Source organism: Eucalyptus grandis, chromosome 9, assembly GCF_016545825.1.
Source record: "Eucalyptus grandis isolate ANBG69807.140 chromosome 9, ASM1654582v1, whole genome shotgun sequence".
In the NCBI taxonomy this organism is placed as follows: domain Eukaryota; kingdom Viridiplantae; phylum Streptophyta; class Magnoliopsida; order Myrtales; family Myrtaceae; genus Eucalyptus; species Eucalyptus grandis.
Window position 1 is genome coordinate 43951608 of NC_052620.1, and position 72089 is coordinate 44023696.

General features: G+C 38.4%; 1 protein-coding gene across 1 annotated transcript; it reads right to left on the reverse strand.

The window, feature by feature from the left end:
* Window positions 1-19156: 19156 nt before the first annotated feature.
* LOC120288586 (gibberellin 2-beta-dioxygenase 7-like) lies at window positions 19157-56851 on the reverse strand. Its single transcript, XM_039302657.1, has 6 exons — window positions 56066-56851; window positions 55690-55921; window positions 54998-55458; window positions 19604-19719; window positions 19360-19483; window positions 19157-19267 (listed from the first exon to the last, which is right to left on the reverse strand). Exons 1-6 carry the CDS (start codon window positions 56849-56851, stop codon window positions 19157-19159), a joined length of 1830 nt encoding a protein of 609 aa, XP_039158591.1.
* Window positions 56852-72089: the final 15238 nt, after the last annotated feature.

Below are 72089 nucleotides of genomic sequence, written 5' to 3' on the forward strand. Positions count from 1 at the left end.
TTATTTGCTTCAGCAAATTTCTCGTTGCTTCAGTCGAGAGTGTATATTATATAATATATCATGGGCTCCTTTTGCTCCTCTGAGGCCTTCTCACGTCCGCCGAATTTGTGCATGCATGTGCATGCATTAATGAGGAACAGACAACGGACGTGCGAGAACTTCTTTCCTCTTTTTTTGACTTTCACTTTTGCGTGTTTAGACCAGCAAAGGGAGACCATCCTTTTGTGCATGTAATCGACCGTGAGCCCCGCTTCTTGTTGTCTTTTTAGTATCGATGAAAATGCGACTACATGAAATGCAATTTTACTATTTTTTTCTAGGGTTTAAATATTAATCCCTAAAATTTTTTATGCAATTAATTACTAAATGATTAATCAAAATTTAGGTGTCAACAACTATTACCCAAATAGAGTCGTGACCAGTTGATGTCCTTGGCAGTCCTTGCACAAAGTCCATCATGACATGCTCCCATTTCCATTCTGTTACGTCCAATGGTCTTAATAGTCCTGCGGGTTTGCGGTGTTCCGCTTTTACTTGCTGGCATGTTAAACATTGAGAAACATGTTTAGCTATATCCTTCTTCATGCCATTCCACCAAAATTGCTGGCGTAAATTTCTATACATTTTCGTACTCCCCGGATGAATACTATAATTACTTTTATGTGCGTCTGATAGGATCTCCCTTCTTACTTCCTCATTGTCAAGAACACAGAGCCGTCCTTGGCATCTTACTACTCCATCCTTAGAGACTTGAAACTCTGGTCTTTTCCCTAAAGACACAGCGTCTTGTATTTTCAAAATCTCCGGGTCAAATTTTTGTAAAATCTTAACCTTTTAAATAACTTCGGGCTCAATCCTCAATGCATTGAGCATACCAGTAAGGTGGTCTATTTCCAACTTAAAGTCTGAATCCACGATTGACTTTAACAGATTCCACTATGTTATTCTTAGACTAGCCATGTCCATAGCCGACTTTCAACTAAGGGCATTTGCCACCTTATTCGCCTTCCCTGGATGGTATCGTATCTCACAGTCATAATCTTTTAGTAATTCTATCCACCTTCTTTATCTCATGTTTAACTCTTTCTGCAAAAACAGATACGTCAAGCTCTTATGATCTGTATAGATTTCAAACATCTCTCCATACAGATAATGTCTCCATATTTTCAAAGCAAATACTATAGCTACCAATTCTAAATCATGGGTTGGGTAATTTAACTCATGAGGTTTCAACGACCTCGATGCATAGGCTATGACCTTGCCATGTTGCATCAAAACACATCCCAAACCTTTATGAGATGCATCACTATACACCGTGAATCCATCAGGTCCAGATGGTATAGTTAGGATTGGAGCTGTAGTCAACTTTCTTTTAAGTTCCTGAAAACTTCTTTCACATTCTCCACTCCATTCAAATCTTGCATTCTTTCGGGTCAATTTCGTTAAAGGGTTTGCCAGGTGTGAAAATCCTTCGATAAACCTCCTATAATAGCCAGCCAACCCTAAGAAACTCCATATCTCAGTCGGCGTTGTCGATCTCGGCCAATTCACTACCATCTCAACCTTTGCAGGGTCTATTGCAATTCCATTTCCCGACACCACATGCCTTAAAAATATTATCTGATTTAGCCAGAATTCACACTTACTGAATTTGGTGTATAACTCATGATCTCTTAATGTTTGCAATGTTATCCTTAGGTGTCGTTCATGCTCTTCAGGTCCTTTAGAATATATTAGGATATCATCAATGAAGACAATTACAAACCGATCCCGATAAGGCTTAAATATCCTATTCATTAAATCCAGGAATGCGGCTGGTGCATTCGTTAATCCAAAAGGCATAACTAGGAACTCATAATGTCCATAACAAGTCCTAAATGCAGTCTTAGGAATGTCTTCTTTCTTTATCCTTAACTGATGGTATCTTGATCTTAAGTCAATTTTAGAAAAGACTGAACTTCCTTGCAACTGATCAAATAAATCATCAATTCTAGGCAAGGGATACTTATTCTTTACAGTCACTTGGTTCAGCTGTCTATAGTCAATACATAAACGCATCGACCCGTCTTTCTTTTTCACAAATAGAACTAGTGCACCCCAAGGAGAAGCACTTGGCCTAATAAATCTTTTATCAAGCAACTCTTGTAGTTGCACCTTCAACTCCTTCAACTCGACTAAGGTCATTCTATACAGGGCTTTCGATATTGGTCCTATTCCAGGCATTAGTTCAATCTCAAACTCAATCTCTCGTTCCGGTGGTAATCCAGGCAACTCCTCAGGAAACACATCCTGAAATTCCCTGACTATTCGGATCTCACCGATTTCAGCCTCTTTCTTAGTAAGATCTCTTACTATTGCTAGGTATCCTTGATATCCTTCGTCAAGTAGTTCACGAGCTTCTACCATTGAGATAATGGCTATAGAGGGGTTTATCTGACCTCCAAAAGATTCAAAACTAAACTGATCAGGTAACATGAACTGCATCACTTTCCTATAGCAATCCACTTTAGCCCTATGCTTATGGAGCCAGTCCATTCCTATGATAACATCGAAATCATACATAGCCATCACAACTAGATCTATTTCCATATCTCGCTCTTCTATAGTTATCTTACATTTTGCACACATCATCATAGATAACACCATATTCTTTAAAGGCGTGGAAACACAAAGAGGCGTCTCAAGAGGTGCAGCTTCTATTTTATTCAATTGCCTATATCTTTCAGATATAAATGAATCCGTAGCACCCGTGTCAAACAATGCATTTGCCTTCTTGCCATTTATGAAAATCGTACCTGATATAACATTTTTGGAAGCTTCCGCTTCCTCTTGGGTGACTGCATACACCCTTCCTTGTGCTGGTGGCCTCCGAGGATTCCTTGATAGGTTTGGTCTAACAGCACTTTGATGTACCTGTCGCACCGAGCCAACACTCAGCTGCGACCTCTCTTGTGGACAGTCTCTCTTGAGGTGACCTATCTGTCCACAACCATAGCATTTCAGCCGTCCATTGCAAGGTCTTGGGCCATGTCGCCCATCACACCTTCGACAAACATCATGCTGATAGCGTGTTTTCCCTATATTCAGGCCATCTCTAGCTTTTCCAAAATTTCCAAAATTACTCTTTTTCTTAGAATCTTAGGTCTGACCTTGACCAGGATAAGGTCTCTTACCCCTTTTGATATCACTAAAGTCAACTGTCTCTTAGACTCTGATCGCTCTCTCACCAGTTCCTGCTCTACTAACTGTGCCCTTTCATAAATCTCATTATAATCTCTTATATTCAAAGGCACCAGTTGTTTCCTGATATCTGTCCTCAACCCTTTCAAAAATCTCTTAGCTTTTTCCTCACGATCCTCAATCAACCTGGGAGCATACCTAGACAATTCAGAAAATTTTGTCTCATACTGATCTACTGGCAGCTCCCTTTGTTCCAACTGAACAAACTCAGTGATCTTCTTATCCTTAACACAATCAGAGAAATGCTTTCTATTGAAAGCTCTAACAAACTCATCCCAGTTTATATCAGTACTTGGTGGGAAGATTGTATCTCTTGAAGCTCTCCACCAAAACTTTGCATTTCCCTCCAGCTGGTACTCTGCCAAAACTATCTTCTCAGCATCACTGCAGTCCAACAACTGGAAAATTCGCTCCATTCCATCAATCCATTGATCTGCCTCTTCAGGACTTCCTGTTCCACTAAACTTAGGTGGCTTCAGCTTCAGAAATTGTTCCACCAGTCCTTGAGGGCGGCATTCCACTCCGGGTTGTTGCTGCGCTTATCTTTCTATCAGATTTCCAATATTGGCCAATGCCTGCAGGATATCTTCCATTCGGGGTTCAGCCCTTGCAGCAAAGGCTTCAACCCTCGATGGATGAGCACTTCCAGCTCACACCATAACTTTCTTGCAGTTTCCAAGCATTTGCCTCAGGAATAATCTGTAACTCAATGTCTTCATTTAAAAGAAACTATAACTATATAAGTAACATAAACATGTTATTGGCACCTAAAAGCAACTCATAATAAACTACTAGGGATCTACGAGTGAATACCCATCACCCGTTATTCAAAGTTAACCAACTATTCCAGTTAATATCCTTTGGTGTGCATTGTCATCATATTCCTCAATTTCCAAATGAGGCTCCTTATCACTCCACCTATAACCATTGCTCTGATACTAAAAAAGGGACATGTGGCACCCCTCGACACGGCCCCCGATCTACTAGGGTCACCACAGCTTGCTCACCTATCACTTGTCCTAATGACATGCCACTCTGATACCATTTGAATTGTAGTGGGTCCATAAATCTTGGGGGTTCATACCATCTCAATCAGTCCCAGCGCAGTTCTAATTAACGGAAGCATACTCAACATCTCCCTAACCCATACACAAACTAAATAATACGATGCAATACACACCAACTACAACTTTTCATATATATATATATATATATATATATATATATATATACTTTAGGGCCGAATCACTTTTATTTACATAACTAAGATGGATTTTACAAGTCGGTACAACAAAAGGCCAAGACTTTAAGTAAGCTCGGCTAAACCCAAAAAGAACCTGACTATACATCAGACATGCACATCTATTCATTAGCTAGTGTCGGTCATCCAAAAAAGTGTTAACCTCCACCAGTCACACACTCCTATCACACCCATCCTGGTGCATCGGCCTGTGGCGGCGGCAACATTCCCATGATCCTCCCATCTCGACGAACATGGACAGACATGAACTCCTGGACTATGGGGCCATCAGGTAGGCCCACATCGTACATAACCAAAACACTGACGCGAATAAACACCAGACCATGAACACCAACGCAGGGGTGCTCCGAGCACTCGACCTCAACATCAGATGGTAATCCATAAAATGTACCACGTGTGACAGGTGCTAGAGGCATCTCTCAATCTGAAATGTTAGTCCCTAAAGGGGTGAGTACAACCACTCAGCAGTAAAGATCCACCAAACTACACAATGCAACAAGCAAGACAATCAAGATATCACGAGTAAAGCACATATCATCCATCCTATCAAGCATACACGACCATGCGGTCATGCATATATCGCCATGCAGTCATGCATATCTCACCATGCCATCGTGCATATACCACAATGCAGTCATGCTTGTATTTCCATGAGGTTCATCCCATGCCATATGCACATACATACGCATGATTCATATCATCCATACACCCATGTATACATCCCCATGAGATCCATTCAAGCCTTTATGATCGCATTCTCAATGTCAAATAGCATCAATTTACTTTCATCAACAGATCATGCATCATGCCATATGCACACACCCATGCGCATGATTCAATTTCCTGTTTTATCTTTCAAAAGGATCTCATCATTTTTCATTTAGGGACCAATGTTTGCATCCCTCATTTATCGCTCTCATCCAACCTGGCATCGCGAGGAACTTCCGGCACAAACCTCCGAGCATCCGGCACAAACCTCCAGGCATCTCGCATCCCAACTAGCATCACGAGGAATCCCCCCGGCACAAACCTCTAGGGCTTTCGGGATTACGTACCGACATACCACCAGGCACCCCCTGGAAGTACGTATTGTATACCACCGGGCATCTCGAAACTCCCGAGGACCCTCCGGCACAAACCTCCGGGCATCCCGACACTCCCAGGGCATTGTCGACTCACACCTCCGACGGTATCATTATTATCACAATTTATAATCACATATATGTTTCGTTTTCAACATGGCATTTGATGCAACAATATCAAAGGTGTAAACCAGTTTTTTGATGTCATGTAATATGCCAAATGTTACCATATATGCAGTGCACATAACACCCACGATATCACATTTCATAAAGCAGTTCATTGGTTTTTGAAAATAGAACCAATTTTCGGGTAAAACAGAATGCACCTCTTTAGTAAAAATTCTTGGAAAATTAGTAAAAAATCTCAATAAATTCTGAAAATTTAACATTATGTAAGCAAGATCCAGATGAAGATATTTAGTGACGAACACCATGTCAATAAAGTTTCACATCAATCACATATATCCATACATCACAGCAAAAGAAATTCCAACACCACTTTTGCACAGTTTCGGAAATAATTTCGATTAGACCCTTAAATGAACTCTGAAAATTATGAGATTTTAATATGTTATAGATGAGATCTAAAGGTAAACGTCCCATCAATAAATTGAAGTCTAATTCCGTCTGGATTAAAAGATATGACTATTACAACTCACCCTAACCCTCGGCTAAATCTCCAGATTTAATCTCTTTCAAAGAAAATCATTTCCCCGATAAATATTGGTCCGTTTATTCTCAAATTTCAGTATGTTACTCCTCAGGATGTTTCATACAACTATTATCAAGGACACAAGATCAAATTCGGATTGGATAATTTCATAAAATTCACAGAATCACAATAGACCAACATAACAGTTTCCAGACCTAGTTTATTCCAAGGAAAATTATTTTACCAACCAATGCTTTTCCGTTTCATCTCAATTTTTAGTATTTTAATCTTCAGGAAGTCCTCTACAACTTTCATCAAGAAGTCGAAGTGAGATTCCATCTAGAAAAGTTTATGCAGCTCACGAAATCACCAAAGGTCGGACTGTTTCTACATGCAATGACTCACTTGGAATACTACCACCATTCCTTCGAGTTTCCAGCATTCAACATCACAGCTCAAGCATTTCCAGCATTCAACATCACAACCACAGCAAGCAAAGGGTAGATCAATGGACTCTACTTGCCTCTAATCCAAAGAGAATCGCAACAAGTAGACGGCGGGGCAAGGCTGGCTCGATGGCGGGACTAGGCGGACGCACGGCAGCAACAGGTTTTCTTCTTATCTTCTTCTCTCGCAGCTCGCTCGATTTCCTTCTCACGCGACAACTCTCTCTCTGCCTGTCTCTCTCTCTCTCTCTCTCTCTCTCTCTCTCTCTCTCTCTCTCTCTCTCTCTCTCTCTCTCTCTCTCTCGTTATGAGTTATTCCTATTTCGACCTGGGCTCAATGTGCGAGGGGGAGATTATTGAAGTTGTTCCACATCGATTATAGAAGAGGCTGGTGGTCAGTTAGCCTCACCCTTTGAGCTAGTTTTTGGGGGTGAGAGAGACCTAAAACCACTTAACGCCTGGTTTTGGCAAAATAGTAGGAGCAAATATGGATGAAGGGAAGGTGAAGATCGATCGGTTCGATGACAAGGACTTTAGTTTCTAGAAAATTCAAATCGAAGATATGTAGTATTAGAAGAACTTGCATTAGTCTTTATTTGGAGAGAAACTAGATTCTATGAAACGAGAATAGTGGAAATTGTTAGATCGGCAAGCCTTGGGTTTGATTTGTCTCACATTGGCACGGAACGTTGCTTTTAACATTGCCAATGAGACGACAGTAGTAGATTTGATGGCAGTGTTGTCCAACATGTACAAGAAGCCTTATGCATCAAACAAGGTATATCTAATGTGTTGTCTTTTCAATTTGAAGATAAACAAGGGTACTTCTTAACATATCACATCAATGAATTCAACATGATCACGACTCAGTTGAGTTCGGTGGATATGAAATTCGATGATAAGGTAAAAATTTTAATTTTATTATCTTCTCTACTTGAAAGTTGGAGTGCAACTGTAACTACAATGAGCAATTCGTATGGAAAGAAAAACTTGAAGCTTCAAGCAACTCGAGATTCTTAGTGAGGATTGTTGGAGAAAACTCATTTGACGTTTTGAAGTTGACAAAACTTATCCAAAGTCTATTCTGAAGAATTCCAGACTTTTGTGTGAAAGTCTGCCCACTCTAGATTGAACGAAAGTGAAGGATGAAGACTTTTCCAGATAAGGGATTATCTTTTTTTCTTCAAGAGTTTGGTTCATATGGATTATATATAGACTTCTGGTTGAAGATATCACCTACAAGATTGAATATCTTTATTGGAATTAATTGTGATATATAAAATCTTTTTGGAGGCAAGTAATTTTGAAAAGAATCAACTTATGGAAACCAAGATCTTGATTGTATGGGTGAACGTGATTGACGAGTTTTCATCACAATCCTCAAATGACTCGAGATCTCCTTGATTGATTCTATCCAACGGGTTGATTGGAAGAATTCCTTTGGAAAGTGCCAATGGTCGAGAAGGCATGAAGGAGTATTTAAGGAGGACTCTCCAATTGTTCGACATAGTGTGTGAGAGAAATTCCAAAGTTTGAAGCTTCCCAGTTTCTTGTGATTCCATATACTATGCTCTAAATTGTACTCAAAATAGAGAGACTTATAGTGTGACTTCATGAGAGAGCAGTAGAGACTCTTCACTGTGAAGTCGAGATTGCAAGATTGTAAATTCTCTTTTGATTCATAGTGGAATCCAACCAGAAGGCTGTCAGCATGAGAGAGTGGATGTAGGCTTGATCTAAGCCGAACCACAATAAATTATGTGTTCATATTCTCTTCCCTGAACTTCTTTATTTTGTTCGTAGTTCTATTTAACTGCTAATGTCTGAACTCACTCAAAGTCTGTTGTTTTTCAGACTCAGTTTCAAAAGTAAAATATTTTCACTGTTCTTTACAAAAAAATTTGTTTTCACACCTATTCACCCCCTCTAGGTGTTTATACTAGCACTAACAATTGGTATCAAAGCATGTGTGCTTAATTTTTGAAGTATTTTACTTATAAGCTAAAGATCCTCTATGGTTAGTATTTTAGCTCTAGGTTTGGTTAAAGGTCAGAGTAACACTAGACCTGTGACATCCCAGATTTTCAACTCTGTTTTCTACTGAATAAATTGGGCATTTCATTGACGCGCGTATAAGGCTGTTCTCAGAGCTGATCACTCTTGAGATAACTAGACTATCTGGGCAAACCAATAAGGATTTTAAGGCAAATAGACTTGAGAATTCGACTATGAATCGGTTTCTCAATCGTGTCTATCTTTAGAGGTCATTACGGCACATATATAAATCAATTTGAGATCAAAGATAGGTCGGTTCGACAGAGATGTGTGGCCAATCGTGCGTGACACCACTAATTGGAATATTCTCGTCAACCGACACTAGACTGATTTTCTTATTGTTTTGATACCCTATGTCCGTATTTGAATTATCGAGATTTTCACGACAACCGAGAGTCACCAATGAGTAAAGTGGGTTCACAAAGTGGCTCGAAAAAAATCGACCACGGGTCATTTGCACTAAAAATGCCTAAAAATTACCCAGTAGCCTAAGTCACGCTAGAAACGCGCCAAGTGAAATTAACTGTGAATTCAAGCCTGATTTCAGAAATTGACTATTGTGTCACAATAAATTCAAGGAATGTCGACTCGCCTCAAAAATTTTCAGAGATTCCGAGATTTTTGCGGAAAATCGATTTGGACGTCGCGGAAGAATTAGCGGAAATTCAGATGGCCTAAGTCGATGAAAATTGGGACTTCTAAACTGAACCTTTGAGTGTCGGGGATTTATAAAAAATTGTTCGGGATTTTTCTTCATCGAAATTGGATCTCAATTTGGGAAATTGAGTGATGAAATTAAAGATCAAAATGTGAAATTCGGATTGGAAAAAGGGCAGCAATTTTGGGCTTCAAATTTGGTTGGTTTATAAAGATTATTACAAGAAAGTATTAGAGACCAACCAAGATAAGGATAAAGAGAAAGGAGGGGACAAGCAATTAAGGGAATGTCTTAGGTTTGTTGATTTTTAGGTCCCTCCCGTCGCTGTCTTCATCATCACCGCTTCTGTCTTCTTCTCAAAGTGTGGCTTCGAAGACTGCATTTCCACCGATCGACATCCTACTGCCAGCATCCACCTCCTCTGATCCCCTGGTCAACAACCAAGTCTCTTCCTCCTCTCTTGCTGACTGAAACCCCCACGCCTCTGCCGTCGAAACAAGCAGACGAAGCAGCTACCTTCGTCTGAAGCTGCCCCTCTTCTGCGCCATCTGTCCGCAACCTAACTTCACTCGTCAACCTTCAAGCCTCGCCGAAGCCCCCTTCGTTGACTGCATCTTGTCCACACACCCCTGCTCCACTTTCATCCATTCTCCATCAACGCCAGCGAAACAGCAGGGTCAAGCGAAGCTGCTGCTCCAACGCTGTTTCGTGTCTTCAACTGAAGCAAAGCCGGTTGCACGCCAGCGAAATCCCAGCAAGCAGAAGTGTCCGTGTCTCTCTCTCTCTACCATCGCCCCTACAACTCCATTATAACTTGTCTCTCCCACCGAAGGCGTCTGCAACTTCCACCTGCGCGCACTCGCCTCCACCAAAACAGCTTCGGTCTTGCTGCAGCAACTCCAGCGAATCCTCTCCATTTCTGCTTCGTGTTCCCTGCCGCGTGCCATCATCCGCTCTCCATTTGTTCCTTGGCTGCCAGTGCGTCCGGTCAACAACCAACCTTGAAGATCGAAGCTGGCGTGCGTCTCTCGCGGCTCAGACGAAGCTGCTTCTCTCCCTCTTCGTTCAGTTCAATCCAGCGAAGACCGAAGCAACCCACGCAATCTTCTCTTCGTGGATTGCAGCCCAACAGCAGCCTTTGCTGCTTCTCTCGGCTGGCCAGCCCATCAATTGAAGTCCATGAGCCCATTGATTTCTGCTCAGTCCAGTGTAGTCAGCCCACGCAAGTAAGCAACTCAATTGAAGCCCATTTCAACAGCATTTGGGCCCAGCTTTGGCAAATTAGTTAAGATCTCTCGGCCCATTTAAGTGCAGCTTGGTCCATGCAAGTCCAGCGGGCCTCCATCCAGCATCTTCGGCCCAAGCCCAGCTTTCTCTGTGGGCCTGCAAGGCTTGTAGGCCCGGCCCGAGTATCCGTTGACGCCGCTAAAAGTTTGGATTTCGGCCGCCGTCACGGTGTTTCGGTCTTCGCCTTGCGCAAGTGAGTTTTACTTACTAATGCTTTCTTAGTTTGCTAATGATGCCTAAGGGTTGATTAGATTTAATTAAGTGCAATTAAAAATTAGTGACTTAATGATGCATAGTAGGTGGTTAGACTTAGTCATTAGCAAGTAGAGAGCTTCTAATATTTATTGAATGCATCTCAGGGTTTTCCCGACCTGTTTCAGGTTCTAATTAGGCATCACGGGCCTAAATTAGATTTTTAATATTTATTTATTTAATATTCAAAATTAATTATTTAAATATTTATTTTTCCGGAAATTCAACCGGGATGGCCGATGACCGGAATTTCGTACTGATCATCGTGGTGTAGTCCATTTATTTATTTGAGCTTTAATTCGTGTCGAATTGATTTAATGGTGCATTTTTAAGTTATGTTCTTAAATAATGCAATTTTGGCTATATGATTGAGAATTGGTCGGGTATCGGTTGTCAGTATCGAAAGTGAGTTGGTAAATCACCTGGAGAATGCATGTGGCTTGGTGAATTGGAATGTCACCTGGGAAAGATACGTGGCTCGGTGATTGGATTTGTCATCTTAGTGAAAAGGTAGCCTTAAAGAATGCACGTGGCTCGGAGACTCGGTATGTCTTCCCGAGAATGCACGTGGCTCGGTGACAAAGTATGGCATCATAAAGAGGGTCTGGTGGGACCATAAAGCCATTGAATCTTGAAAGGGTCGGGTGAGACCATAAAGCCATTGAATTTTGGAAGGGTCGGGTGGGACTGTAAAGCCACTAAATCTAAGAAAGTTGCTTGGTGGGGCCATGATTACCACCTATAGATAAGTTGTGTCCTAAGGACCGTGATTTATAATTGGGAATTGAGTTGGAATAATTGAAATGATCGGAAGTGGTCTTGTTGGTATGTAATCGACTAGGTCGATTGATCATTGCTTTGATATGATGTTGTGAATTGATTGATTGAATGGAAATGATTGGTGAATGGTTCGATTGAGATGTAATTGACTATGTCGATTTGATCGATGCTTCAATCAGTGATGTGATTGCTTGGGTGCCTATTTGATATGTACTAATATGCAGGTGGAATCTGAGGCCAAAGTAAATCCTCTTACTCATGTTGTGCATAGGTAGCCCTAAGATGTATTAGTTTACTAATCAGGTCTTAGGGGGTAGAACTTGTTGAGACATTGTCTCATTAGTTATTAAATAACCATTTCAGGTCCCTAGATGCAGTAGACTTGGATTTTGAAGATCTCGAAAGTTCGGTGCGGTTTGCTGAAGGCTCCAGTTGGAGTGTGGAGGATGATGAAGAGGAGGACGGGACCCGTAGCTTGTAGAACCCCACTTCTACTTGTAGACCTTGTTTTTTAAACTGGCTTAATGTGAATTAAAACTTAATAGTTCACCTTGTATATAAGAGTGAAGGTTTTTAAGAGTTTGAAATTTAGTCCTACTGTTATATCCCAATGTTTTATTGTCTGGGGATTATTGTGTGCTTCCACATGCGCATTAAAATGAAAGGGTCGGCGATACGTCCTGGGATATTGCAAATTTTTAATCGACCAAGGTGAGGGATGGGCGCGTGCCTGAGGATCGGGGTGTGACAACACCTCCTTACTTCGATGGAAATGAGTACAATGTCTGGAAGAACAAGATGAATGCATTTCTCAGATCCAGAGATCCTCTAGAGTGGGATGTCATAGAAAAAGGGACCAACCCTAAAGCAACATTAGCTTCAGACCGAGGAAAAGAAGTCGTTGATGCTGACGAAGCAACATAAGCTAAATTTACCAAGAGACAAGCTCTTGACGTGAAAGCAATCTACTATTCATAATGTGTCTTATCTCCTACTGAATATAACCGAATTTCTTCTTGTGAAATAGCAAAAGAAGTTTGGGACAGATTACATGTTACCTACGAAGGAACTAACTGTGTGAAGGAAACCAAAACAAACATTTTGCTCGGACAGTATGAAGCCTTCAGAATGAAGCCTGGAGAATCTATTACTAATATGTTCAGTCGATTTACAGAGATTGTAATTGGCCTGGCTTATCAAGGTCAACCAATCTTAGGACCAATGAAAGTCAATAAGCTACTGCGTGGGCTTTCGAAAGACTGGAATCATGTGAAGACTTCAATTAGAGAAACCCAGAGGATCATGCCTCTATCAGTTAACGAACTGATAGGCACGCTTCAGTCGTATGAAGTGGAACAAATAAATGATGAAAAAGATCCTAAAGATAAGAAGTCAATTGCTTTAAAGTCTAACGTTGATTCTGATGATACAAATTTAAATGATGATATGGACGATGAAGAGCTAGCGCTCATGATCAAGAAATTCAAAAAGCTGAATAGAAAGGGAAGAAGATTCAACTAGAAGAAAAAAAGCACGCAAAATTTCTAGAAGAGACCAACTGAGGATAATGAAACTAGCAAAGATGTGATATGCTTCGAATACAAGAAAAATGGGCATATTAGACCTAATTGTCCTCTGTTGAAAAAGAAGAAAGGAAAAACTGAGAAGTACAAAAATGCACTCAAAGCTGAAACTTGGAGTAACACCGAGTGTGAGGAAAACGAAGAAGAATATGCCAACATATGTTTAATGGTTCATTCCGACTCAGACTCAGAATCAAAAACAGACTCTAATTCAGATTTAGACAAAGAAATCGAGGTTAGTAATTCAAAAATTCCTATCAAAGTCTCTAAATACATAGATGAACTTTGTCTCAATCTCAAATCCTCTCTTAAAGGATTTCTAAACTAAAAAGGGAGAATTCTAAGCTCAAGCAATAGGAAGTTTCTTGGAAAGAAAAATTTGAAAGTTTGAAAACAAGTTTTGATAATTTCAAAGAAAATTCTGATTCTCTTTCAAAAGAAAACACTTTTTTGAAAAGTGATATCTCAAATGTAACAAATATATTTTCAAAAGGATCCGAGAAAATGGATAAAAATCTTTCAATTCAAATACCCTACTTTAACAAATCTAGTTTGGGTATGACTTCAGAAACTGTTCCTTTAGTCGATTTTCCCAAAATAAAAGAAAGAATTAAACAAAGACCTGCAAAGGCATTTTACAAAAATCATTTTCAAATTTTTTTGTAAAACCCGTTGGCTGAAATTCACTCAGATGTTCAAAGTGTAACAGCTTAGAACATTTCGAGAAAGAATGTCCCAAGGTTTGGAGACCTGTTAAGAAGGACTGGGCTAAGACTGTTTTTTAATACTAACCCTCTTGGACCCAAGAAAATCTGGGTACCAAGGAAAGTTTGAATTTTTCTTATGATCACAGGTCACTATCAAAAGGAAAATCAAATGGCATTTGAATAATGGCTATTCGAGGCATATGACAGGAGACTCAAGCTGCTTTATAAAGCTTGTGAAACTGAATGGAGGAAAAGTATCTTTTGGAGGAAACAACAAAGGAAAGATTGTAGGATGTGGAACTGTGAAGATTGGAAGCCTAACTATCAACAATATTTCCTTGGTGGAAGAATTGAATTATAACTTGCTGAGCATAAGTCAGCTTTGCAATACTGGTTTCAAAATAAACTTCCAAGAAGGCATTTGTTCTAGAACGAGTCAAGACTTCTCTCAATTTTTCACTGGGAGAAGGCATGGCAACATTTATCATCTGGATGTAAACCCAGAAAGTTCTCAATGTCTTATTTCCATTCAAGATGAAGCAAGTCTCTGGCATCGAAAGCTTGGTCACGTTAACATAAAGCAAATTGCCAAGATTTCTTCTAAGAAGCTTGTTCGAGGACTTCCTAATCTGGCTTACTAAAAGAATGAGTTGTGCACCCCCTATGTTCTGGGAAAACAAGTCAGAAGTTCCTTTAAATCGGTGAATCAAGTCTCTACCAATCGAGCTTTGCAACTTCTTCATATGGACCTTTTTGGTCCAACCAGAACTCAAAGTATTGGTGGAAAGAATTATTGTCTAGTAATTGTAGATGATTACTCTCGCTTCACTTGGGTTTACTTTCTGGCAAATAAATCCGAAACATTCTCCTATTTCTCAAAATTTGCCAAGAAGGTTTAAAATGAAAAGGGGTATGCTATTTCAAGTATACGAACTGACCATGGAGGTGAGTTTGAGAATCAAGACTTTGCTAAGTTCTATAATGAATCTGATTTTCAGCATGTTTTCTCTTCTCCATACACTTTAGAATAAAATGGGGTTGTGGAAAGGAAAAACAAATCCTTAATAGAGAGCGAAATATCCTCTCAATTTTGGACAGAAGTAGTTTCAACTACTTGCTATATTATCAACAGAGTATTCTTGAGTCATATTCTAGAGAAAACTCCTTATGAAGTATATAAAGGAAAGAAGTCAAATGTTTCCTACTTTCATGTTTTATTTTGAAGAATGCAAAGATTGAGTTGGAAAGTTCGAAACAAAGTCAGATGAAGGAATCTTCCTTGGCTATTCGACTTCAAGCAAAGCTTATAGAGTCTCTAACAAGAAGACTCAATCCATAGAATAATCTATGAATGTCAAGTTTCAAGTTATGTGGAGAATCTACCAGACCAGACTCAACTTGAAGAGTCTGAACTTGTTTCAGACTTTACAAAGTCTATTTCCCCCGAAGAGGTTCAAACTTTTGAAGAACAACAACAAGCAAAACGAGAAGATTCAACAAATGAAGAGGATAAACCAACTTTCAAACCAAGCAACAACTGGAAGCACAAGTCAAGTCATCCCAAAGAACTCATCATTGGCAACATTGATGAAGGAGTTCGCACTAGATCCAAAGGAAGAGAAGAGTCTAGTGCTCTAGCACTTGTTTCTAAGATAGAACCAAAAGGTGTAGACGAAGCCTTGTCTGATGAAAGCTGGATAGAAGTTATGCAGGAAGAACTCAAACAATTTAGCATCAACATATGGGAGCTGATTCCAAAACCCAAAGGCAAATCCATTATTGGAATGAAATGGGTTTTCAGGAATAAGATGAATGAGAATGGTAAAATGGTCAGAAACAAAGCAAGACTCGTGGCAAAAGGATATACATAGGAAGAATGGATAGACTATGACGAGACCTATGCACCAGTAGCGAGGTTAGAAGCAATTAGATTATTACTTGCTTTTACTTGCTATAAAAATTTCAGGTTATTCCAGATGGATGTCAAAAGTGCATTCCTGAATGGGTTCATACAAGAAAAAGTCTATGTGGAACAACCACCAGGATTTGAAGATCCAAGAAAGCCGGACTCAGTATACATACTGAAAAAGGCCTTGTATAGACTGAAGCAAGCACCTCGAGCCTAGTATGAGAGGTTGAGTAAGTTTCTAACTCAAAATGGTTTTGAAAAGGGAAAGGTTGATACAACCTTGTTTATAAAGAAAGAAGGAAAAGACTTTCTACTGGTAAGAATTTATATATATGATATTATTTTTTGTTCTCCTAATGAAAGTCTTTGCAAGAAATTTTCAAGATCTATGTAGGACGAATTCAAAATGAGCATGATGAGTGAGTTAACCTTCTTTCTAGGATTGCAAGTTAGACAATCGAAGAAAGGTATATTCATTCACCAAGAGAAATATGCAAGAGATCTCATCAAGAAATTTGGGTTGAAAAATTGCAAGACAGAGATACCAATGTCAAGTTTTTCGACACTAGACAAGGATAAAGAAGGGAAAAAAATAGATCAAAAGCTATATAGAAGCATCATCGGTTCACTTCTTTACCTTACTGCTTCTAGACCTGATATTTTATTCAGTGTTTGTATCTGTGCAAGATTTCAGTCTGACCCAAGAGAATCTCATCTAGGTACTGTAAAACGCATCATTAAATATGTTGCAACTTGTCCAAGGGTAGGTCTGTGGTATCCAAAAGAATGAGACTTTACTCTTCTTGGATATTCAGACGTTGATTTAGCAGGTTGTAAAGTTGATAGAAAGAGCACATCTAGCACTTGTCAACTGTTGGGAAATATGTTGGTATCTTGGTTCTCAAGAAAACAAAGTACTGTGGCTCTCTCAACTGCAGAAACAGAGTATGTAGCTCTTGGAAGTTGTTGCTCTCAAATCATATGGATAAGCCAACAACTTAGAGATTTTGGGATTGAACAATCGTGTACCGAGATCAAATGTGACAACACTAGTGCTATTAATCTCACCAATAACCCAATTATTCATTCAAGGGCGAAGCATATAGAAATTCGACATCACTTTATAAGAGATCATGTCCAGAATGGGGAAATTATGATTCAATTCATTGATTCAAAGAATCAGCTAACAAACATCTTCTCGAAGCCTCTAGAGAAAAATCTATTTGACTCCATTCGCACCAAGCTGAATGTTATTTCTATTTTGGAGTAAAGTCTGAAGTTGATCAGACTTAGACTTTCCAGACGCTACTTTAGTAAGAGAATGTCTCAAATCCAGGTATTTTATTTTTGGAATGAAAATGTATGATTAACTAAATCATTATTTTTCTATTTTAAAAGTTATCTTTTTCGAATTTTGAATTTTTGGCAGTTTTTATTTTCAGTTTATTTCAAAAAAGCAGTTTTCTTTTTTCCTTGTGACGGTTCGATTACCTCTTTTAATTGTGACTTTTCAGTTTCTTTATATATCCTCTTGTATTTCTTTCGAGCACTTCCTTCCAAACCCTAAAATACAGACTCTCTACTCTCTTGTCTCTACTCTCAAGTTTGTTCCGCAAGTCTCCATCTTTTTCACTCAAACCTATTTGTGAAATCCTCCAAGCCTGCAAATATGTCTTACCAAAGGAAATCCTCTCGGATTGCTAATCAAGGCCCGAGAAGCATGCTGGAAAGGCAGACACATTTCGATCTTACTGAGGAAGACTCTTCGCGAAACTCTCCACAACATTCTCCACAGCACTTTACACGAATGAATGTTCTGTGCCAACCTCGGAGAGGAAGTCGTAGAAGACGCAGAACCTCTCAGAGCCTCAAGACCCCAGGTTCACTATAAGCTTTACACTCATTTGAAGCAGGGTGGTACTCCTATGACTTTTATTGATGAGTTTTTAAGAGAGAAATGTTAATGAGACTTTGTTCCTGAGAATGATGGAATAGTTAGGTATAGCGCCGAAAGGATCGACAGACAATGCCTTTCTTCATTTTCCTACAAACCCTAGGTTTGGTTCTAATCATCTTGAGAACAAGGATGATGATGAGAAATTTTATTCAAATTTTCAACCTAGAATGGGTGTTGCTGCTGATGTTCCTAGAGAGAGAACAAGATTGTTTGGATTTAAGGAACACAAAAAGGTTTACTCACGGTTGCTGACGAGAGGGGTGATGAACCCTCGTACTGTTGATTTTGACTTCCTGGACTCGATCAAGGTTAACTTGAGGGAGAAGTTAGCCTTTCTTCAACTTGAGAATTTTTGTTCTGAGACAATTATTGCTTATCCAGAGTTGATTGCATTTTTCTATTCGAATCTGTCTTTTCTTGACCAAAATCGAATCCAATTCACTATATGTGACAAAGCCTATGTGGTGGATGTTGACACATTGGCCGACATTATTGGGGTAGAAAGGAGTGTTTTTCAACCAATAAATGTCTCATTTGGTCAAGTAATGAGATTTCTTGTCAAGGACAGAGTGCTAGAAGGAGGCATCACTTATTTCAGACTGTCAACCTCAAACATTCTATTGCACAAAGTGGTCATTAACTGCATCAGATCGAAGGCTGCATCAAAAATGGATATTTCCAGGTTCGAAGCAAGGCTCATGTTTGCAATTTACAATGGGATGAGATTTTCACTCCCTCATACTATTCTGATGCACATGTATGGGACAGTTGTGAAGGACAAAGGACAATTGTCTTATTCTGCGCTGGTTACCAAGCTATTTAGACATTTTCAGATCGAGTTTCCCGCCTCACTTTGCTCTCGAACTGTTGCTCCTATGGTTATGGGACTGAAAATGATTTCGAAGATGAGGTTGAAAGATCTGAACAAAGTTATTGAGCGCTTGAAGAAGGAGTCCTCAAGCAAAACCAGGGAAGATTCTGTTGGAAGGAAGACGAAAGGCAAGGAAATTGTGAAAGAACCTGTGAAGAAGAGAAGATCTCTCATCCTGCAGGACGAAGAGGATGATGATGATCTCATAATTTCTGCCCTTGCCTTAAAAAATCTTTGAGGTTTTGTTGGTTCTAAGAAACCATTGGAAAGAGGAGAAAGAGACAGAGAAGAAACAAAGCCAAAAGAAGAAGAAGAACCAGAGAAGGAAGAAGCAGCAAGAGAAGAAGAAGCAAGAGATGAAGAAGGAAAAGGTCATGAGGATGAATCTTATGAGGCAACAATTGCTATATCTTTATCTAAAGATTCAAAAGCAACTCGGAGTGGTCCAATATGAGTACGTACAGAGAAAGTACATCACTCTCGTCCTGCAAACGAGAAGACTTAAGAAGAGGAAATTCTTTCTCCACCTATAAGCACATAAACAGGGGTAGTTGTTGAGCAAACAGGGACTTCTTCTCCTCTTTTTGCGAGTGATGGTATCAGTAGATCTCCTACACACCCAGAAGATGTCTATGCTTCTCAATTTCCTGAAGCTGAAATTGCTGAATCTAGTCCAAGTCTTGGAACTAGAGAAGTTGATGTTTCCTCCTCTCTTAGTTCTCCTTGAATTCAATTCGCTGAAGCTAGTGCATAGACAGAACCAAAGGTGACTATCTAAGGATGATGGAGCTTCTTTTGGAAGTTAAGACTTAGCAATATGCTATGGAGATTGAGATACAAAAACTGCATACTGCGTTGCGAACCTCTTCTGACTTTCACACTGAGAAGGTACAGTCCTTAGATACTCAGGTACAGACTTTGAATCAGCAAGTATCTCAGACTGTGGCCAAGCATGATCAGACTCTTCAAATTCTCCAGACTGTACAGACACAAGTTGAGAATGTTCATCTCCAGTGCCAGAAGGTTGAAGAGGCAGTGCAGTCCATAGGGCATTTCTAGCTCGTTCGAATTCCAAGACAACCTTGATTCCATCTATCTCTTCTCTATTTTGCTATTGACAAAATGGGGGAGAATTTGCATATTTGAACTTGATTTGAACTTTTTTTGAACTTTTAACTTTTTACAAATTTTGTAGATTTGATTTAAGTTTGTTTTGAACACTTATTCTGCAGCAATCCTTGTAGTAGCGATGATTATGGATGCAGATGTTTAAATCTTGATGTGTGTCTATTTCTTTCAAGATTAACATGTTTTTTGTGATTGCAGAGTTGATGTTATCTAGATCCTTAACTAACTGTGTTTATAAGATATCATGTACTGCTAAGAGTTGTTTTGCAGGTTATAAATCTTTAAATTTGCAGAGAAGTTTTGTCACCATCAAAAATGGGGAGATTGTTGGAGAAAACTCCTTTGATGTTTTGAAGTTGACAAAACTTATCCAAAGTCTATTCTGAAGAATTCCAGACTTTTGTGTCAAAGTCTAAAGACTCCCAGATTTTGTGTCAAAGTCTGAAGACTCTCAGACTTTGTGTCAAAGTCTAGTCTGAAGACTCCTAGACTTTGTGTCAAAGTCTGCCCACTCCAAACTAGACGAAAGTGAAGGATGAAGACTTTTCCAGATAAGGGATTATCTTTCTTTCTTCAAGAGTTTGGTTCGTATGGATTATATATGGACTTCTGGTTGGAGATATCACCTACAAGATTGAATATCTTTATTGGAATCAATTGTGATATATCAAATCTTTTTGGAAGGCAAGTGATTTTGGAAATAATCTACTTATGGAAACCAAGATCCTGATTGTATGGGCGAACAGGATTGACGGGCTTTCATCACAATCCTCAAACAACTTGAGATCTCCTTGATTGATTCTATCCAACGGGTTGATTTGAAGAATTCCTTTGGAAAGTGCCAACGGTCGAGAAGGCATGAAGGAATATTTAAGGAGGACTCTCTAGTTGTTCGACATAATGCGTGAAAGAGAAATTTCAAAGTCTGAAACTTCCCAGTTTCTTGTTATTCCATATACTATGCTCTAAATTGTACTCAAAAGAGAAAAAATTATAGTGTGACTTCATGAGAGAGCAGTAGAGACTCTTCATTGTGAAGTCGAGATTGCAAGATTGTAAATTCTCTTTTGATTCATAGTGGAATCCAGCCAAAAGGCTATTAGCGTGAAAGAGTGCATGTAGGCTTGATCTAAGCCGAACCACTATAAATTCTATGTTCATATTCTCTTCCTTGAACTTCTTTATTTTGTTCGTAGTTCTATTTAACTGCTAAAGTCTAAACTCGCTCAAAGTCTGTTGTTCTTCAGACTCAGTTTCAAAAGTAAAATATTTTCATTGTTCTTTCCAAAAAAAATTGTTTTCATACCTATTCACCCCCTCTAGGTGTTCATACTAGTACTAACAAGGATATCCATAAAAGAGAATTGGGTGAATTTTCGGGTGCTGCCTTAAATACCAAAGGCAGAGGGTGAAAGGATCAACGAAGTACCACAGTAAATTAAAGTCTAAAGGGAGAAGTAAATCAAGACCTCGTTATGAAACAATTTATTGGAATTGCGAAAAGAATGGCCATTGGAAACAAGATTGTAGAGCTCAAAGAGGAAAATTCAGTATTGAGATTGAAATCAAGAGGAAGAGAAATCTTTGAATGCAACTCTTGAAGGGAAGCATGATAATGTTGCCTTAATTTTTAGTATTGACAGTCCAATTGAGTCTTGGATTCTTGACTCACGTGTGTTGTTTCACTCTACTTCATGCAAAGAACTAACACACTTTTATTTCTAGAAAAATTGGAAAGGTTTATCTTCCCGATGATGAACCTTTGGATATTATGGGAAATGAAAAAACTAACACACTGCTGTGATTTCATGCAAAGAACTAACACACTTTTCATAACATATGATTATGATTATTTTGATTATCAATTCTAGGATGAACAAAATAAAAAAATAATAATAAGAAGAACTGTTGATATTAGATTCAATGAAAACATGATGTATAACGACAAATTTGTGGTAGAATCTAGTGTGAAGAAACAAACAATGGAGAATATAGAGATTGAATTAAAGGAGGTTTCTAAAAGTGTGCTAGTTGATATTTCGAAAACTATTGTTGTAAACTTTGATAAAAAAACTAGAACAAGAATCACGTACCCCTTAATCCACTTTGAGAAGATATAGTATAATATCTAAACTTATACAGAGATATTCTCCATCATTATTTGCTTTTGACTAATGCTAGCAAACAAAAAGAATTTTCGGAAGTAGTGTTGGTTAAAGATTTTGTTAAGTGGGAGTTAGCAATGCAGGATGAGTTGGATTCACTCGAGAAGAAAAGAATTCGGGTGTTAACTTAGTTACAAGATGGGAAGAAGGTATTGCAAAATAAGTTCGTGACCAAGTCAAAGAAGAACCTGATAGTAGCAAGAGGTACAAAGTAAGGTTACAAGTAAAAGGTTTTTAGCAAAAGAAAAGAAATGACTACATAGAGATTTTCTCTCTAGCTGTGAAATTGACTACTGTCAAAGCTAATATTGAATGTTGTTGCTATTGAAAATTTACATTTGCATCAATTAGATGGTAAAACTTTCCCTCCATGGTAACTTGGAGGAGGATATCTACATGGTATAATAGAAGGTTTTTAAGTTCCTAGAAAAGAAAATTATGTCTACAAACTGAAGAAATGTCTATATAACTTTAAACAAGCTGCTAGACAGTGGTACAAGAAATTTGACACCTCTATGTGTGGTAACAGGCTCACTAGAAATGAAATGGATATTGCTGTTACTTCAAGAAATTTATTACCGCTATATTATTTTGTCATTGTATATGGATGATATGCTTATTGTAGGATCCAACATGAGGGAGATTGACATATTGGAGAAGTTATCAGAAGATTTTGAGATGAAGGACTTAAGCATAGCGAATCAGATTCTTAGGATAAGGATCACGCGGGATAAATCCAAAGGAATTTTAAAGCTTTCTCAAGAAAAGTACATCAAAAAAATGTTGGACAGAGTCGGAGTTCAAAATGCAAACCCCAAATAATTTCTTTAGAAAGTTACTTTAAGTTCTCAAAGAAACAATCACCAAAGATGTATGAAGAGTGGGAATATATGGCTAAGGTGTTTATGCATTAACTATTGGGAGTTTAACGTACACAATGGTATGTAATAGACCAAAGATAACTCATGTAATGGGAATTGTGAGCAAATACGTGGCAAATTCAAGAATAAAGCATTGGAAAGCTATAAAGTGGCTATTAAGATACCTAAAAGACACTTCAGGTATGTCATTATATTTTATGAAAAAAGGTGTAACTTTATAAAGCTTTGTTGATTGAGACCTTGCTGGTGACATGGATAATAAGAAGAGCACGTTGGGTTATATTTTTACCTTAGGTGGCACTGTAATTAGTTAGATGTCCAACTTTAGACATGTATGTCTCAACCATTAAGGTAGAGTATGTTGTCACATCTGAAGTTGATATGGAGATGATTTGGTCAAAATTCTTCTTTTAAGGAGATAGGCAAAGAGTGGGATAACAGTGTTCTTTTTAATGCTGGTCAGAATGCTATCTTCCTTACAAAGAATCTTGAATTTCATTCAAGGAAAAATATATTGAGTTAAAGTATCATCAAATTCGTTAGTTGATAGATGATGGGACATTGTCATTGAAGAAGATTTTTGGTGTAGAAAATCTAGCATATATGTTAATAAAGGTTGTCACCATTGAGAAACCGGGGCTATGCATTGCCTCAGTTGGCCTCCATGGTATGTGATGAGGGGGGTTGCCGCACTAGGACTAATTGGGTTACAAAAATAAAGATTATGAAAGATTTATTGCTGTTTTTCTGAAGATCAACTTCTAAGTGTTAGGGAAATCTCTTACAATGTTTTGAAGATGACAAAATAAATCAAAGGCTATCAACGTGTTTAATGGTTGAGTAACAGACTACGTAGATGATAGAACGTGTAGATAATATTATCAAGGTTTATACTCATGAGAACCACAAGATAGACTCAATGCTAAAACTGAACTTATTTAGACTGTGCGCATACCTTAAGGCTAAATATATTCAGAAGCAGAGTCTAAGGATGGATATGTTCATACTTATGTCCAAATTGAAAAGTCTCTTCAAACAGATGACACTTAGACTTTATAGACAAAACAAGACATAATTTGAATAATTGGATAAAAGCTCAAGGTTTTTGATTCATTGGCCAAAATAAATATTTGCTGAGGATATGTTCAATCGTTTTACATAAATTGTAAATGGTTTAGCTTATCAAGGACAACCAACTTTTGCCCCAATGAAGGTCAATAAACTTCTGCGAGGTCTCTCAAAAGATTGGAATCATGTAAAGACTTCAATCCGAGAGACCCGGAGAATCATGCCATTATCCATTAGTGAACTTATTGGCACTCTTCAATCTTACGAAGTGAAACAAATCAACGATGAAGATCCCGAAGGTAAGAAGTTCATCGCTTTATAATCTAATGCTAATTTTGATGATACAGATTTAGAAGATGACATGGATGATGAAGAGTTGGCACACTTGATAAAGAAAGTTCATCGCTTTCAAATATCTCAACAAAATTTTCAAAGGGTTCAAAAATATTAGAGTATATCATTTCCATACAAATACCTTACTATAGCAAGTCAAGACTTAGTTTCAATAAGGAAAACGATTCTCTAATAAACTTTCCTAAAGTCAATGAGAGACTTAGATGAAGACCTCCTAGACTTGTGTACAAGAAGCATTTTCAAAGGATCTTTTCAAAAAATATTGGTCGAAATGCCCTCAAGTGTTCAAATTGTGGAGATTCAGAACACTTTGAGAAAGAATGTCCTAAAGTCTAGAGACTTGTTAAGAAAGATTGGATAAAAATAGCATACTCTACTAACTCTCATGACCCAAGAAAATTTAGGTACCAAAGAAAAGATGAGTTGTTTTTGCAGGAAATGAAGGAAAAGAAGAAAGAGAATTGGGCAAGAAAGTTATATTTTTAAAATTTTCAATTTGGGTTGGGCACATAATTTAGAAATTCTCATTATACTTGGTATTCGATATATCATCTTTGTGCCTCAATTGATTTAGACTTTATAATGACCGCATTCTATGATTTGTTACAATGAAGGAATAATCATGTGATATATTTTTGGCAATTCGTAAGATGGAATTTATTTGAATAAATATGATTGATTGACATCTTGCTTTCAATTTAGAAATAATTTGATTGATTGGATAAATTCTCGAGGTTTTTATTCTCGTTGATTTTATCATGGTTTACCTAAGTGAGAATTTCTTGTGCATAATATTCTTATGAACTGGGATTTTATCTAATACACGTGACTGATTTGATATCTTTCTTAGAGGTAATTCAGATTATTTTGTCTAATTTTATGCTCTCCAATTTTATCATATTTTGCAAAGTGGAAATTTGTTTTATGAGATATTAATTCATTATGCAAGATATTCTCCCTTAAATACTTTGTTATGATGAGTTTAGTAAGAATGTTAGATTATTTATGAAGATTGCATATTTTGCTCTAATGAAAATGAAGGATTCAAATTCATGGATACCGAAAAGAAAATGAGTTCGTTGCATGAAATTCTATAGGGAAGAATGTTTGTGAATCTACGCAAATTTTGGTATTATCAGAAAAGTATCTCATGCAAAGATTGGTAATGATCATTTTTAATCAATGGTATATTTCAAACATATATCTTGAGTAAGAGAATAATTTTTTTTTCATCCCGCCTAGCAAATTTCTACTCAATTTTATGAAGATTTCAGATGATTGCCTATGAATTATATATGATTTATATTGCAAATATCTCTTGTCATAAACATAAGGCATTGCATTTTCTTTTATTACTTGATTTGGCGTGTGATAGAAACATCTACTTTCTTTTTGTGAAATGCATCAATAATATATTTTTGAAATTTATACTCAAGGAAATCCTTTTAATCGTGAAAAATATTATTGCATATTCATGGATACTCTTGTTATATTTTTAGAAGATATCTTATATCTAGCAACTTTGATTCTCAAATTGGAGGAAGGTATTACATGATATTTTTGCAAGGATTATTATCTGTTATACAAGAATTTGCATATGGCAAAAGAATCGTTCATATAGATTTTAGAAAGCTCAATTCAAAAATTGTAGATATTTTGTACTATTTTTTGGAGGCCAAAAATTCTCTTCCTTGCGCAAAGTTCTTGCAAATTATTAAGCAAGTCCCTAATGTGTCGTATGAAAGGTTGAGTAGCTCTGAATTTAAATATTTGATAATCTTATATATGTTATTAAATTTATTTATTTGAAGAGAGGGCATTATTTATTACGTGGATATTATTACAACTTATTTGTGCAAAAATTTCGTTAAGTTTATACAGGTGGAATTCGAGACAAGCTTGATTGAAGAAAACAAATTTCTGCCTCGAATTTCAAAAAGCAAACGATCGTTGCGGATGTTGTTGCTACTAGGGAGAGAATCATGATTACCTCAAAAAGGCAATAAATTGAAGGGGGGGCATTAATCAATTATGGAAATTTTTTTTTTTGAATTGATCATGATCTTGATTATTATGGAAGGAAGGAAAATGTAAATGTGTTAGAACTTGTTAAGTTCTACAAAACCTGGTTAGTGCATCTTTTATTACCTTTTATCATTAATAAATCTCTTATTTACATTATCATTTTATTATGACAAAAAGAGTAAGTGAATTTTATAATGCATCCGTGCATTTTTATTAGATATTTGCTATATTACCTATCTTTGATGTTTGACTTATTTTGTAGAAGCTGACATTCTGGAAATTGTGTTTTATGCAAAATATATTTGTTATTGCTTTATATTCTCTATGTAATACCATTTCCATTGTTATCACTTTTTAATTATGACAAAAAGGGGGAGAAAATATAAATATGCATATGTGTTGATATTACTTATTGAGCTGCAATTATCTTTTTATATATAATTATGCTCAATCTATTTGTTATCTTCTGCTATATTTTTATTCGAATTTCATTCTTTGAATATCTCATATTTAAAGACTATTTATGTGCTTAAGACTGCATTGATTTGTTATTATCTTTAAAAGCATATCTACACATATGTATATTCAGATATTGTTTTGTCATCATCAAAAAGGCGGAGATTGTTAGGGAAATCCCTTATGATGTTTTAAAGATGACAAAATAAATCAAGGGCTATTGACGTGTTTAATGGTTGAGTAACAGACTATGCAAATGATAAAACGTGTAGATAATATTATCAAGGTTTATACTTAGGAGAATTAGAAGATAGACTCTATGCTGAAGCTGAACTTATTCAAACTGTGTCCAAACCTTAAGGATATATATGTTCAGACTTACGTCCAGATTGAAAAATCTCTTCAGATGGAACGCACTCAGACTTTACAAACAGAACAAGACATAAGTCCAGAACATAACAAGGTTTAGAACGAGACACAAGTCCAGAACGTGACAAGGTTCAGAATGAGACACATGACCAAAATGTGATAAGTTTAGAGCAAGACAACTTGATAGAACGTAACACAAGCCCTAAACATATAACGGCTAGTGATCTAGTTTGGATTTTGCATCAAGATGGATTTGATTGATTCAATCTAATTAATTGACAATTGAATCTTAAAGACAAAAACTTTTTAAATGGATAAGCTTTACTTATAGAAACCAAGATTCTGTTTGTATGGGCAATCAGAATCAACTTGGGATTCTACTTCTGTCATTCAACGGCTACTAAATCTTCTTAATACAGATTTGTTCAATGGGTAGATTGGAAGACGATCCTCTAGATACTATCCAATGGCTAGTTTGGAAGTGGAGGAGTATTTAAGGAGACCAAGGATCGAGGAGCAAGTATGAGACGGATCGCAAAATCTAGTATTCTAAAGTCTGAGCGAACTTTGATCATACACTTATCTTTCGTGAACTTAAACGTTTGTGATCATGAAAGAAATACTAAAAGAGTGACTTAGTGAAATAGTGTGATTTACCACTGAGTGTTTGCACTCAAAGTTATAATCTATTGTTGATCATATAGTGGAATCCAGCTAGTAGACTGTTAGTGTGGGAGAATGGACGTAGGCTTGATTTAAGTCGAACCACTAAAAATTTCGTGTGCAACCTTCTCTTCCCTTAACTCTCCTTATTTAAGTTTGTTGTACACTTACATGTTATTTCAGAAGTATATTCCATCGCATAATAGATTCTGAACATCTACTAGAAAGTTGGTGGCTCGTTTATTAGACTGATTCTTATTCAGACTTTGTTCGCAATTTATTTTATTCTGTATTTATTTGTCAAGACTTCTTTTAAACACCTGTTCACCCCCTCTAGGTGTTCATACTAGCATTATCACTAAGTGGGAGACTAATGGAGTTGTGGAGTTTGATAGAAAAATAATAAATGTTCAAGCATAGTAACAGTTTGTTGTGGGTAGGCACTTCTTAGTAGGTCACCCATCGTGTCATGTTGAAACAGATAATAGGATTTTTACTATTGCTAATGATATACATATAATTTCGATCATAATTATGTATGCTCTAGACTCGTTAATGATATAGGGATAGCATCTTTTATAGCCGTAACACTTAAGCTTGTAAACCTAGAGCTTGTAACATCAATATCGATAGTGAAGAGATTGTCTAGGGTGATACCATGATTTTTCCCTTCCTAATTTTGGGAAGAGTTTTCCAAGTAAAAATTCTCGCTTGTTTTTCTTCTCTATTTTTCTCTTCAAAGATTCACATTCCTAAAAACTTGTATTAGAGCTCAGATTGCCAACAAGTCTGAACCCAATAATCAGATGAAAGAGTTATGGGTTGTTCCTACTTTGACAAAGGAGGAGATTGTTGAGACTATTCAACATCGGTTGTGAAAGAAGCTAGTGGTAATTTAGCCTCACCCTTTGAACTAGCTTTTGAGGGAGAGAGGCTCAAGACCACTTAACACTCCTCGTCCATCCACCAGAGCACGTGGGTCTTCAAGCAGCTTCACAGAAGTAGCAATTGTGACAAATGCCGAAGGTCGCTTTCCATTAGGTTCTTCCTGATCGTCCATGGGCCCTTGTAGAGCACCAACTCCATGGAGATGCCAGCATGGTATTTCTCTTCTTCCTCATGCCCCCGGTAGGGCTACTCATTCTTGTTAGGGATGACACTACATGCCAATCTCTTCCTCTCTACATAAATAACGCCGGCAACGTTAGAGGTCGATGACTCGAGTTTTCCGCTTATTGCTCCGAAGCGGGGAGGGATCAATATCCTGACACAGGTTGCCGTTGTTCACGATTGTGCAAGAGAAGCTTTCTTGAATATCATATCGCCTGGATCGTAATCTCTCTCCGGGTTCACAACGGCCACTCTAAGTCTTAGGTTTTAATTTCTCAAAACTTGCTATCTTCAGAAAAAAAATTGGTTGCACACACAGCCAAACTATATAAAGAATAACGGGGATGTCAATGAATTTGGTGTTAGATGTGCCCGTTATAATTTATGATTTTTTCTGGGAATTATACACAAATTTAAAAACAAATGTATGGTTTTTCCACGTTATGAAATGATCTGCAAACTGACTAATCTAAGATGTAGAAGTGATCTCTTCAAATTTATTAATTTGTTATTGTTAAGAGTAGACATGGAATATGTGTCAAAACAGCCGAAGGATTTATTCAGTAAGAACAAATATTTTATTAAAGGTTAATATCAAGAAGAACCCCAAACTTTTACACTTGTGATAAAATTACTAAAAATTAATTGTTTGATGATAAAACCCAAATTGGTACATTTATGACAAATTTACTCTATATTTATTTCTGTTGAATTTTACTATCAAATTTCTGAGATTTATGATACATGGCAATTGATCGGTGCATTAGTTTAGGATTTTACCTACCATTTATCACAGATACACCAATTTTCCTTTTTTGTGGTATTAATTCAATTTAACATAAACTAATGAAGGATAAATTTGTCATCTAGAGTATTATTCCCAAAAACAAACGGTGATTATTGTAAACGAGAGATTCTCCACCATCAATATATGAAAAGGAAAGTTACGAATTTTGCTAAGATTCTACAATGGCCAACAAACCCCAAATGTTATCAAAGAGGAGAACTTTGAAAAATATGAGAACCGACCTTAACCAACTTGATTCCTGATTTCCAAAAAAAAAAAAAAAAAGACAAAAAGAAGAAGGAGGACGAGGACGAGGAGGTAGGCCAGTTCTCATATTTATTTTGGAATTGATTGTTTCTGTTCCAACTTGATTTTGGGGTTGATCGATTCGGTTCCCATTCCAAAAATCAAAAAGTGGTTCCTACGAGTAGGTTCTAAATTCCAGATTAATAACCTACTCACCTTAAAACCTATCACTCCTATTAGAAAATTAAGAAAAATCATCCAAAAAGTACTAAATCTGTTGTACAACAACTAATTTAGTCTTAAACCTTTTAATTGTGTCAATTTATTCCTAAAAATTTTGACGATTTACTAATTTAGCACTTCCAATCAGTTTTGGCTGGATACCATTGATGTGGATGTTGAATTCCTACGTGACATGATCAACATTAACGTGGACAATTTTTATTTAACTTTTTTAAAATTTTTATGAATTTGTTTTATTGTGGTTTCTTTCTTTTCTTTCTTTTTCTTTTCATTGGCAGAGACTCAACAACCCTCACTTGCCCATGGGGAGAGTCGTGATGTCACCGTTATGGTCAACGAGAGTGTTGGGACTCTCTCCTAGGTCTAGCGGGGGTCACTGGTGTGACATCCCAGTCCGTCACTTCCTAGATCTAGGACCTTTGTTACTTGGGTTATCATGTAAGCATAAGTCTTTTATATAGGTTAGCATTTATAACATAAATGGATACACACAAGTGAAAGCTTCAGAGCAATTCTTTGATTTTATTCTTGTAACGACCCGAGCCCACTGTGTAATATTGTCCGCTTTGGATACTGAGTTCTCACGGCTTTAAAACGCGTTGTCTGGGGTAGAGGCGTGAACCCGGCCACCCTCATCCCAGCCCAATATTGTTCACTTTGGAGGCCCGGCCATCGCCGTCCTCTCTCACGGGTTTGTTTTCAGCGCAGCGGAAGCGTACATGAAACATGTTACACAGATTAGAGAACCCAAGCCTTATAAACTAGCCCAGGACTCCCTCCTAAGCGATGTGGGACAAGAGAATGACCCCTTCCCTACGCATGTCCAGGGATCGAGGCGCAGACACACCGCCATCCCTCCTCCCCGTGCACCACCGCTTGGGCTGTCACACTCTCCACCCCTTAGGAGCACAGCGTCCTCGCTGTGGTCCCACACGCGGTCGGGAGTCGAATTTGCATCGAGTCGCTAGGCAGTCTGCTCGAGTCACTTCCAGGTGACTAGCCTTCTAATTTAAAGAGGCATCCCTAACACAAAGCAAGGGCATCCCCACTCCCCGAGGGCATCATCAGATCGCTACCGGTGGACATCTGTTATTTAGGCTTCATTCCACATATTGCCACACTAGAATCTTGTTTTATGGCACCACACACCACAGCCAACACCCACATACTCTTCCACACAGTATTTCCACGAGCCAATTGCACAATTTTGACACATCACACACAGCCAAATGCACCCATGCATCCATAAAAATACCGTGCATGCCCAATCCACACAAATTCACACAAGCGTGACTTACTACTCACGTGTAACTCGCACCGCAGCATGCCGAGTCATTCTCAATCATGAGACATACATTTCCCAACAAGAAAGTCGCATACATATTAATAAGAATACCAGCATACATATTAATAAAAACACCAAATACCACCCACCGGGAAAAATCAAGCTCACTCGTGCAGTTTTGGAAGTAAATCTAGAAACTTCAATAAACGAATTGAAAAAAATTTCAAACTTTAATATGTTGTAATCAAGACCCAAACTGTTAATTTATGACTTGAGTTTGAGATTCGTTGGACTCGTTGAAGATTTACAAAATAGGAAGTAATAGGATAAAAGGAAAAAAAAAAAAAAAAAGAGAACAACAGAAGCCTGCATAAGCACTGAAGGAAGTGATCTTCGTGGGGCCCACTTTTGGGCACACATGAAAAACAAAAGCTTCGAAGGAAGCAACGTCCAAGACGTCACTGGAGAAAGGAATCAATTGGTGTGGGGCCCAGAGTCAAACTTTGACTCTGGGCACATTTATATAAGAAAGAATACAAGTTTCCTCCCTTGGCGTGTGCGTGTATCGATCCCCTACGTAAGAAGGAGCCGCTGAATCCTACGTAGAAAACCCTACGAAGTCTCACACGTATAAAAACAGAAGTATTTTACGCAGGGTTTCTCTTCTTTTCGATGTGTTGCTGCTGCACCCGTACGAGAGAAAAGGAGGAGCCGCATGTCTTTAAGCTGAAGCGTGATCAAGAAAAGGAGTTCTTTTTCAGCATTTGTTTTGAGCTTGTGTGATAATTTTATGCCGTGAGTTTATCTCCAAGTGAATTGTTTATTTATAAACACTTTGGGTTTGGGGTTAAATTGGGGTTTGGGAAACACCGAGAGAGTGTTTGAGTGACTTGAGTGTGTAATCTCCTTATATCACTTGATCTGTAGTGAAATTCACTGCTGCTCTCCCCGTGGACGTAGGTCTTTACGACTGAACCACGTAAATCTGGTATCCGATTTATTTTCTTTTCTGTCTATATTTTTGTTCGATCGCTTGCCCTATCGCAATAAGTGGTATCAAAGCCAGGCTTGGCTAAGTTGAAGCGAATCGATGGCGACAGAAGAAGTAAAAGTGAGAATCGACAGATTTGATGGGAAGGATTTTAGTTTCTGGAAGATGCAGATTGAAGATTATCTTTACCAGATGAATTTGCACTTACCTTTATCTGGGGAGAAACCAGAGACGATGAAGCAAGCTGATTGAGATTTGCTGGATAGACGAGCTATGGGTGTTATTCAGCTAACGTTGGCTCGTAACGTCGCGTTTAACATCCTGAAGGAGAAGACCACTGCTGATTTGATGCAAGCCCTGTCAGATATGTACGAGAAGCCCTCTGCGATCAACAATGTCTGTTTGATGCGACGTCTGTTTAATTTTAAGATGAGCGAAGGTGCGTCAGTTGCAGATCATATTAATGAATTTAATGTGATTGTTAGTCAATTGAGTTCAGTTGAGATTGACTTTGAAGATGAGGTACGTGCTTTGATTCTATTATCCTCATTGCTTGATAGTTGGAATACTACTGTTACTGTTGTTAGTAATTCCTCTGGATCAACAAGTTTTACGTTTGATGGGGTTCGAGATTTGATTCTGAGCGAGGATATTCATAGAAGAGAATCTGACGAATCTGTATCTACTGCTTTAGTAGGTGAAAATAGAGGAAGATCTATAACACATGTGGGTAATAGTAGTACTAATATAAACAGGTGTAGTCAGTCTAGGACTGGTAATGTTGTCTGTTGGAGCTGTGGCAAGAGGGGGCATCTTAGAAAGGATTGCCTTAAGTTGAAGAATGAGAAGGGTAAGGGAATTATAGTTGATTCTGCAAATAATGTTGCAGCTGTAGCAGATAATGCCGATTATGTCTTGTCTGTCACTAATGATTCATTACTTGATGGATGGGTTATGGATTCTGGTTGTTCTTTTCATGTCACACCAAATAGAAACCGGTTTATCACTTATCAGTGCACGAGTAGTGGTAAAGTCCAGTTATGGAACAATGTTGAGTGCGATGTTGTGGGTGTTGGTGATGTTAAAATCAGAATGCATGATGGTATCATGAGAACATTGACTGGAGTGAGGCATGTTCCAGAATTGAAAAAGAATTTAATTTCCTTGAGTGCCCTAATTCAGCTGGTTGCAGGTATTCTTCAAAAGGTAGAGTTCTGAAGGTTGTTCGAGGTGCCTTTGTGATAATGAAAGGAATGAAGCACGGAGGCCTGTATAAACTTCAAGGTGAGACAATGATAGATTTCGCGCCAGAGACGTCGGATGCCTCTGTCCGAGAGTCTTTTGACTGCTCGAGGAAGACCTGGGTGTTTATGCCAATGCACAAGTTTAATGCCGGTGTTAGGATCACGCAGTCAAGAGCTTTGATCGAGAGGGAGACTGGTAAGTCGATCAAGCATGTGCGGACTGACAATAGCATGGAGTTCTGCTCGGAGCTGACAAATAAGTTCTGCATGAAAGAGAGCATAGTGAAACACTGCACTAGTGCCAATAAATCACAACAATTTGCAGAATTGACGAGCAGAACATTACTAGAGATGGCCCGAAAAATTATCTCTAGTGCTGGTATGGCTAGGAGATTCCCGGTTGATGTGCTAAGTACGGTAAGCTACCTGGTGAATAGATCCCCATCAACTGCTATTGAATAGCAGACTCCTGAAGAAATGTGGTCAAGTAACCTTGCTGATTATTCTATTCTTAAAATGTTTGGTTGCCCATGTTATTTTCGAGTAAGTGATGGTAAGCTCAATTGGAGGGCAATGTGCATATTCCATGGCTATGCACAAGGTGAGCAAGGCGATCGGTTGTGGTGCCCAGATATAAATTCACCTGTTGACAGTAGAGAAGTTACCCTTGACAAGTCTTCAATACTTCAGGCTAGGAGTGTTTGTGGCAGTGTTAATACGGATCTGGACGGTGTTCAACTTGAGGTGGAGTTGCGACCAGAAACTCTTGAGGTAGCGAGTACGAGCACTATCAAAATAATCGACACAGATGGTGTCCATAGCGAGGTGGAGCCTATAGAGCCAATGGTTGTCAGAATCGCTGAAATTAACAAAGTACGTATTCGATCTCCTGATAGATATGTATGCAATAATGGTTTTGCTTTATCTTCGGTTGACCAGGTTGCGTCAGAAAAACCTTACGGAGCAGTTAAAAGTGCATGTGAAGTTGGTATTCTGATGAGGTCCTCGGTTATGGCGAAGTTCAAGCGAGGCTTGGACTTGGATAATAGCTGTGGCGGTTGAGCTCATCGGGGGCTATGGGAAAGTAGCAGCAAAATTTGAATTTTTGTGAAGCAATTGCAACTTGACTCAAACGTCAAGCCAAGGTGGAGATTGTTAATTTATGACTCAAGTTTGAGATTCGTTGGACTCGTTGAAGATTTACAAAATAGGAAGTAATAGGATAAAAGAAAAAAAAAAAAAAGGAGAACAACATAAGCTTGCATAAGCACCAAAGGAAGTGATCTTCATGAGGCCCACTTTTGGGCACACATGAAAAACAAAAGCTTCGAATGAAGCAACGTCCAAGACGTCACTGGAGAAAGGAATCAATTGGCGTGGGGCCCAGAGTCAAACTTTGACTCTGGGCACATTTATATAAGAAAGAATACAAGTTTCCTCCCTTGGCGTGTGCGTGTATCGATCCCCTACGTAAGTAGGAGCCGCCGAATCCTACGTAGAAAACCCTACGAAGTCTTACACGTATAAAAACATAAGTGTTTTACGCAGGGTTTCTCTTCTTTTCGGTGTGTTGCTGCTGCACCTGTACGAGAGAAAAGGAGGAGCCGCCTGTCTTCAAGCTGAAGCGCGATCAAGAAAAGGAGTTCTTTTTCGGCGTTTGTTTTGAGCTTGTGTGATGATTTTATGCCGTGAGTTTATCTTCAAGTGAGTTGTTTATTTATAAACACTTTGGGTTTGGGGTTAAATTGGGGTTTGGGAAACACCGAGAGAGTGTTTGAGTAACTTGAGTGTGTAATCTCCTTATATCGCTTGATCTATAGTGAAATTCACTTCTGCTCTCCCCGTGGACGTAGGTCTTTACGACTGAACCATGTAAATCCGGTGTCCGATTTATTTTCTTTTCTGTCTATATTTTTGTTCGATCGCTTGCCCTACCGTAACACAAACCAACATTTTTTATGAGAAAACTGAGTCTAGTTCCTTATATTTTAAGAGCATTAACTCGCACAAAGTAAGTCACAAAAATTGTTCCAACGGCCAGAATGCACGTCCAAAAGACCAGATCACTTCGACATCTGAACTCCATCATTTACACTAAAATTAACATATGTTTACTTTAAGATGTGCTGAACGATTTTCATGAATAAAAGATTTTGAAAATCAAACCATAAAAATTTATAAAAATTTGATAAGCCTCAAAGGTCACCGTTTTTAGCTTCGGATAGAATACCATCACGAAAAAAACGAGGTCTATAAGTTGACTATCCTTGTCTAGAAAATTCTAACTAAAATATATGTTGTAGATTAAGATGTTTGGACGATTTTTCATGAAGAAAGTTTCTGCAAATTCGCACTACACTTCAAGTCACGAAAACGACAAGCTTTAAAGGTTTGGCAGACACAGAATCTGGAAAATGGTTCTCATCTCACATTTTTCTCGCCTCATACAAGTCTATCACCCAAAAACGTTCAAGAAAACTCACATGCACTTCTCACCAGTCACCACAGCTTATATGCATGTCAAGTTCTTGCTCAAAAATATCTCCTACGGTTGAGAAATGCCACTAACTCAAACCATATGCACCATGACATGATTTAAAACCTAGCTTCTCCCTTACATGATTTCAGTGATGGGAGAACAGTAACAATTCGAACAATATCGAATCAACACAACGGAATAAAACAATCTCTCCTCTTGTGTAAACCTAATAAGAATCGATATAGTAGAGTAAAATAAATATCAAGCACGCGAATACAAGACGATTTTTTTACATGAAAAACCTCCTCGATGTGAGGAGATCCACGGGACCGGAGTACACCCGAAATTATTCACTATCAACAAAATTGGGTGAACAATGTTCTTCTCTAGTCAATACTAGAGGGACATAGCAGCAAAGACCTCAAGAACATAATTTTTGGCAATACACATGAATTTCACAAGAGATCAAGGATAAATCTGACCAAAAACGCAGGTTTTGATCAATCCACGAAAAACCTGATGTATGGAGCTTCAAACGAAAATCAAACCGTCCAGATTCGAGAAAATTGCGCGACGAACATGCTGACAAAATTTCAGCTCAATCAGACCATGGGCAACCTCCGGTGCTAGCTTGATGTAAATCAGATATTGCCCCAACCCCTAGATTTTCTGCTTTCTCTTTTTCTTTTTTTTTTACTATTTCCTTTTGCGGCGACCACTTTATAAAGATAATAAGAAACCCTATTTCTGACTTACCATATGAGCTCAAGTCCTTTTTAGGCTTGCAACTCATTGGGCTTCCTCCACATAGGAGTGAACCCAGCTAACAAATCTCCCTCTCACGACAATGCGGAGGGATTCACCATCCCTGCTATCAATTGGCAATGTTCAAGCTGCTCTCTTAGTAAAGTCTTTGTCATCATATCAGAGCCATTATGATCCGTATGAATTTTCTCAAGTTCCAATAACTTTTCATATAGAATATCCCTTATTTAATGATATCTAACATCAATATGTTTTGATCTAGAATGAAAAGATGAATTCTTACCAAGATGAATTGCGCTTTGATTATCACAAAATATCACATACCTCTTTTGCTTGAACCCAAGTTCTTCTAAGAACTTCTTCATCCATAGCATCTTTTTACTATCGTCAGTTGCTACAATAAATTCAGCTTCGATTGTAGAAAGTGCAACACACTTCTGCAATCTTGACTTCCATGACACAAATTTATGAGTATCAATATCTCCTGCCAAGTCGGAATCTATGTATCCAACTAACTCAAGTTTCCCAGTCTCGAAACTGAGTTTCAAATTTGAAGTTCCCTGAAGATACCTCATAATCCACTTCACTGCATTCCAGTGCTCTGTGCCTGGATTTGACAAATAGCGATTATCAACGCCAACTACGTGCGCCAAGTTTGGGCGTGTACATACCATCGCATACATTAAGCTTCCTACAGCTAAGACATATGGAATGTTTTCCATATCTTTCTTCTCTTTATCAATCGTAGGACTTTGCTTCATATTTAACTTAAAGTAAGCAGCAAAAGGAGTACTAATCACTTTAGCCTTGTCCATGTAAAATTTCTAAAGTATCTTCTCAATATATTTCTCTTGCGAAAAAAACAACTTCTTAGCATCTCTCGCCGGGTAATTCTAATGCCAAGAATCTGCCGCGAGCCCAAGTCTTTCATGGCAAAAGACTTGCTCAAATGTTTCTTTAATAACTCAATTCTTGAAGCATTCCTGCCAACAATCAGCATATCATCAATATAAAGCAAGAGAATAATAAAGTCATCATCAGAAAATTTTTGGACAAACACACAATTATCCGAGGAAGTCTTCTTATAGCCTTGTTCTGTTATAACTGACGTAAACTTTTTGTACCACTGCCTCAGTGCTTGTTTTAGGCCATAAAGACTTTTCTTCAATTTGCACACATAATCCTCTTTCCCTTTCACTTTAAATCCCTCAGGTTGTTCCATGTATATCTCTTCCTCCAAGTCACCATGTAGGAATGCTGTTTTAACATCCATTTGCTCAATTTCCAAGTCTAGGGTAGCTGCCAAGCCTAGTACCACACGGATAAAAGACATTTTCACTATCGGAGAAAATATATCATCAAAATCAATACCCTTTCTCTGACCGAATCCTTTAACAATCAATCTAGCTTTGTACCGTGGTTGTGAAGTATGTTCATCTAGCTTCAACCTATATACCCACTTGTTCTTCAAAGCTCTTTTACCTTTAGGTAACTTTACCAACTCAAAAGTATGATTATCATAAAGTGACTGCATCTCATCTCGCATAGCATCAAACCAATTGCTTTTGTACTCATCTTCTATTGCTTCTACATAGCACTCTGGTTCACTTGCATCAGTCAATAATACATACTCATCTTCATAATACCTGGTGGAAGGTCATCGGTCTCTAACAGATCTCCGAACTGGAACATCCAGTGGAACATCTAATTGAGCCTCTAGTTCAGGAATAGTATTATCTATTTCAACATGTTCAGGAACATGTGCGTTATTTGGAACATTGACTTCCTGCTGCTCTTCATTAACCTATGTAGGAATACTTGTAAGAGAAACTGGATCCAAATCAACCAAATTATCACTAACCTGTGGTGCTGAAATCATCTCTGCTTTCTCAATATCCTCTATTGTTTGATCTTCCATAAACACAACGTCTCTGCTTCTTACAATTTTCTTTTCAACCGAATCATAAAATTTGTAGCCAAGCATATCCTGTCCATAACCAATAAATATGCACTGTCGTGTTTTCACATCAAGTTTAGACCTCTCATCTTTTGGAATATGCACAAATGCTTTGCACCCAAAGACATGCAAATAATCATAAGAAATATCTTTGTCTGTCTAAACTCTATTAGGAACATCAAACTCTAAAGGAACACATGGAGTAAGATTTAATACGTGCACAACTGTACTTAAAGCCTCACCCCAAAAGGATCTAGGTAGCTTTGACTGTGAAAGTAAGCATCTTACCCTATCAACCAATGTTCTGTTCATTCTCTCAACTAAGCCATTTAACTGAGGCGTCTTGGGAGGTGTCTTTTGATGTCGAATACCTCGTTGTCTGCAATATTCATCAAAAGGTCCAATATACTCTCCCCCTTATCAGTTTTGATGCATTTCAATTTCTTTCCAGTCTATCTCTCAACTGAAGCCTGAAATTGCTTAAAAGCATCTAATACTTGATATTTAGTTTTCAAAGTATGAATCCAAATTTTTCTTGAAAAATCATCTATGAAGGTCACAAAATAAAGAGAGCCACCAAGTGATTTTGTTTTCATAGGACCGCAAATATTAGAATGCACTAAATCCAGTATACTTGACTTTCTTGAAGGAGAGGAGCTTTTAAATGCAACTCTATTCTGTTTTTCTGCTAAACAGTGAGCACACTTCTTTAGCGCCGAACTTTTCAATCCTGAAAGGAACTTCTTCTTGGCCAATATTGACAAACCCTTCCCACTGATGTGACTGAGCCTCTTATGCCATAACTCAGCTACATCTTCGCTGTCTACTGCATTAATTTTGTCTGTCGACAACTTTGCCTGCATAATGTACAACGAAGAATATTTTTCACCTCTAGCCACAACAAGAGAACCTTTGGTGAGCTTCCATTGACCATTACTGAAGGTGCTACAATACCCCTCATCATCCAACTTGCCTGTAGAAATCAAATTCAAGCGAATATCAGGTATATGTTTAATATTATTCAATACTAACCTTATGTCATTGCTGGTTTCTAGGCACACATCATCGATGCCTACAACTTGAGCTAGCCCATTGTTTCCCATCTTCATAGATCTGAAGTCACCTGACCTGTATGATGTAAAGAAATCTCTATGAGACGTAGCATGAACGAATGCACCACTATCAATTACCCAATTGGTCTCATAAGATACAAAATCCACCATATCACCATCAAATATAATGAGAAAGTCTTCTTTAAGTGCAGCAACATGATTATCATCACTATCATTATCACTTTTCTTCTCTTTACCTTTCTCCTTTTGTTTCTCCCTTTTTAACTGGCGACAAAACCTCTAAATATATCCTTTCTGATGACAATAATGGCACTCAACATTAGCAAATTTATTATACTTACCTCTACTTTTATCTCGACTTTTATCTCTATTTCTCGAACCTCGAGACTCACTTCTTCCCCTTTTCTCAACAACCAAGGCATCAAAATGTGAAGAGGACAATCCTTATGTCTTCCTTCTCATCTCTTCATTCAAAATACTACTCTTGGCCAAATCCATAGTAATCGTACCATCTGGGGTAGAATTAGACAAAGATGTTCGGAACATCTCCCAGGAGTCCGGTAAAGTACCAAGCAACCATAGTGCTTGTATCTCATCATCAAACTTGATTCCTATCACAGCCAACTGATTTATAATTCCTTGAAAAGAATTTAAATGATCAATCAAACGAGTACCATCTTGATATCTCAGAGCCATCATTTGTTCTATCAAAAATAACTTATTATTCCAAATCTTTCGAGCATATAACTATTCGAGCTTATCCCATAAACTGCGTGCATGTGTTTCCTCAATAATATGATTCAAAACATTATCATCCACCCACTGCCTAATATAACCACACACTTGACGATGAAATATAGACCATTCAGCATCAGTTTTATTCTCTGGTTTCTCCTCGGCAAATACGGACAAATAAAAATCTTTCACATATAAAATGTCTTCCATCTTCCCTTTCTAAATATGATCATTCGAACCATTCAGTGTAACCATTCTACTCGTATTCGTTTCCATTATTTAACACAAGGCAGAAAAATCAAACAATAACCAGATGCTCGATACCACTCGATGGGAGAACAAGAATAATTCGAACAATATCGAATCAACGCAGCGGAATAAAATAATATCCCCTCTGTGTAAACCTAATAGGAATCGATATAGTAGAGTAAAATAAATACCAAGCACGCGAATACAAGACGATTTTTTTACGTGGAAAACCTCCTCGATGTGAGGAGATCAAAAATCACGGGACCGGAGTCCACTCGAAATTCTTCACTATCAACAAAATTGGGTGAACAATGTTCTTCTCTAACAAATAGTAGAGGTACATAGTAGCCAAGACCTCAAGAACATAATTCTTGGCAATACACATGAATTTCACAAGAGATCAAGGATAAATCTGACCAAAAATGCAGGTTTTGATCAATCCACGAAAAACTTTCAGCTCAATCGGACCACGAATCGATCTCCGATACCAGCTTGATGTAAATCAGATATTGCCACAACCCCCAGATTTTCTGCTTTCTCTTTTTCTCTTTTTTTACTATTTCCTTTTGCGGCTACCACTTTATAAAGATAGTGAGAAATCCTATTTCTCCATATGACTTACCATATGGGCTCAAGCCCTTTTTGGGCTTACAACTCATTGGGCTTCCTCCACATAGGAGTGAACCCAGTTAATAGATTTCAGTGCCTAAAAACTTGTTCTTCGTGGTGGCTTGGAGGCTAAAAGTGTAAGAGGCAAAATGTGCAATCCCAAGATCTCCATAATCAGAATAAGAGCACAGATGATTGAGTAGAAAGATTAATACACCTGTTTTGGAATCCATCGTTCTTGATGCGGAAGCGGAAAAGCGATGATTCATGCACAAGTCCTTCTCCTCTATTGCCCTCTATATCATTGGCTCAATGAGACAACCCCTCACCCTTTAGCGCTAGATTAATGCTCCTTATGTGAGGATACTTATGAAAAATTAGGGTTATAGGAGAAACTTGAGCACTATTTATAGAGTTTCCAACCAGACTCTCTTATTACGGGTCAAGCTCAACTCGGCCCACACTAGCCAGCCCAATATTAGACTAATTAAGAAACCTTCTATCTCACTTTAAACCAACCCTGTAAAATGGTAAATTACAATATCAATTAATGTGGTCCACATTAGGAAAACTTTTACATTCTCCCACTTGGACTATATTAATTAAAATTATACTGTATGTACACACCTTGGTCTAGAGATAATTTTTAATAGTCAATCACATCCCATAAAACCTCAAATACCAAATCATGGCAGTAACTGCATGTATACACACAGAGCCTTTCATAGTCACGAGTGCTTTCTACTTTATTGATATAGATTCAATATGGTAGTGTGGCAAATGGATAATATTTCTCATAGAGAAATCTCATTTGTCAGTCACCATTCTCTTACCTTAAATGTCACAAAAAAAAAACACTTGTGCCACTAGAGAATGTCTTTATAGTTCCAATGAACCCACATATGCATTGTCTTTATGGTTAACATTTCCTTATGTATAACAAGACATATGCACAAGGCTAATAACCAAATGCCCCTAGCCTTCACTCAAGGTTTATACAATACCTTGAAACTTTTATCAATATGTATTCAACATAATGACAACACATTCAAAAATATTTTATTGAATGCAAAAATTGATACATATCAAACCGTTACTAAGTATAATGAACACAGAAGTAAACTTTATTAAAGTAAAGCCAAAATAGCTCCCACTAAACAACAGCATCTCATGATACTCTTAAGCTCATATCATTGACATGTCATTCAAGAGCAGGAGAGCAAAGTCCTTTAGTTATTGGATTTACAACCATATCATCTATGGAAATATGTTATATTATAACGTCACCTTTTTGCACCGTTTCTTTATAGTAAAAAATTTAACCGATATATATTTAGATCCCTTGAGACCTCTGTTGTTAATAAATAATTCTATAAATCTATTGTCTCAATACAACTATATGGGTTTATCTATAAAGTCAAAAACAGTCAACTCCTTAATGAGGTTCCGGAGCCTAATAGCCCAAGTAACAGCTTAAAAGAATGTTACAAACTCTACTTACACAGTAGAATATGACATAGAACTTTATTTACTGTACTTCCTAATAACATAAATATACATTCTGTTATTGATCTCTTGTCATCATAACAGCTAGCAAAATTTACATCTAAATACCCTATTAACTGCAAGAATTGAACATCTTTATAAATCAACATATAATCTCTTGTCCTATTCAAGTACCTTAAAACCTTCTTGGCAGCAACCCAATGATCGTGTCCTGAATTTGACTGATGTCTGCCTAGAAGTGCCGTTGCAAAGGTGATATTTAGTCTAGTACAAATTCGAGCATACATTATACTTTGAAGTGCACTAACGCAAGGTACACCCTTTAACTAGATTTTCTCAATATCTAAATAAAGACAATGTAATAGATTCGATCCATCACCCTTAATAACAGGAGCAATTCCTAGCTTGCAGTGATGTATATTAAATATTTCCAACAAATGTCCTTTGAAATAAATCCAATACATATGGCAAGAACAATCCTTATGGACCTCAGTGCAAAGAACAAAAGATGCCTCAAGGTCACTAGTTGTAAGCAAAATATTATGTACATAGAGTATGAAATGACAATACTATGAAACTTTAATAATATTGTCTGGAAATTTAGTTAAGACCATGAATAAGATTTTTCAATCTATACACAAGTTTACTTAAAACATCTGCTGCAAAATCCTCCGGTTGTACAATATAGATTTTGTTATTAATGTGTCCATTGAAAAGACTGTATCTATTTAGCGTTATTGCATATCAAAAAGAGCTATTAATAACATGTTCACTCTGAAAAAATCTAAAAATATATATATTTCTTCACTATCCACTCTTCTTTTAGAGTGAAAACTTTAGCTACGAATTTAGCTTTAAACTTTACAATCTTTCTTTGAAATCATTTTAGTTTTGTACATCTATTTGCAATCAATGAGCTTGTGATCTTTAGGCAAATCAGTAAATTTCCAAACACTACAATATTTCATAGATTGCATAGCGTCTTTTATGGCATCTAATCACATATTCGATTGAGGATAAGAAAAAAATATTTATATAAGTGGCTAAATCAACCATACAATAGATATTGCAGTCATGCTCTCACAGATAGACTATATAGTTTAATGGTATAACTAATCGTCTTTCCCTAGCAAAACTCCTAAATAAAGCTACAACCACTTCATTCTACACTTGAGAAGTTTGAGAAATTTCATCATAAAGTATATCAAGAATAGTATCTTGAACCTCAACAAGTTTAGTCTATGATATAGGAGATTCCACAATTGTCTGTATAGGCAAAGGCGAAGACACAGTAACCCTCATCATACTATTTTCCTTAATAGTTTGAGAGCAGCTATCCTCTACAACTACGTCGAACTCTAGAAACTTTACTACATGTGATTCCATAATTATTGTACCTTCATTAGGGTCATAAAATCGATATCCCTTTGAACAATCTAGGTAAGATACAAAATAATTCCGAGTAGATCTAAATTGCAACGCACTTAATATTGGATTATACAATCTCACTTTTGCATGACACCTCTAAATTTTAATATGATTCAAGTTAAATTTACGTTCAGTCCATAACTCAAAAGAAGTTTAGGAAACAACTTTAGTAAGAAACATGTTTTTGTATGTGAAAATGTTGCTTTCAAAATATCAGCTTACAAAATACCAAATAAATTAGTCTTACTATCTATACTCATTCACCATGTTCATTATGGTGCAATTATACCTTTCAGCCAAATCATTTTGTCAAGATTTTCAGGCATAGTAAATTAAATTACCACCCCAGAATTTACCAAGTATTTGACAAATGACCCTTTAAGCCATTTAGCATTGTCATACTTGCCAAAATATTCACCGCCACTGTTAGGCCTGACAACCTTTAAGACTAATTCTAACTGTTTTATTATTTACCTCGGTCATTTTACTTCCACAATAATCTATCGAAGTCTTTAAATAACCATTAAGAGTAGATAAAATATCAACATTATCACATTTTCTACTCTTTCTTTATATATGTGTGAGATTATTCCTTAGACTGAAAACTTTTGGAAACAACCTTTTCAACCGTATACGAGACATATATATCATTATGTTAAAAAGTCCTTGCAAATGTGTCCTGATTTTGGTATTAGACAAGACATAATTTCAAGCCACTAAACGCACTATCTCCCTTCAACCCTTTGAGAGAAATACGACAAATAGAAAGAAAATCCATGGACCGACCCCATCATCTCTACCCCATAGGAACTACGAGAAAACCCCCAATGACGCCTTCGGCATCCAGGGGTCGCAACCGACCATAGAATCCTGTTCAATAAGTGGAACGAATTAGCTGTCCGCTCTTAGGTTGAGCAGTAAGGGTCGAAGTATTGTTAAAATTTTTCTATTGTGAAAACAAAAAAGTTTGTGACGCTGAAATGGTAATGGTCACCGATAAATAAGGTAACTTCCATCATCTTTTAGGAGTGTAGTCAGTTGGTAAACCACTTTTCAAATGTTCATAAATGAAATGCTTCATAAATAACAAGCAAATCCGATTACTCTTTTACCAAATAGAAAATCCTATTTCTACTACTTAAAATTTGAACCAATAAAAACCTCAATAATAGTGAAGTTATTAATTACAGATAAGGTGACTAAAATAACAAGTAATGTATATAATTAGCATCATGTGAGTAATGTGTAACTTGAAGACACACAAGTACACATTCAGAGAGTTACATGCAAAATCATATAATCACCTTTGGGCAGAATACATGATATGCAGATGTACACTCCCCACATGATAGTGGTTATAAGAATATATTCTAACTTTCATGAATTTATCACCTTTAGGCATATGAACCACTAGGATCAATCACTCCTGTACCACACCATCATGTATCCCTCCATGAACTAATACAAAATCACCTCTTTTGAAAGTATGACTACGCATTAGACTAGGAGACATCCCAATCATTATACGAGACCGATATTCCTCAAACCCAATCAAGTGTGCCACTTTGGCAGTCACTACTCAATTGAATATTTGAAACTCTCTCATACCAAGGATATAAGCTTTACTTCTCGGATATACCATATACATGTGATTTTAACTTTAGTGTATATATCACTAAAATCATATATCATGCTAATTACATTGATTTATTCATCTAGGAAAATCAATCATACATATATATAAAGGACCTAAAAGATAGACTTTAATGAAATCACCGATCACAGCAACACAAGAAACTTCTCATAATATAGAAGAAAGCGTCTCTTGTGCACCCAAATTACAAATTACCAAAACAACATAAAGAAGAATGCCAATCTAAAGGATCTCTCACAAATTAACATCAATTGCAATACAGGGTACCCCAGATTGACAAGCCCGATAGATGATTTATTAGCCAATTTTAAGTAATAAATTATCATAGCATCAACCAGTAGCCTATTAATCGAATCAAACCACAGAACCAAATATCTAAACTACAATAGTAGCTACTATTACTCTACATAAATGTTGTCATACTTCTTAACCATCAACAAAAATGTTCAACTTGATAAACATTAACAAGTGACCAGATGAGTTTAGGTACAATATCTAATAATTTAACTGACATGCATTACCCACATTAAGCAGATATGTTAAGTAGTACAATCAGTTTGGTCATGAGTTCTTAAGACGTCCATCATTCAAAGGTTACCAAAAAGAAACAAAAATACATCAAGATCCGTGTAAAGGGGTATGCTTGAATAACAAAAGTTTCATAACCTTTTACTATTTCCCACCACCTCATTATCCCATAATGGTTGTATTTCATTAAGCCCGCTTCAGTTCACAATAAAGTTTAACTTTTATTAATGAATCACACTTTTATAATATTTATGTGATAACATACCTATAAACCAACACTAGTATTTCCAAAATCACAAAAAAATACAAAAAAAAAATACAAAAAAAAATACAAAAATACATATATTTAGGGTTCCGTATATATTTTCATATCTATAAACTCATCAAACATGTAAAATAAATACACCACAACATAGAGGATGATCATACGAACCTGTAGCCGCCAATCACACGCCAAACCGATGCTCCACGCGCTCGCACGCGCCGCCTAAGTGCGCAGCGCGTGGAGCTCACGCGCCAACGTTCTGACCCCTTAAAATCGGTCCAATCGGTAGTGGTTCGACTAGTTCCCGACTCGACCGTCTAGTCCAACCGTCTGGTCAGACCGGTTGACCGGTCCGGTCAACAATTGACTGGGTCGGGTCAAGTCAACGGGTCGATTTAGGTCGACCGCGTATCAGGTCGGGTTGGACTCTGTTCACTGACCTCATCGTGACGTCAGCCCCACGCGTGGGAGTGCATGAGGGCGTGTGACCACGCGTGGGGAGTGTGTTCAATGCCCAGGCGGTGCATGGCCGCACGTGGGGGCACGTGGGGCCTCCCCCGATGACGCGTCGCCCACAGATTTGCTCGTCTCGATGAGCTCAATCCGAATTTGTAATTTAATTTGATTTTAATTGAACAAAAAATCACCAAAATCACCAAAATAGGGCAAAAATTCTATGCATTTGAGTTCTAGGTTATGGTTGCTCTGACCATATGTAAGAGACAAAACGTGCAATCCCAAGATCTCCATAACTAGAATAAGAGTACAGATGATTGAGTAGAAAAATTAACGCACCTGTTTTGGAATCCATCGTTCTTGATGCAGAAGCAAAAAAGCGATGATTCACGCACAAATCCTTCTCCTCTATTGCCCTCTGTATTACTAGCTTAATGAGACGGCCCCCTCACCCTTTAGCGCTAGGTTAATGCTCCTTATGTAAGGATACTTGTGAGAAATTAGGGTTAGAAGATAGACTTGAGCACTATTTATAGAGTTTCCAACCAGGCCCTCTCATTACGAGCCACACTCAACTCGGCCCACACTAGCCAGCCCCATATTAGACTAATTAAGAAACATTTTATCTCACCTTAAACCAACACCATAAAATGATAAATTACAATATCAATTAATATAGTCCATATTAGAAACACTCTTATAGAAAGCACCTAAACCTTCTGGTTTCTTGGGAAACAAAGAGAAAACAAGAGAAAATCTGAGGGTAAAGAGGAGGGAGGTCCCGGCGTGAGAGAGGAAGGAGATAGGGGAGGAGGAGACGAAGAGGGGTAGAGTGTGACATCCTGAAATCTAGGTTCTGCTTTCGATCGAAATAGTTGGGCATTTCATCGACGCATTTATAGTTCTTTTCCCTGAACTGATCACTCATGGGATGACTAGTCTATCAGGTGAAGCCATTAAGGAATTTTAACGCATTAGACTTGAGAATTCGATCAGGAAACGACTGCTCGACCGTGCAAATCTGCAAGAGTTCATCACGACACAGTAAGATCGATTAGAAATCGGAGATAGGTTAACTCGACAAAGGTATGTGATTAAGTGTGGGTGATTCCACCTAATTGCACAATTCTTGTCGATCGGCACTAAACCGATTATTCTGTCATTTCGATACCCCGTGTCCGTATTTGAAATCTTGAGATTTCTACGACAATTGAGAGTCGCCAATGTATCAAAGATGTACTTTGTGGCTTGAGAATAATCAACCACGGGTCAAATGCAAGAAAATTTCCTAAAAGCTACCCGGTAGATTAGGACGCACTAAATTCGTCGTCGAATTGAAATTAACCGTGAAATCGAACCCGAATTTAGAAATTGGGAGTTCTGTCAAGTCACAATTTATTTTAGGAACGTCGACTCATCTCCGGAAGATTTTTCTACAACCGAGATTTTTGGCGGAAAAGTAAAGTAATGCCGTTTTTGTTCGAGATTGTCAAATGGCCGTTTTGATCGAATCTTTGGGAAGCAAGTTGGATCATTTGATGGGGAAAAGTCATAAGAAGGTTGAGGACACATGGGTTAATTTAATTGAGCGTCAATTGGATGGAATTGATTGAGAATTGATTGAATTAAGTGTACGAGATTTTATGCCACGGCGGAAAAAGAAATTGGACCCATTGGACTAAGATTGTGAGAAATTGGAGATAGTGGAACATGACATCATAGTGATGTCATGGTGGGCCAATTTTTGGGAGATTAAATAAAGATAAAAATAAAAGGAATGCCCCCCCCTTTTTCCTTCTCTCTCCTCCCTCTTTCTTCCCCGTCGCCCCCTTTCTTCCCCATTCTCTCTTCTTGCTCGACGGAACCGTGCAAACCAGCGAGGCTGGAGGAGCAGCCGCCGAACGCCGCCGTAAGCCCACCGGAGGCCATCGCACGTCCAACCGCGCCTCCGCCTCCCTCCCTTCCCTCCTGTCTTGCCCGGTCGACCAGCTCCTTTCTTCCTCCCCTGTTTGTGTCTTTGCAAACCCGAAAACTGCGAGAGGAGAAACCTAACCAACCCCTCACACCGTCGCACTCCCTCGCCGTCGCGTGGACCACCGTTTTTCCGCTTCTCCTCGCGAGCTGCCACGCCGTCGTCCGCCTCCAGTGTGTCGTCCCTGCTCGTCCTCGCCTCCCGCAGCCGCGAGCCGGCGCAGCCACGGTTCAGCCCCTCCGGCCACCGTACACCTCCGCCTCGGCTCGTCGGAGCTCCGCCTAGCCCTCTCGGCCCTTGCATGCCCCAACCAAGCTCGGATCTACCCTTTCTCGGCCTTAAACAGCAGCGAACGAAGAGGAGAAAAATGGGTATGGCAGCGGCTTTGTGGCCCGTTTTGGCTGGCTTCCCGACCCCGGAAGCTAGGCCCGCTTTGGAGTGAATCGATCCCCTCGGCGTCCCCGTCGATTTGAGCCGCTCGGATCGCTAATCGGGTGAGTTTAACTCACTAATCCCCGCTTAGTAGGTTAATCACGTTTAAGGGGTGTTTAGATTAAACTAAGTAGGTTTAGGTGGTTAGATTAGTTTATTTAAATGTTAAGTGGATTAAGGGATGTGATTAGTTTAGTGGACAATTAATTAAAGTTAAGAAAATGTTTGGATTAAAGTAATCTTGTTTAAGCCTTAATTAATTATTTTAAATTAAATAATTAATTCGAAATTGTACTATTATAATAATAATATAATATAATATTATTATATTTAATTTTCGGAATAAATTTAATTATTTATTATTTTCCGGAAATTTTGATCGGGATTGTCGGTGACTGGAATTTTATGCGATGATCGTGATGAAGTCCGTTTGTTTAATTGAGCTCCGATTTGAGCTAAATTGAATTTATTGTAATTAATTATTAAATTTCGAAATTAATTAATAATTAATTAAAATTCGGAAATTAAGATTTAGAAGGCCGACGACCGAAATTCCGTGCTGATTATCGTAGTGCAGTCCGTTTATTTATTTGAGCGTTAATTTGTGCTGAATCGAATTAATTGTGAATTTAGGATTTATTCCTAAATTATCTGATTTTGGTTTAGTGATGGAGAAATAACCGGGCGTCTGTTTACAGCGCCAAAAAAATGTAATGGGCTGATGAAATTGGTGGGATATTTTTAAGTAAAATTATTATATTTTGGCTAAGGCTAACCGTGAACCCACACACGGCTATTTATTGTGAATGATAAAAATGATGAATTGACTATATGGTTTGAGTGGTATACTATATCGGCCTTCGGGCGATATGTCAGCTTTGGGTGAGCAGTATACCGGTATACTATATTGACCTACGGGCGATATGTCAGCTTTGGGTGAGCAGTATACCTTATTATCAGCTTTGGGCGAGCATATATAGTATACTAAATTGGCCTAGGGGCCCTAATCTATCAGCTTTGGGCGAGCATATACATAGTATACTATATCTATCGGCTTTGGGCGAGCTATGCTATCTATTATCAGCTTTGGGTGAGCAGTCCTAGACTATGGTCGGACTTTATAGATAGTATTGAATGTACCGACCAGGGAAAGGTCGTGGTGACATGTAATCGATTAAGTCGATTGATCGCTAAGTCGATCTGATTGGTGGAATGTAATTGTTTGTTATAGTTATCGATATTATTAATTGAACTAAAGTGCAGGAAAGGAACCGATTCCTAGGTAAGCCCTTTGACCTGTGTTGTGGTTAGGCAGCCCTTATGGCGTATTGGCTTCCTAATCAGGTCTTAGTGGGGTAGAACTTGCTGAGACATAGTCTCATCCCGGTTTGGGGAAAATATTTCATGTCCCTAGATGACGATCGTGGAGGACCGGAAGTCCTGAAGTTCAGAAGGTGGAGGTTGAAGAATCGGCAAATGGGTCTGACTAGTGGATGTTAAGACAGTTCCCTTTTTGATAAGCCGTAATTTTGTAAACAGCCTAAGTTTGTAATTAACCAGTTGGTCTATAAAGACTCGTCTTGGTTTGAAAAATATGATCCTACTTTTCTATCCCATTGTTTGATTGTCTGGGGATTTTATTAAGCTTCCGCATGCGTATATGAATGAATGGGTCGGCGACCTTCCTGGGACGTCGCAAATAAATCGACCAAGTAAGGGATGGGCGTGCGCCCGAGGATCGGGGCGTGACATAGAGAGAATGAAAAAGTGTGAGAAAATGATGAGATTTTTGGGGAGTCTTACAAGGGTGGCAACCATGCATGAATAGGGATTGGGTGATGGGAGATTTGGTGATGATGGGGGCTAGGGTCGGCGGCTAATAGGGCGAGAGGAATAGTTTTCATGCAAAATTCTAGCCTATGATCTTATTTTAGGTAATTTCATTTTAGTTAAAAGTTTAATTGAGGTTTAGTCATAAGTTCCACTTCCCATTTACCCCTACCATCTTCGGCCACAAGGAAAATTGGGTGTCCATTTCGGTCATTTGGATTTTGGGGTCACTTTAGTGTTATAGTTAGGGCATATTAATAATACTTACCGTAAAAAATTTTGCTACAAGTGGACTAATCCTAATCCCCTTTCATCAATTTACAACATTTATCTCAATTCCGGACCTCTTGCGGCCTGTACGGGCCATTGGGACCATCTCACGGCCCAATTTCCTTTGCTAGCCCAAGTTCTTGGCCCACTACTCAGCCCATGAAGCCCACTCTCAAGGCTCTCGCATGGCCCACCGAGCGCATTGCTTGGCCCAATTTCCAATCCATTGAGCCCACATTAGTTTACTCGCAATTTTTAAGATCGGAAATTTTAGGGCCTTACAACCAGTCCTAGGGGAAAAAAGGAAAAAGGAAAGAAAAGAAAAGATGATGAAAAAAGCTTACAAAAATTATACACGTCAATATCGATTGACGGTCATGTCATATATGACAATCAACATCCAATTTAACGATTTTCGACCAACGTAAGATCTAACAAAATTGCTAGACAAATTTTTTCCTCACAAAATCAGCATGCAAGAACATAGACTACCAGATAAGATGTGGCCCAAAAAAAAAAAAAAACTAAAAAAATTCGATACTTGATCATTGGGGTGAGCATCGGTTCAAGATCAACCTTGGACCGACCCATGATCAACCCAACCTTGCCAATCCTGGTCTGGTTTTCATGGGGATTGGGTCGGTTTTTTTATCTTAGGATTCCTAAACTGGTACTATGCGAGTTGGTTCTCAATCTTGGGAGTTCAGAGTCGGTCTAACCCGGACCAACCCTGATTCTATATATATTATATATGTAATATTTATAATTATTTATATAAAGAAAACTCTAAAATGAGCAGCGTCAACAACATTAAACAACTCTTTAGTTAAGAGTTCGAGTAATTTTAAATTGTTGCTTAATAAATTATATTTTAATGTTTTTATGGTGTCAATAGACATAATTTACAAAGAGGAAAATGTTTTTGTGAGGAGTCCTCTCGGTATCCAAAATGGCATAAATAGCTCATTATGACATCCTCCTCTAATACATGTTCTCGTCTATCTTATTTGTTCTCTCAGTCTTCAATTTGCCAAAATCGGAAGAAAAAAAAAAAAAAAACTTCTCCGCTCGCCACTTGACACTTGCCTCACTCGCTTTGGGCCACTTGTGCCACTCACCGCTTGATGCTTGCCTGGCTTGTTACTCCCCATTCGACGTTCGACACTCACTTTGCTTGATGCTTACCCCACTCAACGCTCGCCGCTCACTTCTCTTAGCTGACCTCGCTCGTCACCGAATCCATTGGATTAGTCCGGTCCTCAGTCGCTTTTCCAAAGATTACAAAAAATGAAATAAAAAATTATTTATTGGTCTCGAGTTAACTCTGGAACTAGACCAAACCTATTGGATTAGTCCAATTCGGTCCTCAATCGCCTTTTCAAGAAGTACAAAAAATCAAATAAAAAAATTATCAATTGATTCCGAGTTAACTTTAGAATTGGACCAAACTTACTGGGTTGGTCCGGTTCTTGGTTCTAAGTTCAATAGGATTGATTCTCGATCTCAAAAATTGAGAATCGGCACTGTATGGATTAGTCGAATTTACTTAATCGAATCGGCATTCAAATAGTTAATATTCAATGCTTATCCCTGCATGGTGCTGACGGCGGAGTAATCTACTTTTACCAAAAAGTTATGCTGACGTCACTCTTCGGAAGTCGCATTTCGGTGTTAGGTGGGCAATCCCAATCAGACTGCTTTCAACGAAATCTATTTTGTTGTCCCCGACCGAGAAAGACAAGCTTTCAAGAATGTCAGTGCAGGGTATCAATTGGGAACAAGTGAGGTAAAACGGGGAGATAAAACTTCTTCTTGGCTGTGATTATTATTCTCATTGTCATTGTTAATGTTGGCAACATCGGAGACACAGGACGAAGAAACCCCGGATCGTGCTGACGGCGAGTGATCGATGATGATCGGAGGAGATTTGGGGTTGGAAGAAATCAAACATATTCATGGGTTTCTTCGCTTTCTTTTGATCCATGATAATTCTTATTTTTAGAGAGGTGACACGAAATTAGAAGTGTGGAAATCCCATAGCTTTTGGGTCACAGATCGATCAGAGTGATCAAATTACAGCGGCACAAAATCAAGTTATGAAGTGTGCACTTTAATATAAGGTATTTGGGTTGGATTAAGACAAAAGGATCTAAGATGGTGCAATGAGTGCGCGTGCTAGGCAGGGATAATATATGTTTCCTAAAAAAATTTTACCACAAAAAAAGGAACAATTAAATTAAATATAACTGGGGACTACGGTCCAACAAAAAAGTATAACTAAGCACAAAAGTTACTAACCCACGTGGTTCTCTAGTATTTTCTTAAATAAAACATATTCAATTAATTTACTAGAACCCTAGGGGAGGAGACACAGAACATGTCTATATATCAAAGACATATTTAAGCATATTTAATTAAGAAATCTATTTTTACTAGAAAGCTGCGCGTCTTTATGTAAAGTGGTGATCGGATTGGTTCCAGTGGGTGGCGTCTCCTCTCTTCCTCTTCTTCTTGTCTCTTCAAAATTCAGGGGCTAACCCGCGGCCCGTGGAGTTGTCCGATTCGCCTGTCCTTTATTCTATACGGCACAACCTTTACGAAATCAGTGAAGAGAAAAAACATATGAAAAACCTAGTGGAAGCATCATCGTCTCTTTTTGAGGTTGGGTCCCGTAAGATGTTACTGAAACCCGGGGGCTTTCGTCATCGCTTTCGTCAAATGTGCTTTAAGGGGAAAAGGTTCCATCGGCGCCCAAGAATCTTGCGTCGCACCGAATTAGACTGAGCAAATTGCATCTCCTCAGTCAGCGCTGGATCATATACCGTTGGAATCGAAAAAGAAAAACTTATCACTTCGGGGAAGAACAAAAGAAACCCTTTAAGCTCTAATCATGTTATTGTTTTTGGCTCTCCCGGGTCACAGGCCAACATTTAAAAACAAAAAGGCGCAAAAGAAAAATAAAGAGAACACGATCCTGTCGCAAAAACTTTCTAATGAAAACTCAAGCGGCTGCGTGGCTTGTGCCACCAGCAACCTTGCGAAGGACAGCAAAGTGGAAGTTGCAAGAGACCGTGTCCCAGTACATCCCGATCTCGTCCCCGACCTTCAACCCTCGCCCCTTAGCGAACAGCTTGTTCCAGTCCCCGTTCAGCAAGTAGCTCCTCGACGATGCCCAGTAACGGAACACGAGCCGGTGCTCGTCGCCTGTGTCCGCGTCCCTCACGACGACCTCCATCCCGTCCTTGCTCTCGACCTGGCCCACCATCTCCTCGCCCATCCACCGGAGCACGTGGGTCTTCACGCAGCCCCTCGGAAGCAGGAGCCGCGACAAGTGCCCGAGGTCGCTTTCCGTTAGCTTCTTCCTGATCTTCCACGGGTTCTCGTAGAGCACCAAATCCGTGGAGATGTCAGCATAGTGCTTCTCTTCTTCCTCGTGCCTTGGAACGGGCCACTCGTTCTTGTTTGGAACGACGCTACGTGATGATCTCTTCCTTTCTGCACGAATAAAGCGGGTTCCGTCAGAGGTCGACGACTCAAAAGTTTTCAGATACATCATATGACACCTAAAACAAATCTCCTCGTCTCTTTTCTTCTCTTCTTTCTTCTTCTCTTTTCTTTTCTAATATAAACTAATAATTTCTCAGGAATTATTTATTAGTATAAACCATGGAGGTCACCATAGAATGGCTTTCGTATATTTCAATTGAACGAACGGTGTTCACATACTCGTTAGCCTGAAATGTGGAAGCCCAACTTTATGGCCGGTTCTTTTGATGTCCTCTTGAACTTGCTTCGAGTATTCACCAAAAGTGAACTTTCTGTAGACGGAGGGCTCTCTGCAGCTCCCGATCTGAGAGTCAGACGAAGGGCAGAGGGAGTAGGCAACGGAGTATCTCTCCACCTCGCCGTCCATCGCCACCTTGTGTGCCACGCTCCTGTACACGTCATTGCTCCACGCCTGCCCAAAAAAAGATGAGTAATTCATATCCACGTTAATCATTGTCCTCGTTCAAGACACAAGAAAAGTCGGAGCGTTGAAGAATCGGATGAGCATTGATTGGATAATCATTGTTTTGAGTAGTTGCTTTCTTTTATTCGTTACCTGAAGGAGGTTTCCGATGCTGACGATGAGAGCGTCACAGTTGGGCTTCACGGGGACCCGTCGGGAGTCCTTGAGCAGCTGGAGGCCTCCTACCTGGTCCTGGTAGAGAATGGTCAGAAAGTCACTCTCCACGTGGGGTACCAAACCGAACATCTCTGGCGAGAGCGGGCATGCAGGGTAGTGGTTCAGCCGGAGGAAGCACATGCTCTCGTGGCATATCTCATCGAACGCACTGCGGCCCCCATGCCTGAGGTTCTCTGCCAGGACAACCGCCAGGGTCCTGGCCAGCCTAGACATGGAGGGGGCCAAGTCCATCATCACTCCTCCGAGAGAGCTGAATTGGCCATGGCAAGAGGGATCGTATATTTTACTGAGGGGGACATGGAAGGCCTCAGGCCAGGAGCATTGGGCAAGGGAGGTGGCGGTGGGAGTGTCCCGGCAGTAGGAGTTGTTGAGGAGGCCGGACTTGGCCTTGGTCTCAAACGGTGTCTCAAACAGCTTCACCTGCTCCCTCCTCATCTCCCCAAGCAGCTCACTGCGGATCCCATGGTTCACCACCCGGAAGAATCCCCAGTCTGTGGCGGCCCTGCGGATGGCCTCTGCACACCACTGCCTTTCTGCCTCACACTCACTGCTCAGCCAACTCAGGTCTATCACTGGGAGCTCACGCTCCTGGGGTGTCGCCGTGTTGGCATTCTGGATTGGAGAGGAGGAGCTGCTGGGGCAACTGGGGAGGAGTTGGGGGAAGTTGGTCAGACGGGGTGGGTCTGAGATTGATCCTGTCATTGCCACAGTGTGTGTGTGAAGAAAGTGCGGTCTGAGGGAGCAAATCGAAGGCGACGAGTGATGCTAATACGCTTCGAAGCCGTTGCGTATTTATACGGGGAGAGAGTGAAAGAGCACAAATAGAAGGGACAAAAAGCGGCGACAGCGAGGGAATAATTAAAGGAGGAGATCCAAAAAGTTTGTTTGGGCCGCACGAGAGGGAGGGATCAAGTTGGACGGGAATCGGTTTATGTGAGGGAGTTGATCTAAAAAAGAAATCTTTATGTAGTATTCACAAGAGAAATGATTGTATCTCAATCGTTAATCTATTTTGAGAATGACAAATTATTATGAATCACAAAAAATTAAATAATAAATAATCATAAATTATCGTGAGACCTATTCATTTAAGAATTTATGGCTTATAACAAATTATTATTTTCACAATAACCCAAAAACTGTTATTCTAGCATAGCCCCATTCACAAACTCCATTATTCTTTAGTGGGTCAATTTCCAATTAGTGGTCATTGAGATTCATGGGCAATGCGTATTAATACACATGGGCAAACAAACATTACCTCTCTTTTTTCCCTTTCAAAAAATTTGAAGTGATTGAAGTTTTTATTTGGAATTGTCTTAAGTCTAATTCCTATTACTTTGACTAGATTATTTGCAACTGCGTAATTACAACACAAACATGGTGATCAATGGGACCTTTGATTAAATGAATTAACATCTTTTTTCCATAATTGACCTCCTCTCCTCTTTTCTTTAATCCAAAGGAGGTCAAATTAAGATTATTGTTCAATTATTTAAGCGTAATTTTCAAACTAACCTAACCAAGAATGGAATCACGTTATGTAGGATTTGAACTGGCAACGTCGGGTTTTGGAGACCCACAATTTACCAAACTGAACTAAGAGTGCTTTCTTATCTTCTTATCATTATCACACTACCTAAAACTAAAAAGAAAGAAAAGATTTTTTTCTAACCCGACTACATCTTTTATACATAAGACTATCATATAGAATATGATATAATAAAAAGGGATTATGTATGCCGGGTTCTAATCAATTTTAATAAATCTCTTCTTACTACTCGGATGAGAAGTAATAGATAGGGCTGATAGAATTTGAACCTAACATTTTGTACCCAAAACAAATGCTCTACCATGCTGCGCTACATCCCTTTTTATTGGTCTAGACTGTCATTTTAAAGAATCCCTATCTTGTTTTCAAAATCCTTATTTTCTCCAATGATATATCCAAGTAATCTTGCCATTTTTTTTTTTAATTCTCATGTAACATATGATGATGATATGATGATGGATAATAACAACAATAATAATTTTTTTAAAAAATTCTTGAATTTTGTATACTTTTTTTTTTTTTTCACTACCCGAGACTAGGCAACTCTCGGTGGCCCCTGGCAAGGGCCCTGATGCTATCGCTGTGGTTAGTGAGGGTGTTGTGGCTCTCACTGAGGTCTAGTGGGTGGTGGTCGCCGGTCCTATGAAAAAAAAGAGAAAAAAGAAAGAAAAGAAATTCAACGAAAAAAGCTTATTAAGTTGTACGCGTCATCACTGACTGCTAGCCATACCATATAGAACAATTGACGTCCACTTCAATGCTTTCCAACTAATGTGAGATCTAACAAAATCGCTGGACAAATTTTTTCTTCACAAAATCGGCATGCAAGGACATAGAATACCACTTAAGATGTGGCCAAAAAAAAAAAAATCTTAAAATCGGTACTTGATCGAACCGGCATCGAAATATTTAAATATTTAAACCGTCCATAATTACTCACTAAAGTCCAGACTGTTATACGTGCGTGCTGTTGGCAGTGGAGCAGTCATTAAGCGTATTCAATTAAAAGTAATCTACTTTTACTAGAAAGCTGGGGCGATTTCCCCTTCAGATCACGATCGCTTTCCGGAAGCTGCTTGGCTTTATGTTACGAGCCGTTGGATTCGTTTCATCTGGTCGAAGCGTCGGCTTCCGTCCTCTTCTTTCTCTCTCTCAATATTCAAAACTGATCCGGGGGTTGTCCGATACGCCTGTCCTTTATCATAGACCGAACCAACCTTCATGAAATCAATGAAGAGGAAAAACATTAATAAAGCCTAGTGGAAAGATCATCGTCTCGTTGAGCGCTGCGCTGACGGTTGACACCTTGTTGTGGATGCCACATGTGGGACGGATCGAGTCCACCGTGGGCTTGGGTCAGTACGATGTTAGTGACCACTGTCCGAGGTCGCTTTCTCAGCTTCTTCCTGATCTTCCATGGGCCCTCGTGTCTCCGGTCGGGGCGCTCGTTCTTGTTTGGGATGACGATCTCTTCCTCTCTGCACAAATAAGAATAATGTGGGTAACGTCAGAGGTCGATGGCTCTGGAGCACTCCGCTGTTGCCCCGAAGCAGGGCAGGATCGATATCCCGACGCGGGTTGCCGCCGCTGTTGTTCACAACCGCGAAAGAGAAGCTTTCTTGAATATTACTGCAATTCTACTATCAATGTGGTGAATCAAAAGCGACTCATGATGATTAATTAAGATAAAAGATTGAATCCGGTCCAAGAGATTAATATGAGATTTTACAGTCTCAGAGCTGACCCATTAAAGGTCGATTTTCGCTTCATTGGAAGGTCATCATTCCTAGCTCTGACCAAAACGTTCGGAATGTCTAATGCACATAATACCGTATCCTAAAAACAGCGGTGAAATCCGCTCACAACGCAGTTACTTGAATATAAATCCGCAGTGTGCCTCTTCATCGTGATTGATTATATGCATCGCCTCGCCTGGCTCTCTAAAAGATGTTTGTAATGTGTTAATGTGTTGTCTTTTCTGGCAAATTATAAGATTCTCAATAAACATTGTCGTGCTTTTATGGATGTTAATGGTGGATGCCGGAATCTTTTCTCGATAAACTCCTGCTTTGGGCTTGGAATTCAACCGCCTTCTGATTTCTTCTGTACGGTCCATCCTATGTCCCCCACGAATATGTCTTGACACCCTTTTGGCTTGGCCCTTTTCTGAGATCCTATGCAACACGACATGCACATTATTTTCTTGGGAGCTTGGAAATCGACTGTGGATTTAGGGAGACTCGTCAACTTAATCAAGTAAACAGTCATGTGATGACCCCCGAAAGCTGACTAAGATGGACCAAATTCGGTCCAATTAGGATAGGATGGAACGACATTTACCCATCATCTAGTTTCATGATCATAATCTCCGGTACACCATAGGGTGCAATGGAAATGGACTTTCAGGTCATGCATAGTCACTCTTTAGGATCAAGTGATACATGAATCACCCAATTCTTAGCAATCCATTCGTGTCCAATGTTTTCCTAATTGTTCATCGCTTGTTGGCCTGAAGCACGGTGGGATCGATATTTCGATGCCTTTTTGAATGTTATTGCAGGTCTGAGTAAGGAACAAGTTAAGTGTTAGCCAGGAACCTGGAGATAAAACTTCTTCCTGGGCTCCGATTCTCCTTCTTATCATCGTCAACTTTGGGTAACATTAGAAACATAAGACAAAGAGGCCATTGATGGTGCCGCTGGCAAGTGGTCGATGACGATTGGAGGAGTTTTGCGGTTGAAGGAAGCAATCTCAATGGTTTTTTTTTTTTTGCTTTCTTGCGATTCATGTTATCTCTTTCTCTAGAGAGATGGTGAGAGAATAGAAGTGGTGGAGACCAAGAGATAGCGGCAGTCCTAGATGGTTGCGAGTGATCGAACTATAGTTGGACAAGATCAAGTTGTAAAGTAAGCGCTTGAACTACAAAGTGTTGCCTAATTCAGGTTGGATTAAGAGAAATGTTTTGGCTTGGGATTGCTTAAATGATCTCTGATTAATCTCAGACATGGAGTTCAAGGTTTCCTAATTTATGGTGAATGCATGTACGAAATAGAATAGGAAAGTGGATTTCTACGTGTGCATGTCATAGGTTTCAATTTCCTAAAACGGTAGGCAATAACATAATTCTTTATTAGAGAATTACAAAATAGGGGATATTTGATATTCATGATTTTTCACAATGAGAGAGCTGAAGACATATCTTTATCCATAGTAAAACCTTAAAGATATTTATTCCGGAAAACCGAAGAGACAAAGAAATCCGATTTCTCTTCCTTAACCCACACTTTTCCTTAACATATTTCATTTGATAGAGGAAAGAATACAACATTCGTTCTCTTCACATTGTGGGTGGAGAGAGGATCAGATTTTATTTATACAGGTTATCAATAGGTTCCTTCCATCAAAACACATTCTACCTTCATGTATTTTCATAAAAATCGTAACTTCCTCATAAGGATTACATATTTTTGTTTCATGAGAGTCGCAACCTTTCATATCTCCCCAAATTTCTTATTTTGTTATTATTAACAGAAACAAGCGGTTCTAGTTTCCATACCAGTTCCACCTGGAATTTAGAACCTTACCATTAGAACAGGTTGCTCATTTTTTGGAACCAAAAACCTATTCTTTATACTGTGTAACTTGGAACCTGGAACATATCCTATCACAAGTTCTAGGGTAAGTTTCAGGGTCTACTAGGTTCCATGTATATTATTAATTAGATGATTTCGCGAATTATTATATTTAATGATCACTACTTACTGTTACAATTCACTGACTATAACTTATATTAAGAAACACAAAAAATATGAAGCCTGAACAAAGGAAAAGTCTTAGTCATGTAATAGAAATTTAGACCAATGGTTTCAGATTGTACATTCATCAACGAATGCCATGGAATATCACAAAATCAATCGAAGACACAAATCAATAAAAACACAAAGTTTTATTCAAGATTCTAACTTACATGTTCTAAGTTTCAAGTTCCACCAACAAAGAACTTACCCATCGAAACAAGTTTCCCAATTTTTGGAACCTAGAACCAACCCTGTATAACTTAAAACCTGGAACAGGACAGGTTCCTACTAGTTCAATTCTCAAGTTTTAGGTTCTACCTTGAAACCATGCTTACCCCTAATTGTTAAAAGTAGACGCCGAGTGATTTGTTAAACCAACTAGATGATTTATTTGGTAAGAACAAATAATTTAATTAGCCATTTAAAAAAATAAAAAATAACATCCGGCCAATTAGTAATAAGATACACACTAGCTAATAAGGCAATGGTTAAGAAATATACGTATATGTTGTTGGACCATTTGAGCTTTTCTTTGAGAAATTTTTTTTCTTACATGTAGTAAGAATCAAGATAAAAATTGACACTCCCCATTTGTTTCATGAAAGATAAATGATTTGAAAATATTTTCCTAAAATAGCTCGTATTGCCTATAAACATAAACGAGCAAAAATATTTTCATCATCCAAGAAAATGTTTAAACATAACTTTTTGTTGTTAATGAAAATTGACTAATTATTTCAAGCGATATTTTTTAAAATATGACTTCCAAATCATATGCTTTCTAAAACAAATGGAGCATAAATTTCATCTTTTTCTAAAAAACCTAAACAAGCTTGGGTTAAGCAAAAAGGCGCATATCTCTGAACTCCTGAATCTTGAAAGACGATTTGGATAATTAACACTGTTGTCCTAATTGAAACTCTCAACACATTAGTTTTTCCTAATACCGTTTGAATAAGGAAGCAAGAAACATCATATTTTGCTTAAGAGTCCGTTTGTTTCGCAGAAAATTCACATTTTGGGAAATATTTTCTTAAAAATGATAACTTGTCACTTATGAAAATTGTATAAATGAAAATATTTTCATCGTTCACAAAAAGATTCAGGTATAGGTAGTTATTGATAATGAAAAAATTTTGCTGCACAATTATTCCAAGCGAGATAATCAATTATTTTTAGAAAAACCTTCTCCAAATTGTTCATTATCCAGCCAAACAAATAGACCCTAAGAGTAGTGCTAAATATATTAAGACTAATCTACTAATGATGTGTCGTACTCTAACTGGGCATTTATTCAATACCCAATTAATATTTTCTACATCATAACAGTAGTGTGTCAATTTCATCCTAAGATCTAGCACTTCTCTTTAATTTGCAGCACTAAATGTATTCGATTCTTTTAATATTTGCTAGCATTAGTCTCTTTTGGGGAATCGTATGATTGTAGTAGTCTGTAACTCCAATCCCACTTGATATTTGAACTTGGTTGAAGTATGAAGGATGGAATTATTTGATCTCAAATAGACAAATATCAAGTGTCATGCGCGTCTTTTATATATTGTACGTCTTATTTTCATTGCTCCCTATTTTTAACATTGAAATATGGGCATGGAATCCCTAATTTACTTATTCTAGTAAGAGTCGAGTAAGATATAACAGTAATTCCGAAGGAATTATAAATTTTAAGTGACAAAACTACGGGCAATTTCAAATCTCTCTAGATTACCATGCAAGAAACCATACCTAATATAAGGTATTTACTCATTTTGTTGTACTCAATATAATAGCTAATATTTCTTATCGCAAGATTTTTTTTTATTAAGACAAAACCCGAAAATCTGCGCTTGAATTGCAAAGTATTTCCTTATCCGGTTGGACTAAGAGCATGGGGTAACGAGCACCTTTGTGCATGCGCTATAAGAGAATATATGTTTCCTAAAACGTGATAAATTAACGGAAATAAGTAGAAAAATTATAAATTCATGTGATTCTCTATTATTAGGAAAATAAATTTATCGGTGGGAAATTTAAGTGGAGATTAATGTACTTGTGCTATAATCCCTTAAGGGGAAAAAATGGTCTTGTAGTATTAGTGGGAAATCAATCTTGAATCTTGAAATTTATTTCATTTTTTAATTAATCCCCACATATATTAATTTTAACCTGACTCAAATCAATCCCCTACCGACCCCATTTCTTTTCTTTATTTTGTGTAATTTTTTGCCATGTAACTACCTGTGTTTTAAAAGAATTCATAATATATACATTTTAAATTCAATTCTTTTCTTAAAGTGAATCAACCTTCTTCTTTTTTCCAGCCTTTTAAAGTCTCGTCCTACTACACGATGAAAAGGGCGTAACAAATTAGGAAATAAATCTTGGATCTTGAATTTATTTCCTTTTTTATTAATTTCCACACACACTAATCTTAACCTGACTCAACTTAAGAAAGAGCCTCTCACTCCACAGCGCACTCTCAAAACTTAACTGTAAAGATTGATGACGGCACTCCCCTTCCCATTTCCAACGGTAAACTAACTATATGCCCTTCTCTAACCTCCGATTATCATTCTCATTGTCATCGTTGATGTTGGCAGCATCGGCACTCCCCTTCCCATTTCCAACGGTAAACTAACTATATGCCCCTCTCTAACCTCCGATTATCATTCTCATTGTCATCGTTGATGTTGGCAGCATCGGAAATGCAGGACGAAGAGACCGTGGACGGTGCCGGTGGCAGGTGATTGATGATGATTGGAGGAGATTTGGGGTTGGAAGAAATCGAATATCTTCATGGGTTTCTTTGCTTTCTTCTTATCCATGTTAATTTTTTTTTCTGCAATGAATGCGAAATTATAAGTGTGGAAATCCCACAGATTTTAATATAGGAAAAAAGCCACCAAAAATCCCAAACTTTCCTCAAAGTAACAAATTTACCTCAAACTTTTTTTTGTGATATGAAAAATCCCAAACTTTGCTAATCGTGACACATTTACCCCAAACTTTATGGCTAATGGCATTTTTGTCTTATTTTTCCTTATTTTTTTCCTTTTCCTTTTCTTTTTTTTTCGCTTTTTTCGTCTTCTCTCTTCCCTCCACCGATGGCCGGCAGAGGGAAGCCGGGTTTAGGCAAGGGCCGCCCCCGCCAACGTTGAGCGAGGGTTGCCCTCGCCTGGGCTAGCGTGGGCCACCCTTGCCAATGTCGAGGGAGGGCTGCCCTCGCCCGGGTGTTGCCCTCACTAGCCCGGGCGAGGGCGACCTTCGCCTTGGTTGAGCAGGACAGCCCTCGCCAGATCCGGCGAGGGCCACCTTCACCTGACGTCGCCTGGGCCGAATTTGGCAAGGAATGCCCTTGCCTGACGCCGGCGAGGGCCACCCTTGCCTGACGTCGGCGAGGGCCACCCTTGCTCGAGTCCGACTTCCCGGTGAAGGGAAGAGAGAAGAAAAAAAAAAAAGAAAGAAAAAAAAAAAAAAGTAAAAGACGAAAATAAACTATATTTTGGGGTAGATGTGTCATGCAAATACAAGTTTACGGTTTTTTGTATAACGTAAAAAAATTAGGGTAAATGTGTCACAATTAGTAAAGTTTTGGGTTTTTTGTGTCACAAAAAAAAGTTTAGAGTAAATTTGTCACTCTTGCCAAAATTTGGGGTTTTTGGTGGCTTTTTCCCTTTAATATAAGGTCTCCAATATTTTTTCTTTGTTCAAAAAAAAAAAAATCAATCAGGCGCATATTGTCATCCTCTCCTCATAGCACGGGTAAAATGATGACCGTCCCTGTGGTCCAGTTTGCGTTCTAGAAAGAAGGGACAATGCAGGTTATTACTCATGTCGCATAAAAAAGATCACTTCCGCTTCCTCCTCGGACTTCTTAAGACTTTGTCACGATATTTCTCTAAAGTGCATTGTGAGATGTTATCGTCAAAGCTCAGTAAGTTGATTAGTTCTTCCAAAGAATCTCGTGCAACCCCCGTTACAATAAAATAAAAAAGGTGGATATCAATTACGCAGTGCGAGATATTGAAGGATCGGCACTCTGATCCTACCGTCGATCAACCAGCCGAAATCGTCACCTCATGAGCTCGCGGGCAGAGACTCAAACCTAGTAACCTGTTCATCGTTTCCAGTAGCCTTCCTTTCATCCCTACATGAGTTAATTGTAAAGGAGTGAGAAAACACTTCCATCGAGAAAACCAGCCCGTGGGAGAAACTCATTAGCTTCAAACTGGTTTGTTTCCCCTTCCCTAGTCCAGTTGGATCTATTATGTACCGATTCCCTTTTACCGGACCTCTCTAGTGTTTTTAATTGAATCAAATGAACTTTATCTCGACCCCCAAAAAAAAAAATCTTTTCCTGAATATAATTCAAGCTGCGGATCTAGCAGAACCATTCCAAGTCCCATTTGATTAGACATTATGAACAAACTAATCCAATACATAGAACGGAAGACAAATGGGTCACATGCATCGATAATGATATGTAGACACCGTTGATTATTTCTCTTTTTTTGGGTGTTAAGACACCATTGACTTAATTGCTACACAAGCATACAAATCGATATGTGAATGTTAAGGTGAAGAGCAGGAGGAGGGGCTGAGAGGCTTCTCTGACCCGAATTGTTAAACCCAGCCCGATCCACTTTGTAAAGTGGAGAGAGGAGAGAGAGCGAAAGAGCGCAAACTAGAAGGCACAAGAGCGGGTGAGATTGAGGGAATAAAGGAGCTACAAGTAGTGACAAAATTCTTACTGCTTTTTCGCAGCAAAATTCTTGCTGTTTTTTCGCTGCAAAATTCTTGCTTGGACTCAAGGTATAATCTGGGTCCGATAACAGAATCAACCGCACCCAAGAACGAGCGAGCGAGGTTCGTGTTATCCAATCATGTTCCATCGACTCAGCTTTCGCTTTTGGTGAACAGCAATGGTCCATTCCTTTTCCTCCCATAGAAGAGAAAAGGGTATGGACCTCGGCAAGTCCTTCAAAGGCTCAAGGAGGAAACAGGCAAAAAATCCGCTCTGGGGTGGGAGACCTTGTGCTGTCCTACGCATTCCCTCTATGTTGGGAAGATAAAGATAGATAAGGAATTTGGGGGCCTCACAGTGGTGAAGGTAGACACCACATCAGAATCTCGATCCTGGCTACCGCTAGGTAAGTAGGTATAGTAGTCTCTCGCACCTGAGGTAAATAAGGGTGGGTGAAATACCCACAGCTGAATTAGTGCGCCTTACGACACGGTATCCAACCACCGGCTAGCTCAGTTCCCTTGGTTGGACTCAAGGTATAATCTGGGTCCGTTAATAGAATCAACCGCACCCTAGAACAAGCGAGCAAGGTTCGTGTTATACAACCATGTTCCATCGACTCAGCTTTCGCTTTTGGCGAACAGCAATGGTGCATTCCTTTTCCTCCCATAGAAGAGAAAAGGGTCTATTAACACCATCATACGATGTATTTTTATTAATATTAATAGTGGATGTCAAGGAGCTTTTCTCATTAAACAATGTGATGTATATTTGTTAACACTATCAGAGGGATTTAAATACTCGCAAAAGAGAAATATTTTGGATTGGGTTGGGTTGTCTAAGTGATAGTTGATTAATCTTGGACATGAAGATCAAGGTTTCCTACTTTATGGTGAAAGCATAAGCGAGATAGGATAGGAAACTGAAATCCATTTGTGCTCGAGTGATAAATCGAACATTCAACAATTGTTAAGAAAGGAATTCAAGGTATACATTTGGCTCTTTAAGCTTTTGAGAAGAGATTGTCTTACATGGAGCATTATTCCTTAAAACAAAAAGTGATTGCTGCAAACGAGAGATTCTCCACCATCAAGATATGAAAAAGAACATTATGAATTTTGCTGAGAGTCCACCAAAACAAAAAACAAAAACGAAGAAGAAGGAGGAGGTAGGTCGGTCCTCGTATCGATTTTGGAATTGGTTGTTTCAGTTCCAAACTAATTGTAGGGTCGATCGATTTGGTCATTCCAAAAATTAGGAAGCAATTCTGACAAGGTAGATTCGTAGTTCCAAATTAGTAACCTATTAATCTTGAAACCGATCAGTTAGAAAATCAAGAAAAAAAAACCTAAAGTCTTAAACCTATTATATGATGGTCAATTTAGTCTTAAACTTTTCAATTGTGATAATTTAGTCTTAAATATTTTGATAATTTGCCAATTTAGTACTTTTAGCTAATTTTGGCCAAAAATCGCTGATGTGAGTGTTGGTCTCTTTCATGCCATGGCTGGAATTAATATAGACAATTTTTATTTAGCTTTATTAAAAAAAAAGTTATGAATTTTTATATTTTCTTTTCTTTTCTTTTTTCCATTATCCAACACTCAGCGACCCTGATTGACCCATGGGCAAGGTTGTGATGTCATCACTATGGTCGGCAAGGTCATGGTGGCTCTAACAAAGTCATGCGGAAAAAAAGAAGGAAAAAGGAAAGAAAGAAATAAAATGAAAAATAAAAATTCAATAAAAAAGTTTACAAAAATTGTCCGCGTTAGCATCGACTGCGGGTCTTATCATGTAGGACAATTAGTATTCACTTCAATGATTACCGACTAGATCTAACAAAATACTGGACAAGTTTTTTCCTTCACAAAATCCACATTTAAGAACATATACTACCATATAAGATGTGGCCAAAAAGAAAAAAGAAAAAGAAAACATCAACGTCAAAATAGTATATATTCCGACCGTCGATAAATACTCTCCGATGTCTAGATTTTATAAACTCATGCTGTGGTTAGTGGGGGATTCATTAGGTGTATTTAATTAGACTTTGTTCGTTTTTATGAAAAATATGATGTTTCTAAAAAATATTTTCCATAAAGCTATTTTCTAGGAAAATGTAATTATTTTTTAATGTTCGGTTGAAACTTGAAAAGAAACGAAAAATAATTTATGTTGTTCAGTAAAGAAGAGAATCTTTTCTACCATGCACTCTTTTTCAATAATTTTTTATTATTCTATTTTTAAAATCTAATTTTTAATTTGTTTATTTTTAAAAAAATCGATTATAAATTATAATCTTTTTCTTTTCTTTTCTTTATTTTTTGTCTTCTTCTTCTTTAGCCGGTCACTAGCTACGGCAACGACCGACAAATGGCCGAAGGCAAGCTCGAGCTCACTGCTTGCCAAATCAATGAGTTAGAGGCCCACACTTGTCAATCTAGCAAGGTCCAAGCTCATTGCTTGCTTGGCTCACGGATCCGGCAAGCCTAGCTTGCTTTCAACTGGGCAAGCAATGAGCTAGGGGTCAACCTCATCGTTGATCGGGTGAGTGGTGAGCCTTAAGCTTGCCCGTGGCCTGTCGTTGGTCGTTGTCATGGCTGACAACCGGCCAAGACATAACTGAAAAAAGGAAAAAAGATCAAAGATAAAGAAAAAAATTTAAAAATCTATATTTTTAAAATGAACAAAAGAAAAGAAAGATGGAAAGGTTAATATGGGTGTGAGATTAGAGAAAATAAGTGAGGAAAATGTTTTCCTTGCCTTGAAAAGTGAAATATTTTCTCTTATTTTAGAAGATTTTTTTCACTCGTTCAAAATATTTTCCTCAATCAATTCATTTTCGTAAAAACGAACGCCAAAAAAATTTAAAAAATATTTTTCTGAAAGTTATTTTTTACGAGACGAGTGGAATTCAAAGGAATCTATTTTTACTAGAATGCTGGGCGGAATCCTAAGATCTCGATTGCTTTTCGGAAGCTGCTTGTCTTTATGGGTGCGAATGGTAACGTTTTACATTCTTTTTTTGTTCCGAGGAACAAAAAAAAAAAGTGTTTCCTGTTCCGGAACAATTTTGAACAAAAGAATGCGTTTGGTAACGTTTGTTCCGGGAATAAAAAATGAATAGAAACACATTTGGTAAATTTTATTCTTTTTTTTTATTTCTTTTAATTTTTTAAACATTTTTATTTTATTTTTCATTTTTTCCTTTCTTTTTATTTTTATTTTTCAGCCGGTCATCGGCCTCCGGCGACCAGCCGACGGGGCCCGGCAGCCTCGCCCAGCCACGGCGAGGCTCGCCGGCCCCCGGCGAGGCCAAGCCTCGCCCGCGCCGGCGACTCTCGCCGGCCCCAGGCGAGGTCGAGCCTCGCCCGCCCCGCGACGCTCGGGCTCGCCGAGGCGGTGACGCTCCGGCAAGGTTGCCGACCCTCGAGGGCGTCGCCGGCCCTCGGCACGGCCGGTCGCCGGCCATGGCCGAGGCCGGCGACCGGTGAAAGAAAAAAAAGAAAAAGAAGAAGAAAAAGAAGAAGAGAAGAAGAAGAGAGAGAAGAGAAAACGTTTCTTCATTTTTGTTTTTACGAACAAGAAACAACAATTTGTTGTTTCTTTTTTTGTTCTTATTTTGTTCCGGAAACAAAAAAAAAAGAACAGAAACGCAACCAAACGCGTTTCTATTCTTTTTTTGTTCTTCTTCATTTTTGTTTTCTGGAACAAAAACAACAATTTGTTGTTGTTTTTTTTGTTCTTATTTTGTTCCGGAAAAAAAAAAAAAAGAACAGAAACGCAACCAAAGCGTTTCTATTCTTTTTTTGTTCCCGGGAACAAAATCCGTACAGAAGTGTTCCGAAACATTTCTTTGGAACGTTTTCATGCACGCCCTATGTAACTAGGCGATCGGGTCAATTTCAGAGGGTAGTAGCGTCTTTTCTCTTCCTCTTCTTTTTTTCTCTTTAAAATTCAAACCTGGCCCGGAGGGTTGTTCGATTCGCCTGTCCTTCAGTCCATTCGGCACAACCTATGAATTCATCGTTTGATTGAAGAGGAAAAACATTAAAGAAGCCTAGTGGAAGGGTAATCGTCTCGATATGCACACGGGGGGCTTTCATCATCGCTTTCGTCAATCGTGCCGTAAGGGAAAAAGGTTGTACTGCTGCCCAAGAATCCGGCATTACAGCGAATTAGAGCTTGAAAAGATGCACCATTTAAGGAGAAAAAAAAATCCCAAATTTTATCAACCATGATATATTTATTCTAAATTATTTTTTATGATAATAAAAACCTTAAATTTATACCCGTGTAACACATATATTTCAAAAAAAAAAAGTTTGTGATCCCAAATTTATACTCGTAACACATTTGTCTCAAAACTTATAATTATGTAATATATTTACCCCAAATTTTTTTTTTATTTCAAAAACCCTAAAGTTGTACCTATGTGACACAAATAACCAAAACTCATACTTATGCGATAAATTTATCTCAAACTTTTTATATGACTCCAAAAATTCTAAATTTGTACTCATGTGACAGATTTAACCTAAATTTATACTTATGTGATACATTTACCTTCAACTTTTCTTTACTCCAAAAACCCCAATCTTTTTTTTTTGTGACACTAAATTTTTGGGTAAATTCCAATCCGCTTTAGGGCAAAGTTCACTTGCTAGATTGATCCATCATATCATCCCATTTGGATTGCACTTCGCGCCTAAAAAGTGATGTTCCGATAGACTATATTAGAGGAATTTTAAGACTCACAAAAGAGAAATATTTTGGGTTGAGTTGTCTAAATGATATTTGATTAATCATGGACATGAAGTTCAAGGTTTCCTACTCTATGTCGAAAGCGTACGTGAGAAAGAATGGGAAACTGAACCTTGTATGTGCTCGAGTGATAAATTGAGCATTCGGCAATTGATAAGAAACGATTTATTGTATACATTTGGCCTGTGTGAGAAGAGATTGTCTTACATGAAGCATTATTCGCTAAAATAAAAGGTCATTGCTGTAAACGAGAGATTCTCCACCACCAATGTAAGAAAAAGAACGTTATCAATTTTTTTAGAGAGTCCACCCTAACGACCTAGTCCGACTGGTACGAAGAGTGATCGCTAGGGCTAGAAGGTCCGGACAAAAAGTGGCTTCTGGCAGGCTTCTAGGATAGCAAAGGTCGTAAAAATAAATCGAACTATGCACCAAACGGGGGAAGAACAATTCTAAGTTATATGTGCAAAAAATAAAATTAACTCAAAAGAGGCACCTTTTGTCATAACTACAATACTTGGCTTTGGAAATCTCAAATTAAGCATGCTCAGATGGGGACACCGCTAGGATAGGCGACCTCCTAGGAATGTGACTATTTGTACACCAAAGGACAAAACCATTAGACTCGGTGTGAGACTAGTTAGAGGGACAACTTCTTAGTGGGTTAATCCAGAGATGTCACAAGTCCACAATGGCCAACACCCCGAATGTTATCAAAGAATAATAAGAAGAAGGTAGGGTGATTCTCGTGTCGATTTTAGAATTGGTTGTTTGTGATTCCAAACAAATTTTAGGGCTGATCGATTCAGTTCCCGTTTCAAAAGTCAAGAACCAGTTTTGACAGATAGGTTCTAGGTTCTAGATTACAAGTCTACTCATTTTGAAACTGATCAATGCTAGTTAAAAAACTAGGAAAAATTATCCAAAAAATCATAAATTTATTGTATGACAACCAATTCAATTTTAGACATTTCAATAATACCAATTTAGTTTTATAACGATTTGCTAATTTAGCCCTACTAGGCAATTTTGAGTAGAAACAACTAATGTGAATGCCGCCTCCTACGTGGCATGCCAAGAGTT

Excerpts from the sequence above, each read along its gene's own strand:
- LOC120288586 (XM_039302657.1), bottom strand. The coding sequence starts at position 56,851 with ATGACAGGATCAATCTCAGACCCACCCCGTCTGACCAACTTCCCCCAA. Across the intron at positions 19,484-19,603 it reads CAGTGTGAAAGTCAGAAGAG|CTTCAGCGAATTGAATTCAA; the intron begins GTTCGCAACGCA and ends TCTATGCACTAG. Across the intron at positions 19,268-19,359 it reads GAAGCATAGACATCTTCTGG|GTGGAGAAAGAATTTCCTCT; the intron begins GTGTGTAGGAGA and ends ATGTGCTTATAG.